Source organism: Nerophis ophidion, linkage group LG01 (genome assembly GCF_033978795.1).
Source record: "Nerophis ophidion isolate RoL-2023_Sa linkage group LG01, RoL_Noph_v1.0, whole genome shotgun sequence".
NCBI classification, from domain to species: Eukaryota; Metazoa; Chordata; class Actinopteri; order Syngnathiformes; family Syngnathidae; genus Nerophis; species Nerophis ophidion.
Genome location: NC_084611.1, coordinates 77740338 through 77812426, shown reverse-complemented (window position 1 = coordinate 77812426; position 72089 = coordinate 77740338). Strand labels below are relative to the sequence as shown.

At 39.7% G+C, this 72089-nt stretch overlaps 1 protein-coding gene across 6 annotated transcripts; it reads left to right on the top strand.

Annotated features, from left to right (window-relative positions):
- Nucleotides 1-27315: 27315 nt before the first annotated feature.
- Nucleotides 27316-58428, top strand: LOC133560118 (WW domain-binding protein 1-like). Of its 6 annotated transcripts, XM_061912243.1 has the most exons (6): nt 27321-27684; nt 36150-36194; nt 40546-40590; nt 50253-50400; nt 54070-54231; nt 54405-58428. In XM_061912243.1, exons 1-6 carry the CDS (start codon nt 27634-27636, stop codon nt 55358-55360), a joined length of 1407 nt encoding a protein of 468 aa, XP_061768227.1. In that variant the 5' UTR covers nt 27321-27633; the 3' UTR covers nt 55361-58428. The 6 variants fall into 6 exon arrangements, with proteins under 6 accessions (XP_061768253.1, XP_061768245.1, XP_061768273.1 ...); XM_061912269.1 differs by lacking the exon at nt 36150-36194 and having other exon boundaries at nt 27316-27684; XM_061912261.1 differs by lacking the exon at nt 40546-40590 and having other exon boundaries at nt 27316-27684.
- Nucleotides 58429-72089: the final 13661 nt, after the last annotated feature.

Sequence of the window (72089 nt, the reverse complement as noted above, 5' to 3'; positions counted from 1 at the left end):
TGGAGGCAGATAGCGAAAACTAAATTAAATAAGAAACTGAAGCTATTGAGCGAATAGCTATTGACGCTATTCGGCCATAGCATGGGTGTACCTAATGAAGTGGCCCATAGCATGGCTAGCTTATTAGCATCGCCGGTAAAATGTGTGGACCAAACAATCAGGACTTTCGCATCTTGTGACACTGGAGGAACTTAAATCCGTCGATTGGTAAGTGTTTGTTTCGCATTAAATGTGGGTATCTAGTTTCAAATGTACATAGAGCTAGCGTAAATAGCATGTTAGCATCGATTAGCGTAGCATGTTCGCATCGATTAGCTGGCAGTCCCGCCGCGACCAAATATGTCTGCTTGGCACATAAGTCAATAACGTCAACAAAACTCACCTTTGTGATTGCGTTGACTTTATCGTTGCAAATGCATCTGTAGGTTATCCATACATCTCTGTGCCATGTCTGTCTTAGCATCGCCGGGTAAAATGTGCAGACACTCCGACACATTCAATGCGGTCTGGCTGTAGATTTCTTGCCAGTGTTGTAACTTGAATCCCTCCCTGTTAGTGTTGTTACACCCTCCGACAACACACCGACGAGGCAGGATGTCTCCAAGGTTCCAAAAAATAGTTGAAAAAACGGAAAATAACAGAGCTGAGACCCCGTGTTTGTAATGTGAAAATGGGGGCTGTATTACCTCGGTGACGTCACGTTCTGACGTCATCGCTACAAGACCGATAAACAGAAAGGCGTTTAATTCGCCAAAATTCACCCATTTAGAGTTCGGAAATCGGTTTAAAAAAATACATGGTCTTTTTTCTGCAACATCAAGGTATATATTGACGATTGCATAGGTCTGGTGATAATGTTCCCCTTTAAGGACATAACTGCATTAAGAAACATATGTTTAATGTACCCGAAGAATTTTGGTTAAAATAAAGCCAATGATGCCATTTTTTTTGTGGACCCTTTTATTTAGAAAAGTACCAAAAAATACCGAAAATGTTTTAGTAATGGTACCGGTACCAAAATATTGGTATCGTTACAACACAACTTGGGAACCAACTTGTTGATCATTTTAGCGCAAATATTTGGTGAAGTCGCTCCGATCCCAGCACATTTCTCCACAAAAATGCTTGCAGGCCTCAGCTGAACGGCGCACAAACACACAGCTGTTTCTAATCGGTAACTCAGCACTGATGGCTGACCCACATTCTGGTGCGTGCGCGTCTTTGAACCCGTGGCCCCGCTAGAATCAGCCACGGGGGGAAGGTAGAGAGAACGAGGAGGAAAAACAAAAGGGAGGAGAGCTCGGACCGAAGGAGCGATGGTGACAAAGTGTGGCCTGAGTACGTTATGATATGTTTTTCCTCAATGCCCCAACCAGGTTGCATGGTGTCATGTTTAATAATAGACCATGTGCTCTTGTAAATGTTTCCACAGCCCCCAAGTGCAGCTGTACACTCAAAAAAGAAGGGAGAAAAAAAAAATCTCATAAAAAAAAAAAAAACCTGACTATCAATTTTCTGTTCTTCGGGTTGCTGTTGTTACACTCGGAAAGCCCCATTTTTTTGTCTGTGGACGGGGGGAAATTGCTTTTCTTTGTCAGCCCCCGACCAGCCGTCTATCAAAATTTCATAAAGCCTCGCGCTGTCTGCATTTAAAATGAGTCGGCCTTTTCATTAGGCCTGGAAGTGCACGTTGACAGCATTCCTCGCGTGCAGGGGACAGGTACTGCCATTGGTAATGACTCGTGGCAAAGATGCTTATCCTTCCTTCTCCCACTCCAAATAGCTTGGCAGGGTCACGGAGGTGGGAGGGAGATGGGGAGTAAGGGGGTCCTCCTTGGCGAAATACAGCAAAAAGTGCTATGTACAGTGGGGCAAAAAAAGTATTTACTCAGCCACCGATTGTGCAAGTTCTCCCACTTAAAAGGATGACAGAGGTCTGTAATTTTCATCATAGGTACACTTCAACTGAGAGAGACGGAATGTGAAAAAAAAAAATCCAGGAATTCACATTCTAGGAATTTTAAAGAATGTATTTGTAAATTATGTTGGAAAATAAGTATTTGGTTAACCATTCAAAGCTCTCACTGATGGAAGGAGGTTTAGTCTCAAAATCTCACGATACATGGCCCCATTCATTCTTTCCTTAACACGGATCAATCGTTCTGTCCCCTTAGCAGAAAAACAGCCCCAAAGCATGATGTTTCCACCCCCATGCTTCACAGTAGGTGTGGTGTTCTTGGGATGCAACTCAGTATTCTTCTTCCTCCAAACACGACGAGTTGAGTTTATACCAAAAAATTCTATTTTGGTTTCATCCGACCACGACATTCTCCCATGTGCTCTCTGGCAAACTTCAGACAGGCCTGGACATGCACTGGCTTAAGCAGGGGGCACGTCTGGCACTGCAGGATTTGATTCCCTGTCAGCGTAGTGTGTTACTGATGGTAACCTTTGTTACTTTGGTCCCAGCTCTCTGCAGGTCATTCACCAGGTCCCCCCGTGTGGTTCTGGGATTTTTTCTCACCGTTCTCATGATCATTTTGACCCCACGGGATGAGATCTTGCGTGGAGCCCCAGATCCAGGGAGATTATCAATGGTCTTGTATGTCTTCCATTTTCTGATAATTGCTCCCACAGTGGATTTTTTCACGCCAATCTGCTTGCCTATTGTAGATTCACTCTTCCCAGTCTGGTGCAGGTCTACAATTATTTTCCTGGTGTCCTTTGACAGCTCTTTGTTGGCCATAGTGGAGTTTGGAGTCTGACTGTTTGAGGCTCTGGACAGGTGTCTTTTATACAGATAACGAGTTCAAACAAGTGCCATTAATACAAGTAACGAGTGGATCACAGAAGAGTTTCTTAGAGAGGAAGTTACAGGTCTGTGAGAGCCAGAGATCTTCCTTGTTTGAAGTGACCAAATACTTATTTTCCACCATAATTTACAAATAAATTCTTTAAAATTGCTACAATGCAAATTCCTGGATTTTTTTTTTTCACATTCTGTCTCTCACAGTTGAAGTGTACCTATGATGAAAATTACAGACCTTTGTCATCATTTTAAGTGGGAGAACTTGCACAATCAGTGGCTGACTAAATACTTTTTTGCCCCACTGTATGTTGGCGGGAACATTTGCTCACACCGCTTTGCAGAGGGCAAGTGGGTCACCGCGTCTCGGGACTCCACGAGGAGAAAAAAAACATGGATGAGGTTTGTGGTGCAGAGAGGACTTGAGCAGATTAGTAAAGACATGTTTTACTTCTGCCCCTTTTCCACTGCATGATGCCTGCTCCGTGCAGCCCAGCTGTACCAGAACCATGTGTGAGGTGAACCACTGCTGCTTTCTTTTTAAATAGTCGGGCAGATTCGTCATTGACGCGTCCTTGTAACAATTGAGGATATACGTCAGGAAATGACAAATATAAACACACAAGCTAATGTTAGCTTATCCTGTTATTATGCATTAGTTCTGGACCGCAACTCAGGTCCCGGTCCACCTTTTTTTTTTAACCCTTGAGTGGACTTAGTTAAGCCTCAGGAGCGAAAAAACATGAAAACAAGCAAAAAAGTGTTATACTGTAAGCAAGTCATATATATATATATATTTGTTTTCCCGAGGTGCAAAGCGACTGGATCGGACATGGCGTGAAGGTAAAAACATGATTTTAATCTTAACTCGATAAAAAGGAACAAACAAAAGGCGCTCTCAGCAGCTGTTCAAAACTTGGCTAAGAAAACAAAACTACCACAAAGGCAAAACTATGGAATGAATAAAGAAAACTTACATGGAACGAGAAAAGAGCATGAAAAAGAGCAGCATGGATCATCAGCATGAATAACAAGGGTGTATAGAGGGTGATGTCGCCAGGTTGACTGCAAGGCAACTACAGGCTTAAATAGAGGTGACGTGATTAACAACAGGTGCAGGTGACCAATTGAATCAGGTGCGTCACATCAGGACAGGTGAAAACTAAGGGGTTGTCATGGAAACAAAGCAGGGAGTGAAAAAACAGGAGTTGACAAAGTGTAAAAACCAAACAGAACGTAGCTAAACTAAACATGATCACCAAGACATGACAAAATATATATATGTATGTGTATGCATGTATGTATATATATATTTCTTTTTTAGGGCTCTGAATTTTTGGGTGTCCCACGATTTGATTCAATACCGATTCTTGGGGTCACGATTAATTAATATATCAATTTTTTCGATTCGATTCTCATTTCAAAAACGATATTTGTCAGATTCAAAAGGATTCTGTATTCATTCGATACATAGGATTTCAGCAGGATCTACCCCAGTCTGCTGACATGCAAGCAGAGTAGTAGATTTAAAAAAAAAAAAAAAGCTTTTATAATAGTAAAGGACAATGTTTTATCAACCCATTGCAATAATGTAAATTTGTTTTAACTATTAAACGAACCAAAAATATGAGTTATTTTATCTTTGTGAAAACATTGGACACAGTGTGTTGTCAAGCTTATGAGATGCGATGCAAGTGTAAGCCGCTGTGACACTATTGTTCTTTTTTTATTTTTGTAAATATCTAATGATAATGTCAATGAGGGATTTTTAATCACTGCTATGCTGAAATTGTAACTAATATTGATACTTCATTTTTGTTTCACTACTTTTGGTTTGTTCTGTGTCGTGTTTGTGTCTCCTCTCAATTGCTCTGTTTATTGCAGTTCTGAGTGTTGCTGGGTCAGGTTGGGTTTTGGAATTGGATTGCATTGTTATGGTATTGCTCTGTAGTGGTTTGTTGGATTGATTAAAAAAAAATTTTTTTTAAACGATATTCTAAATATTGAGAATCGATTCTGAATCGCACAACATATTCGATTCGATTCGTATTCAAATTGATTTTTTCCCACACCCCTAATAATTATATGTATACATATACACATAGACACACACACGCACGCACACACACACTGAGAGGTGTTGAAATCGCTAATGCTAATCAGTAGCATGTAATTGGCATACCCAATGCAAATTAGCATCGAGCTAGCGCAATGTGAAAAGCGGAGTCTTACATCTGAGGACTTTCTATCAGGCATGCCTGCCTTGTTGACACAGAAAATTAAGAATACGCCCGTTTGCCCGCCAAGTGAGACCAATCCTGTAATATTTACCTGTGACCTGTTTTGATTAGATCTACACCAATCAATGTTTACCTATATAAACCTCAAAGGGCTGCACAATATAAATATTTCTGTGGACCCGACTTTTGACTTTTTTAAAAAATAATGCAAGTAGATTTTAACAAGGACCACATTCCTTATGTGCAAGCAATGGCCAGTTACGATTTTGGTTATGTCGACAACCCGCTATGTCAATGTCAGTCAGCCAGTCCGAGAGGAGCCGCCACTGAACAACTCAACTCTGTGGTCTTTGCTTCGCTCTAACTGTCCGTGTGCTTTGCTGCCCTCAGTCTACCCACTAATACAAGTGGTCTCCTGACCTAAACCCAAACCCCGAACCCCCTAATTCCTAACCTCAACAGCCACATGTGGTTAAGTAAATGCAGGAGAGCCTTGAGGCATGAGAAAGTGAGAGGATACATTTGCGTTGTTACTGTTGAAAGAAGCTCCCACAGCAGCAAGACTTGAATCAATGTGTTCTCTTCGAACATACGGCACTGAACTCAAATAAAACACAGAGTTGGGGAAATACTTTACAGACATGATGTTCAGCATTTCTTGTTTTTTTTTTAGCTGGTGCCTAAATTTCCTTTGCGGTCCTCCACCCACTCCTAAACAAGGACATACCCTATTTTTTTGCTTTTGGTTGTGAGTTTTATTCGAGTGCAAAATGTTGCTTAAATTGCTATATTTTTTATCATTTATTTTATTTAACTAGGACTTGGAAAGTTTGCATTCCAATTACGATGGTAAATTAAAGCTGCACGCAGCGATGGACGAGACCGACTTTTGCTGGTGTTTCCTGCCTTTACCAATTCAACATATCTTTACCTGCACGTTACCTACCTTCCCTGCATTCTGGGGTCACACTGGTGCTTCTTTCTTTCACCCATACATGCTGGTGCTTCCTGCCATCACCCAGACAACATATCTTTACCTGCACATTACCTACCTTCTCTGTATCCTGGAGTCAAACTGGTGCCTCCTTCTTTCACCCAGTCAACATATTTTTACCCGCAAATGACCTACCTTCTCTGCATTGTGTGGTCATGCTGGTGCTTCCTGCTTTTAAGCTGCCATCTTGAGACGGCAGCAGCGCAGCAGCATCAGCGCAGCAGTTCTTTGAAGGCTCGTAAAATCAAAACCGGAGCAGCTAGGAAAACTCTTTGCGCAACTTTTAATCAGAAGGGTTCAATCTCTTTCCTGTGTGAGTTTGAAGCCGACACAACAAACGCCTTTAGAGGAGATAATGTTTGAAAAAAGGTGACGAGTTTTTAAAAAACTTTTGTTTGGAAGGGGTAATTGCCAACTTCCTGTTGATTTTTGCTGAAGGATGTTAATTAGTGAAATTTAGGTCTAAGTGAGACCTACATAGAAGTTTTTGTTTCATGTCTCTACGACATTACTAACAGAAGTTACAAGCAGTTTTGTCTGTGTTTTCTTCCTAGGAGCAGTTTTGTCTGTGTTTTATTCCTAGGGGGCGCTAGAGCGCAATTTTTGTTTTTAGATTTGTTTTTTTATTAGATCGCAATTTTTGCCAGTTCTGATGTCTGTGTCCAGTTTGGTGAGTTTTGAAGCATTTTAAGGGGGTCAAATTACAGCTCAAAGAGGCAAAAATTACATTTTTAGGAAACTTTTGTTTTGAAGGGGTGTTTGCCAACTTCCTGTTGATTTTTGCTGAAAGATTTCAGTTTATAAAATGTAGGTCTAAGCCAAACCTACATAGAGATGTTTGTTTCATGTCTCTATGACATTTCTAACGGAAGTTACAAGCAGTTTTGTCTGTGTTTTTTCCTAGGGGGCGCTAGAGCGCATTTTTGAGTTTTGGGGTTTGTTTTTTTTATCAGATGGCACTTTTTGCCAGTCCGGATGTGTGTGTGGAATTGGTGAGTTTTGAAGCATGTTAAGGTGGTCAAATTACAGCTCAAAGAGGCGGCGGTATAATAATAATAAAACCTTAGAAATACAATAGGGTCCTCTGTCCTAAAGGGATATTCGGTCCCTAAATATACAAGAAACACAAGTTCATTGCAATATTATGTATTATCATTTTATCAGCTGTTATTTTGGTCTTAAAATAATGTTGACAATAATTACGTAAACATTTTATTTATTCGCCAATTTGTTATTGGCCCAGGACAAGCAATGGGCACTACTAACCCCTACAAACCATCACAAGTGCCGACTTTTGGGTTGCCGTTGACCTGCAGTCAGTGTTTGCAGGTTACCGCATTTCAACTTTTATAATTGGCAAGTAAATCAAAGTACTAAGGTAAAGTATTGGTTTATTGCACATGCCATGACTTCTTTGCTGTATCAGCAATATCAAAGTACAACATAATGACAATTATTAGCATTTAAAGTGGAACTTTTTGGGGAAGTTTGTCTATCATTCACAATCATTATGTGAGATAAGCACACATATGTTTTTCTGTTTTTTTTTTCCATTCATTCTGACTTGTAAATGAACGTTAGCTAAAGTCAGCTAACAATGGAGGTAATGGTAGTCAGTATTTGCCCACCAAAATTTTTTAGTTTAGGTGGTGACTTCCAGGGGAAGAGGACCGGGGAAGGGGGTGGGTGGTTGTAAGGATCGGTGTACCTCGTCGCTGCCACCACAGCCTGGGGGGGCAATAGACTACAGACTGCAGTTAAGTAGGCCCGCTTCGTCGCATGAAGAAGACTACAACTTTTGGTTGTGTTTTCCGCTCCATTTGCTGAATGGCAATATACAATATATATCTCAATATTTTTTCCATAAAGTAAAAACAAAACAGTCCTAGTTACCTGAGATACTAAGTACGTCATTATTATTACTTCCTAATTTACTAAGTCAAAATAATGACTTACAAAGTCAAATTAACAAATTACTGTAAGTAAGCGTTTGCAAGAAGCGTTTGAAAAAAAAGAGTTAAAAGTGGGGCCACATGCTGACCTATGCTCAACTCATCATGCTTAATTTATTACAGCATTTGGGAAGCCTGTAGTTGATGTTTATCATGTAAATGTTATATTTTTAACAATATGTAGTAGCAGTATTCAAAACTAAGCTGCTACATTACTAATGATTAATGTAACCATAGCTGAAAAAATAGTACAATAGCAATAGGAGAGACTATTCATCCCTGAACACCATGGAGTTCATGTAGGCTTTATGATGCAATTAAATTATTATATCAACTATCAGAAACAGCTTCAGGAAACTCTTCATTTAACATAATGTCCTTTTTTGCTGCTTCAACACAGCTCAATCAACACAGAAAAGGGTAAAATGAAATAACTAAGTTCTTAACTGTAGGTCAATAATGCTTGTCTTTCTCTCAGACAAACAGAGCTTTGCTGTCCGCACGCACACACAAACACCGCACATTGAGTTATCGTTATGCTAAAAGCTAATTAGCCTTCACCTCAAGGACTGCGAGCGAGCTGAGCTGCCGCTTAGGTTTCTAGAACGTCAATGGGCTCATAGTGATGTTATTAGTAGTTGACTTGTAAGTGTTTATTATAATTTGGGGAGAGTCCGCTGCATTATGCTCAACTGCTATACACCTTTCTGTTAACCCACACCATCTCTCCTCTCTGCCTGCCTGAGCACTGTTACATGCGCTCTGAATACGCACTGCTGATTAGCTGTTACCGCTCTGCGTGTAACCAATCCGATGGTTCTGTGGGTGGGACAATGCTGGGTGCAGCAGGGACATACTGACAGAGGCAGAGGCAGAACTAAGCAGAGCAGCTTGTTAAGACTTTAGTGTAGGCGGTGGCTCTTTGTTGTTAAGGCGGCCGCCTTAACAACAAGCACTGCGGGAAACCCTGGTATCGCTCTATTCTGCCAATAAAGCACTTTAAACACATTGAAAAACCTCCATTAACGTTTTATATACATGCTGTAAATATATATGTAATGTAATGACAGGCACATTCATAATAACATGTCATATCTATCTTTTTTGTTCATTTTGAGAATACAGCGCTGTAATAATTTCATAGACGCGTCATCACGTTCGCTATTTTTTTCAGCAACTACAACACTGCTACTCATGGCAGACTTCATGAGAGCCACCAACAACTACTTTGGGACAAATGATGATCATAAATATTAATATTTTTGAGCCTGAATGTAAGGAGGATGAGTTGCAAGATGTATAAATTGTATGCAAAACAGATCCAGCTTTAGTGAAACACTCTGAATCATGCAGCACTATTGTTAAGTGTAGAACAAAACATACAAACTACTACAAGTGTCAACAAAAATCAATTTTTGAATGGGTGGCGCTTCTTACCTGATTCTTAAGAGATTAGAAAAAAAAAAATCTAAACTAGATTTTAAAAATGAACAAAACCTTTTTTTAAATCAGTCCTGTCCAGCCACTTAGGCAAAACATACAGTATTGTTTGATTGATTGATTGATATTTTTATAAGTATATTGCACAGTTCAGTACATATTCCGTACAATTGACCACTAAATGGTAACACCCGAATAACTTTTTCAACTTGTTTAAGTCGGGGTCCACGTTAATCAATTCATAGTAAAATTCATGGTTGATGTACGGTAGATGCCCATATCTACTGTACAGAGTTATTTTACAAAAGGAAAGTGTAGGATGCTTCTCTTGTTGTCGTATTTGACTTTATTAAATGTTTGGGTAGAATTTTATTAAACAAAACCACTTCTTTTAAGTGATATAGAAATGTGTCATACATGTTAACTACTCTACGGAGGAATGTAGTTAATCATACAACTGGCGCTCAATGTTATTTTAAAAGTATTGATTTTGAATCAAATCCTTACCCTCAAGAAACAAATTGAATTGAATCGAATCATGTGGTCCAAAGATGCAAAGCCCTACGAACTACGGACATAATAAAATAATCACTTACTGTGCAATGTCTGCTCTTTCTAGGATGCTGACTGGTGGGATGTTTATATTTTCCTGTTTGGATAGATAATTAATCATAAGCCTCACAAACGCTAAAAAATACCATGGCCACAAACAAGTGTTTTTTTCATGTCTTTCTTGCCATAACCAGGTATAAGTTGAAGGTTAAAGGTTACAAACTTCTCGGTTTACGGCTACAACATTCTACTATCCAGGTGAGGGATACTAAGCAAATCAAATGTTACTCACCAGTTACCCAGTGTACTCATGTAATTATTTGGATGACTACTTTTTACTTTTACTTGAGTCATATTCCTCCAAAGAAGTGGTTCTCAAACTTTCTTTTACCAGGTACCACCGTAGAAAAAACTTTGCTTTGCAACTACCACCCATAATGACCAAAATTAACACACAAGTTCATTAAGTTTTTACATAGAGTGAACAGGTATAGTTCCAGCTCAGCGTAATTTATGATTTAAAGAAAAGGGGTGAGATTAAATAAGTGTAAATGTATTCTCACTCCTTTTCAAATATGTAAAAATAAATAAATAAATAAAAGTCCAATGCTCATTTGTTTTCATTTTTTATTCTCCATTGTTTTCATTTTGTTATAATGTCTGTTAAGACTATAGCACTGTAGTGGATCAGGCTTGCTTTTGTTTTGTTTTTTTGCATATTTGAAATAAAAATATATCTATAAAAAAATTAATTAATTAATTAATTAATTAATACACAGTAGTCAATGTTGGCCATTGTAACATTACACACAGTTTGAACAGTAACACTGTGTTTGAATATAGGAAAATGAAGCACTATTTTAATCAAGTGATTATTTGGCCCACGTGCCACAGTTTGAGAACCACGGATCTAAAATTAACTCTCACTAGCTCACAGGGGATGCAGCAGGTCACCGGCTCATTATGTGATTATAGCAGCATGAGCTAGTTAGCACACTGTGATAGTGGCGCCGATAAAAAATGTATTTGCCTTATCAACAATATTTCTAATCCTTTTAAAGCCCCCCTTTAAAAGTGCAATTACGTAGTTATATGAACTTTTTTTAAATATCTAAACACGGAAAAAATATTAAACGTGTTAAAAGTGTAGTGTTCCGATCAGCTATTCTGGGACTATTTTGACCCTATGTTGTCACATAGAATAACTTTTTAAATAGGGCTGTGGAAAAAAATTGATTCGAATTTGAATCGCGATTCTCACGTTGTGCGACTCAGAATCGATTCTCATTTTAAAAAAAACTATTTTTATTTTCATTTTTTATTATTTTTTTAATCAATCCAACAAAACAATACACAGCAATACCATGACAATGCAATCCAATTCCAAAACCAAACCTGACCCAGCAACACTCAGAACTGCAATAAACAGAGCAATTGAGAGGAGACACAAACACGACACGGAACAAACCAAAAATAGTGAAAGAAAAATGAATATTATCATCAACAGTATCAATATTAGTTATAATTTCAGCATAGCAGTGATTAAAAATCCCTCATTGACATTATCATTAGACATTTATAAAAAAAACAAAAAAACAATAGTGTCACAGTGTCTTACACTTGCATCGCATCTTATAAGCTTGACAACACACTGTGTCCAATGTTTTCACAAAGATAAAATAATTCATATTTTTGGTTTGTTTAATAGTTAAAACAAATTTACATTATTGCAATCAGTTGATAAAACATTGTCCTTTACAATTATAAAAGGTTTTTACAAAAATCTACTACTCTGCTAGCATGTCAGCAGACTTGGGTAGATCCTGCTGAAATCCTATGTATTGAATAAATACAGAACCCTTTCAGATCGTGAAAAAATCGTTTTTGAATCGAGAATCGTGTTGAATTGAAAAAAAAAATCGATTTTGAATCGAATCGTGACCCCAAGAATCGATATTGAATCGAATCGTGGGACACCCTAAGATTCGCGGCCCTATTTTTAATCATTCCCATGTCCACCTAACACAGCGTGAGAGCCGACAACAGAGTCAGTGACGACTCATGACCGTTGGACAATGATTCATCAACTTTGTGTAGACATTAATGGGAAGTAACATTGCGTTTTCCAGATGATGTCATTGCCAAGACATCTGGCTGTCATTTGACGGGCAGGTTTCAAAAGTCCGCGTCCACGCAACCGAAGACATTCCTATTTGTCATGCGAGGAGTTTTGTTTTGACAGCTCTGACAAAGTATGAGCTCTTTGCGGGCTAATCCTTCACCTAACTACCAGTGTTTTGTCATCCCACACATGGCTTTAATTGCTGTGTTGTGGCACCTCTTCAGCGAGAACGATAATGTTGGTTAGCGATACCTTGCATGGAGGACAAAAATGATTTTCTATGTCAACGCAATAAGGATACAAGTATGCCACGTTTATGGAGATACAGTGTTATTAAAGGTCTATTAGGGGTTCAAAAGGCCACTTATCTTTTACACGTAACGGTAAATCAGTTGGAGATTGTGTGTGATAAACAATCCTTACTTAAAAATTGTTGGGCCTTGTCATGAAAAAACGACATTCTGTTTTGAGTTTGTGTTGTGGCCACAATCTTTTATACAGTTTTTCCAACAGCACATTTTCACAATACTTTATTTCATTAAAGGGGAACATTATCACAATTTCAAAAGGGTTAAAAACAATAAAAATCAGTTCCCAGTGGCTTGTTGTATTTTTTGAAGTTTTTTTCAAAATTTTACCGGTCCCGGAATATCCCTAAATAAAGCTTTAAAGTGCCTTATTTTCGCTATCTTCGAAACCATTATCCATTTCCCTGTAACGTCATACAGGGCTGCCAATACAAACAACATGGCGGTTACCACAGCAAGATATAGCGACATTAGCTCGGATTCAGACTCGGATTTCAGCAGCTTAAGCGATTCAACAGATTACGCATGTATTGAAACAGATGGTCGGAGTATGGAGGCAGATAGCGAAAACAAAATTGAAGAAGAAATTGAAGCTATTGAGCGAATAGCTATTGACGCTATTCGGCCATAGCGTGGGTGTACCTAATGAAGTGGCCCATAGCATGGCTGCCTTATTAGCATCGCCGGTAAAATGTGCGGACCAAACGATCAGGACTTTCGCATCTTGTGACACTGGAGCAACTTAATACGTCGATTGGTAAGTGTTTGTTTCGCATTAAATGTGGGTGCCTAGTTTCAAAAGTACATACAGCTAGCGTAAATAGCATGTTAGCATCGATTAGCGTAGCATGTTAGCATCGATTAGCTGGCAGTCCCGCCGCGACCAAATATGTCTGATTAGCACATAAGTCAACAACATCAACAAAACTCACCTTTGTGATTTCGTTGACTTAATCGTTGCAAATGCATCTGCAGGTTATCCATACATCTCTGTGCCATGTCTGTCTTAGCATCGCCGGTAAAATGTGAAGACACTCTGGTACATTCAATGGGGGTCTGGCGGCAGATTTCTTGCCAGTGGTGCATCTTGAATCCCTCCCTGTTAGTGTTGTTACACCCTCCGACAACACACCGACGAGGAATAATGTCTCCAAGGTTCCAAAAAATAGTCGAAAAACCGGAAAATAACAGAGCTGAGACCCGGTGTTTGTAATGTGAAAATGAATATGGCGGGTGTGTTACCTCGGTGACGTCACGTTCTGACGTCATCGCTAAAAGACCAATAAACAGAAAGGCGTTTAATTTGCCAAAATTCACCCATTTAGAGTTCGGAAATCGGTTAAAAAAATACATGGTCTTTTTTCTGCAACATCAAGGTATATATTGACGCTTGCATAGGTTTGGTGATAATGTTCCCGTTTAAGGAGGAATGATACTAATGTTTTATGTTTGCCCAGCACAAGAAATACGTTACACACGTACAGTTGTTGAAAAAATACAGTGTACATTATATACCTCAGCTAACTAAACTATGGAAATGTATAATATAATTGGGATGGCGTGGCGCAGTGGGAGAGTGGCCGTGCGCTAACCGAGGGTCACTGGTTCAAATCCCACCTAGAATCAACCTCGTCACGTCCGTTGTGTCCTGAGCAAGACACTTCACCCTTGCTCCTGATGGGTGCTGGTTGGCGCCTTGCATGGCAGCTCCCTCCATCAGTGTGTGAATGTGTGTGTGAATGGGTAAATGTGGAAGTAGTGTCAAAGCGCTTTGAGTACCTTGAAGGTAGAAAAGCGCTATACAAGTACAACCCATTTATCATTTATATAGCAATACGGTCTCACTGCACAGCACAGCAGCATGCAGTTAGGCGTGCCATTGCAATGGTGACGGTGAGTTTAAGCTGGCAGTGACTCACCGTAAGTCTCTGCTCAGTATTTGAACGCAGATGTGAAAATTCAGCGATTTTGAATAAAAATAATCTAAAACTGGTGAAGTTAAATGGGTACATATAACAATTTAATTATTATTTTTTTCTTTTTACATTTTTTTTCTTTCCATGATGGCAGATTCAGACCATATCGCCCAACTCTAATACAGCGACTTCACGATGCACAACTCCTATGTCGTGTAGAAGTGCGTTAAAATGGATTGCGTGGATTGCGTGGATTGATCAGGGGAAGTGTTGACACATTGTGTCATTTGGAGAGTGAGCAAGCAATTTCTTCCATTCTTGGGAAATTTACAGAAAATTAAATAGGCAGCGTGTTGTCATTGGTTCCAGTGAACATGGACACATGTGCTTCAGTTCACGCAGTAGAAAACATAATTTCTCCCTGTCGATCAGCAAAGATAAGTATTAATAAAGACATCAAATGTATGAAACGTAAAAAAGAAAAGTGTATTTTAAGGTTGCATTTGTGACATTTTTTTTTTTTTTTTAAGTTTACTACAGTACATGAATGCAGTAAAGCAAAAATGTGTCTTGTCATTTGTTGAAATGATTTATATTTATATTTATATTTATTGGTCCCCGTGGGGAAATAAATTTTCACAGAAATGGCCTTTTATTAAAATCTCAAAATTTTAAGGCTACGTCACTATACAAAATATATATCTTGATATTTTGCTTTAGCATTGAATGAACACTTGATGCATATTATCACACCAGTATGATGATTCTACGTGTCTACATTAAAACATTCTTGTTCATACTGCATTAATTTATGCTTATTTTAAACTTTCATGCAGAGAGGCAAATCACGACTAAGTCAATTGACCAAAACTGTATTTATTAAACAGTTATTAAGCAGTGGCACAAACATTTGTGTTATTTCAAAACAGAAAGTTCAAGATTGTCAGAGACATTTTAAAACAATCTATTAGTGCACTTTTGTGCATGACGTCACTAAGATGACATATCAAAACAACACTAAATTAAAGTGCTGCGATGAGGTGGCGACTTGTCCAGGGTGTACCCTGCCTTCCGCCCGATTGTAGCTGAGATAGGCGCCAGCGCCCCCCGCGACCCCGAAAGGGAATAAGTGGTAGAAAATGGATGGATGGATGGATAAATTAAAGTGCACTTTTTGTACAGAACGCCACTACAATAGTTTAAAACAGATAAAGTGCACTTTTGTGCATGATGTCACACAAGATATTTCAATAACTGTCAAATAAAAATGAGCTGCATACCAAATAGTATATGTTATCTCCTGTTGTTGACTATTTTTTTCATACGGTGTTGATCTGGAAATAGTTGCTTCGACATTTTGTTGGTCTAGCACCGAACAGAGATGTTGACATGCGGAGTTTCAAGCACTCTTCATTCTCTAGCGGGTGACTTTTCACATTAGCAGTAATGCTACTATTTGTAGCAACGCTTTTGCCGCATAAATGTTCAACATCTTCCCGCTTGAAGCCAAATCACCGCCAGACGATGCTGTTTTTCTTGGGAATTACTTCTTCCTTCATTTGTTACCAGATTGGTACCTTCTTTCTATTACCACTTGCAACGCACCGTTAGCATCACAGCTAACGTCACCATGTCGCTACTTGTCTGCTTCTCGGGAGCGTGCGACGTTGCACACGTGACGTGTGCAAGAAGGTGCGCTTGTTTTAAGTCTCTGTGAGAAGGAGACAAGAAAGAGTGGGAAACGCATGCAGGGTAATGTCAGCAGCTAAAAGCAACTGCGTGAGAACGTATACTCCAAAATCACGATATAGTAATTTTTTATATCGCACAGAGACAAACCCGCGATGTATCGAGTGTATCGATATATCGCCCAGCCTTAATTTGGTATTGCATTTGGTTGTAAAGTCAGAGGTTTCATAAGAAGCAGAATATTCTAGTAAATGTAACAAATCTGAAAGTGCTGTGGGTTTCTCATTTTACATCACTCAAACATGCACACACATTGTAATTTTGTAAAAACACAACAGGAAATGGGGACTGGCTAAATGTGCAAAGTCACATGAAACATAAAAAAAAAGTTTAACCTAATATCTAAATAATGACTGTAGTGTACTTTTTTTTAAATCAGGCATAAACCCACAGGATTAACCAAATAAATCAAACAAACAACCAATATGATTCAGTTTAAGAAACTGTTCAAACTACAAGTGTTCACAAAGTAAACTAAACAATAATTATGATGAACATGTTGAACCCTTTTTTTTAAACAAAGATTAGTTATGCATTTAATATTTGTTTACTTACTATGGTATATTATTTTAGTTATTATTTGTTTATTCACTGTTCTGTTACAGAAGACAAGGACATGGGATACAATTGCTATGGAATGAAAAGGGTAGGATTAAACAAGCTCAGCTTCTTCCTACTTCCTACTCCCGCAGACCCCAAAAGGGACAAGCGGTAAAAAATGGATGGATGAACTGAACTGAAGTGAACTGAACTGAAAGGCTTGAATCATCATGCACGGCCTGTAGTGTGCTGCCCTCTTGTGAACACAATTGAGAATTTGAACCCTGAAAACTGTCAACGACTGCAGGGGTTCTTAACCTTTTTGACCTCGGAGCCCAACTTTTCTACTATAGAAGGGCCCTGGAGCACACTCAAATATTAACACTGAATTAGTAACCTTACTCTTGATTTTGATCATTTTCAATTATTATATCCAATCTACTCACAGTTTCACAGGATAAAAATTGTCAAATGATATGAAAGCAAATTATCACAACAATTATTGTCAAGGCTTAGGTCAGGCTAATTATGAAAATATATCAAATATATAAAAACTTATCAAAAATGTATTTAGATACAATTATGCAGTTGTAAAAAGTGCATCTAATATTACATAATAATATGTATGTGTCTCAAAAACTAAAAATAATATTAAAGTGCAAATGAAAACACAGCTTCAGTACATTAGTCATAATTTGTGTGCACAATGGACACTTGTATTGGACTTGTAGTCAACTCATATATTCTTCTAAAAATAATAATTGTATGTAATAGTTTGTTTATTTCTACAGTACAATACGAATGCTATTATTATATTAGTTAATGTTTGCAAAACCCAAATCCAGGGAAGTTGGCACGTTGTGTAAATGGTAAATAAAAACAGAATACAATGATCTGCAAATCCTTTTCAACTTATATTGAATTGAATAGACTGCAAAGACAAGATATTTAATGTTCGATTTGAGAAACTTACAGTAATTTTTTTTTGCAAATAATAATTAACTTAGAATTTAATTTAAATGGCAGCAACATATTACAAAAAAGTTGGCACTGTGGCATTTTTACCACTGTGTTACATGGCCTTTCCTTTTAACAACACTCAGTAAACGTTTGGGAACTGAGGAGACCAATTTTTGAAGTTTTTCAGGTGGAATTCTTTCCCATTCTTGCTTGATGTACAGCTTAAGTTGTTCAACAGTCCGCGGTCTCCGTTGTGGTATTTTAGGCTTTATATTGCGCCACACATTTTCAACGAGAGACAGGTCTGGACTCTTTTACTATGACGCCAAGCTGTTGTAAGACGTGGCTTGGCATTGTCTTGCTGAAATAAGCAGGGGCGTCCATGATAACGTTGCTTGGATGGCAACATAAAAACTGTATATATCTTTCAGCATTAATGGTGCCTTCACAGATGTGTAAGTTACCCATGCCTTGGGCACTAATACACCCCCATACCATCACAGATGCTGGCTTTTGAACATTGCGCCTATAAGAGTCCGGATGGTTCTTTTCCTATTTCGTTCCGCAGGACACGACGTCCATAGTTTCTAAAGAATTTGAAATGTGAACTCGTCAGACCACAGAACACTTTTCCACTTTGCTTCAGTCCATCTTAGATGAGCTCGGGCCCAGGAAGCCGGCGGCGTTTCTGGGTGTTGTTGATAAATGGCTTTCCCTTTGCATAGTAGAGTTTTAACTTGCACTTACAGATGTAGCGACAAACTGTAGTTACTGACAGTGGTTTTCGGAAGTGTTTCTGAGCCCATGTGGTGATATTCTTTACACACTGATGTCGCTTTTCGACAGGTCTGTAATATCATCACTTAGCATCAATTACTCCATATTCTCTGAAACCTTTAATGATATTACCGAACGCGGATGGTGAAATCCCTAAATTCCTCGCATAGCTCGTTGAAAAATGTTGTTCTTAAACTGTTGGACAATTTGCTCACGCGTTTGTTCACAAAGTAGTGACCCTCTCCCCAGCCTTGTTTGTGAATGACTGAGCATTTCATGGAAACTGCTTTTATACCCAATGGTGGCACCCACCTATTCCCAATTAGCCTGTTCACCTGTGGGATGTTCCAAATAAGTGTTTGATGAGCATTCAACAACTTTCTCAGTCTTTTTTGCCACTTGTGCAAGTTTTTTTAAACATGTTGCAGGCATCAAATTCCAAGTTAGCAAATATTTGCAAAAAATAAACAATACGAAGGTCCTGTGTAGTCCTGGGTTTTATCCCGGGCTCGGGATCTTTCTGTGTGGAATTTGCATGTTCTCCCCGTGACTGCGTGGGTTCCCTCCGGGTATTCCGGCTTCCTCCCACTTCCAAAGACATGCACCTGGGGATAGGTTGCTAGGCAACACTAAATTGGCCCTAGTGTGTGAATGTGAGTGTGAATGTTGTCTGTCTATCTGTATTGGCCCTGCGATGAGGTGGCGACTTGTCCAGGGTTTTTGGTTGTCGACCTTTTAATATCTCAAAGTTGAGTTGGTACATTCATGTATCATCTAAACTACTCAAAGTAAACGCTAATAAATGTGTTTGTTATTATTTTATCCAAATGAGAATCCATAAAAAAAAAACGATAAAGAACCAACTCGTAAAGCAGAATCGAAAGTGTAATTGGAACTGGAAATATATTATTTATCATTTCCCAACCCTACCCATAGGTCAGTTGTAAAAAAATAAAAAATAAAATAAAACACCACCACGCCTGGCATAAACTTTACAAATTTAAATGACCAAAACACTTGTTGGTGACGAAAACGAACATTGACATCACCTTTACAACCTTTACATTCTTACCTTTACATTATCATGCTACTTCGTCATTGCTTTACCCGAGAGTGGTACGGAAGCCGGAAGACCATCGATTAAAATCGATTATGTGTGAAGGTACTGCTGTACCTCTCCCAGGTGAACTTGGTGAATATTTATTTTTGAAGAATTCCATGTAAATGAGAAATTAAAGTGGTACTGTAAGCGAGGGTTTTGCGTCAAACTAAATTTGTCGTCTTCTGGTTTCCATAAAGGCCTACTGAAACCCACTACTACCGACCATGCAGTCTGATAGTTTATATATCAATGATGAAATATTAACATTACAACACATGCCAATAGTTTACTAAATTGCAATTTTAAATTTCGCGCAAAGTGTCCTGTTGAAAACGTTGCGGTATGATGATGCGTGCGCGTGACGTCACGGATTGGAGCGGACATTTTGTTCCAGCACAGATCACAGCTATAAGTGGTCTGCTTTAATCGCATAATTACACAGTATTCTGGACATCTGTCTTGCTGAATATTTTACAATTTGTTCAATGAATTATGGAGATGTCAAAGAAGAAAGATGTAGGTGGGAAGCGGTGAATTGCGGCCGCCTTTACCAACACCAACACAGCCGGTGATTCCTTGTTTACATACGGCTCTTACCGTAGACATGAGCGGAGAGTTTGCCTCGTTCCTCCTGCAGCTGTGGACTCTCTTGCCTCCTCCCACCGGCTGTCACCGACCGTCGGATGCTTACTCCGTGGAGGCGGAAAAATAAAAATCTCAACCCGGCTGCCTTGCCTCGTCGAGAAACGTGGCTTCCCTCTGAGACACTGGCGGTCACCACAACCATGGCCACACCCCTCCAACTTTCAGGTACGACTATATAATCTCACTAAAACACTAGTAACACAATAATCAGATAAGGGATTTTCCAGAATTATCCTAGTAAATGTGTCTAATAACATCTGAATCGCTCCCACTGTCCTCGTCTTTTTTTTCCTAGTCCTTCACTGTCACTTTCCTCATCCACAAATCTTTCATCCTCGCTCAAATTGGTGGGGAAATTGTCGCTTTCTCGGTCCGAATCGCTCTCGCTGCTGGTGGCCATGATTGTAAACAATGTGAGGATGTGAGGAGCCCTACAACCCGCGACGTCACGCGCACATCGTCTGCTACTTCTGGTACAGACAAGGCTTTTTTATTAGCAACCAAAAGTTGCGGACTTTATCCTTGATGTTCTCTACTAAATCCTTTCAGCAAAAATATGGCAATATCGCGAAATGATCAAGTATGACACATAGAATGGACCTGCTATCCCCGTTTGAATAACAAAATCTCATTTCAGTAGGCCTTTAAAGTACTGTAAAGCGTTTGTAACAATTGGAGCATCCTATTGTTACAATATGTACTTTTAAAAGCTACTGTTAAGAAATGCGTCCCCTAGGAACTATTGTTTGGTGTGAACTATTTTTTATGTTGCAACAAGGACATACTGTTGTGAACATGTCTACCGAAGTCGAGCAATAAATGACGGCCCAGCTTGGTCGAAATAATACATTGTGTTGTCTGTATGTGGTAGAGCAGTGTTTTTCAACCACTGTGCCGCGGCACACTAGTGTGCCGTGAGACATCGTCCGGTGTGCCGTGGGAAACTATGCAACTTCACCTAATTGGTCCAAAAAATGTTTTTTTGCAAAGCAATAATCAGAATAATGTGCCGTTGTCGAGTGCAGTGTTTTTCAACTTTTTTTGGTTCGTAAAAGGTATGTAATGCTTAAACCAAAAATGAACAAAAGACAAGTCCTGCTAGGAAAAGGCAATGAAGCATAGGGATGGCTACAAAGTACACAAAAAACAGAATGCTGGACGACAGCAAAAACTTACAGTGTGTGGAGCAGAGACGGCGTCCACAAAGTACATCTGTACATGACATGATAATCAACAGTGTCCCCACAAAGAAGGATAGCATACACACAATTTAAATAGTCTTGATTGCGAAAACAAAGCAGGTGCGGGCAATAGCACTCAAAGCAAGGCGTGAAGCTGCTACAAGAGAACACCAACAAAACAGGAAATGTCACCAAAATAAGAGCGCAAGACAGAAACTAAAGCACTACACACAGGAAACAACAACAAACTCAAAATAAGGCACGAAAACCTGGTGGAATTTCATTCTTTTAACCTTTTCTGCTGGTGGCTTACCTCCATATTTTTTTTATGAAAAAAATGTGCCGTGTGTCAAAAAAGGTTGAAAAACACTGTGGTAGGGAACATAATTTAAAGGCCTACTGAAACCCACTACTACCGACCACGCAGTCTGATAGTTTATATATCAATGATGAAATATTAACATTGCAACACATGCCAATACGGCCTTTTTAGTTTACTAAATTACAATTTTAAATTTCCCACGGAGTTTCCTGTTGAAAACGTCGCGGAATGATGACGCGTGGTTGTGACGTTATTGGTTGGAGGGGACATATTAGCAAGCACCACTTGCGTCTAAAAGTCGTCTCTTTTCATCGCGCAATTACACAGTATTTTGGACATCTGTGTTGCTGAATCTTTTGCAATTTGTTCAATTAATAATGGAAAGGTAAAAGTAGAAAGATGGAGGTGGGAAGCTTTAGCCTTTAGCCACACAAACACACGGTGTTTCCTTGTTTAAAATTCCCGGAGGTGAAGCTTTACTATGGATCAGAGCGGTCAAGCGAACATGGTTCCCGACCACTTGTCAACCGGCAGGTTTCGGTGAGAAAATTGTGGTAAAAAGTCGCCTCTTACCGGAGATCAGTGGAGCTTGCGCCGTCCATGCAGCTAACTGTTACGACTCGGAGTAAGGAGAGGACCCAGATGCAGAGAAGAAGTTCAAAAAAAAAAAAAGTTTTTATTTTTAAACAACTTCTTACCTCCAATGCAAAAAGTTTTTCACAAGAATAATCAACACGCGGAAAAATAATTCCGAGGATAAACAATTAACTTAAAATCACTCCACAAAAATAAGGAGGAATACTAATCTAAGGAAATTCTAACAAAAAAAAAATATTAACAAGAATAAACGAAAAGCGCTCCAACAGGAGGAAAAAACACCAAAACGACCTATATATTAACACGAACTATAAAAAAAAAAAAATCACTCAATCAATGAGGCAATAAATTCGAAATTTGGAAAAACAAAAACTCACCATTTAGGAAGACGAAGGATGACCAAGGACGCTCGAAGGAGGAAAAAGTAAACTCAAAATTACAGCAAAAACTAGGGTAACTAGGAAAACAGGAGCAAGACAAGGAGCTAATCAAGGACATGGACATGGACGCTAGAAAGGCACGATAGACGAGACGATCTGGCAAAGGACGAACAGAGAAGTGAGCTTAAATAGGATGTGGCAGTGATGGGGAACAGGTGGAAACAATCAGGAATCAACGATGACATCAGACTGGTGACACAAGAGGAAGGGCCCGTGGTCTGAAACAAGAGGGTAGCTTTTCAAAATAAAACACGTAAATCACAAGACAGAAAAACCAAGACAAGACTTCCCTCACCGCGGTGTGACACTACCGTGACTTCCCTCAGAGACTGGCGTCAACACAACCGTGGACACACCCCTCCGACTATCAGGTACTATCTAACTCACTAAAACACTAGCAACACAATAGAAAGATAAGGGATTTCCCAGAATTATCCTAGTAAATGTGTCTAAAAACATCTGAATCGCTCCCAATGCAATCGCCTTTTTTTTTTAACTTCATTTTTTTTTTTTTTTCTAGTCCTTCACTATCAATATCCTCATCCACAAATATTTCATTCTTGCTCAAATTAATGGGGGATTGTCGCTTTCTCGGTACGAATAGCTCTTGATGCTGGAGGCTCACATTATAAACAATGTGAGGATGCTACTTCCGGTAATGGCAGGTCTTTTTTATTAGCGACCAAAAGTGGCGAACTTTATCGTCAATGTTCTCTACTAAATCCTTTCAGCAAAAATATGGCAATATCGCGAAATGATGAAGTATGACACATAGAATGGACCTGCTATGCCCGTTTGAATAAGAAAAATCTCATTTCAGTAGGCCTTTAACGTTGTGAATACGCGTTAATATGATAGCCTGGTTTTTTTGTTTTATTTTACTAATTTAGTAACACACACCTTCCCCCTACTCGCCTGTTGCATTTAAAGTTCTTTTAGGACAGGGGTAGGGAAACTATAGCTCTAGAGCCAGATGTGGCTCTTTTGATGACTGCATCTGGCTCTCAGATAAATCTTAGCTGACATTGCTTAACACGATAAGTAATGAATAATTGCGCTGGTGATCATGATGTTAAAAATAATGTTCAAAATATAAAACATTCTCATGCATTTTAATCCATTCATCCGTTTCAACCGCACCTGTTCAAAAAATAACAATGTTATTTAAAAAAATTAGAAACTTATTATACTCTAAAAATGTTGGTTTTACTTTAAAAAAATGCACGCATTTAGTTGTATTCAATATTAAAAAATATGATATGGCTCTCACGGATATACATTTGAAAATATTTGGCTTTCATGGCTCTCTCAGCCAAAAAGGTTCCCGACCCCTGTTTTAGGAGCTACTGTTAAGATATGCGTCCCCTAGGAACTATTGTTTGGTGCGAACTATTTTTTGTGTTGCAACAAGGACATTATGTAGTGATGCGCCAGAAATGGAGTAAGACCTAGTGATGTACTGTTGTGAACTTGCCTACCGAAGTTTAGCACCAAATGACGGCCCAGCTTGGTCGAAATAATACATTGTGTTGTCTGTATGTGGTAGAGCAGTGGTCCCCAACCACCGATTGGTACCGGTGTCAAGCCAAATTTGTGCCCAGCCGAAAAAAGTGCCCAGGGGGGGTGTGCGCATGCGCGCACCTGCGCAGTCCACAGGTGCGCCGGGCAGTTTTTTGGCAGGGCGGCGTCATTGTCAAACCAACGTGTGTGTAGCGAGAGAGAGACTGTCCACTATTTTTAAAAGCTTAACTCACCAAAATTAAAACTACTGATTTTATTTGTTTCATCCTGCTGTTTCTCCATATTTAATAGCCTAAGACAATATGTATCACAGTAACTTTGGTATGATACAGTTTTTCTTTTAGCTAACAATATCAGCAAATCCACAGGGGCAATTATTTCGCAAGACGTCCCATACACACTTTATGCAATAGGGTGGGCATAAATTTTGCTCTAAAGGCGCTAAATATATGCCCCGACACGCTTGGACATTTATTTCGCAGCGAGCACTTATTTGGCTTGACACCGGGCCGCAGAATATTTTTTTAACTATTATTATTTCATTTTTTTAATGTATTGTCTTAATGAAATCAAACAATGGATGTCCGCTAACTTTTTGCAACTCAACGCCAAAAAAACGGAAATGCTGATTATCGGTCCTGCTAGACACCGACCTCTATTTAATAATACAACTTTAACATTTGACAACCAAACAATTAAACAAGGCGACTTGGTAAAGAATCTGGGTATTATCTTCGACCCAACTCTCTCCTTTGAGTCGCACATTAAAAGCGTTACTAAAACGGCCTTTTTTCATCTCCGTAATATCGCTAAAATTCGCTCCATTCTGTCCACTAAAGACGCTGAGATCATTATCCATGCGTTTGTTACGTCTCGCCTCGATTACTGTAACGTATTATTTTCAGGTCTCCCCATGTCTAGCATTAAAAGATTACAGTTGGTACAAAATGCGGCTGCTAGACTTTTGACAAGAACAAGAAAGTTTGATCATATTACGCCTGTACTGGCTCATCTGCACTGGCTTCCTGTGCACTTAAGATGTGACTTTAAGGTTTTACTACTTACGTATAAAATACTACACGGTCTAGCTCCATCCTATCTTGTTCACCTACGTCCCACTGGGTGTGAGTATTCCTTGCCCTTATGTGGGCCTACCGAGGATGTCGTAGTGGTTTGTGTTGTGGTTTGTGCAGCCCTTTGAGACACTAGTGATTTAGGGCTATATAAGTAAACATTGATTGATTGATTAATGGTATTTTTTATTTTATTTTATTATTTTATTTTTTTTATTAAATCAACATAAAAACACAAGCTACACTTACAATTAGTGCACCAACCCAAAAAAACTCCCTTTTTCATGACAAAAACAAAACAAAAACAAAATTATTTAAAAAAAATAAATAAATAAATAAGAAAAATCTCCCCCCTGCCGAGCCGCGGGACAAATTATCAAGCGTTGACCGGTCCGCAGCTACAAAAAGGTTGGGGACCACTGTGGTAGAGAACATCATTTAGTGAAGGGGTCGGGAACCTTTTTGGCTGAGAGAGCCAAGAATCCAAATATTTTAAAATGCATTTCCGTAAGAGCCATATAATATTTTTTTCAACACTGAACACAACTAAACGCGTGCATTTTTAAGTAAGACCAACATTTCTAGAGTATAATAGGTCTCTTATTCTTTGTAATAACATTGTTATTCTGAAGCTAACTGTGGAGGGGGCGTGGCCTGCGGGCCTGCAGCGAAGCGGGGTGTGCCAGGACCGGCCTGGAAATCAGCGACAGGTGCGTAGAAGGCCCACCTGGGCCTTGTTATCTAATCATCTGTCGCTCTGTTATAAGCAGCAGCCAGGAGGAGAGACGGGGTTGGAGCCAGAGCCAGAGTGCGAGCGAGAACGAAAGAGAAAAAGACAACTGCTGGAAACTATCCATCCATCCATCCATTTTCTACCGCTTATTCCCTTTTGGGGTCACGGGGGCCTATCTCAGCTACAATCGGGCGGAAGGCGGGGTACACCCTGGACAAGTCACCACCTCATCGCAGGGCCAACACAGATAGACAGACAACCTTCACACTCACATTCAAACACTAGGGCCAATTTAGTGTTGCCAATCAACCTATCCCCGGGTGCATGTTTTTGGAAGTGGGAGGAAGCCGGAGTACCCGGAGGGAACCCACGCATTCACGGGGAGAACATGCAAACTCCACACAGAAAGATCCCGAGCCTGGATTTGAACCCAGGACTGCAGGAACTTCGTATTGTGAGGCAGACGCACTAACCCCTCTTCCACCGTGAAGCCCTGCTGGAAACTATTGAAAAATAAAACAATATTGTAACCCTGAAACAGGCTCTCATGTCGGTGCTTGGGGGTGTGAAGACTCCCCCCCAGGAGAGCAAGTGAAGTGAAGTGAATTATATTTATATAGTGCTTTTCTCGAGTGACTCAAAGCGCTTTACATAGTGAAACCCAATATCTAAGTTACATTTGAACCAGTGTGGGTGGCACTGGGAGCAGGTGGGTAAAGTGTCTTGCCCAAGGACACAACGGCAGTGACTAGGATGGCTGAAGCGGGAATCGAACCTGCAATCCTCAAGTTGCTGGCACGGCTGCTCTACCAACCGAGCTAAACCCCACACTAACCAATAATAAATAAATAACTTCTTACCATTAACACAACTTCTTGAACAGGTGCGGTAGAAAAAGGATGGATGGATTAAAAATACATGAGAATGTTGTATATTTTCAACATTATTTTTAACACTGTGATTACAAGTGGAATTATTCATTACTTATCGTGTCAGCTCAGATTTACCTGAGTCATCAAAAGAGCCAGAGGTTCCCTACCCCTGGTTTAGTGTGACAATCATTGGTACTTTTTAACCTTAACTTTAACTTTAACTTTAACATGGTGGCGGCGGTGGAAAGGAAGAGGAAAGGCGCCATCTTGTGGCAAAGGGCGTCGCCACTGTTTGAATATTACCCTGGCGTTATAGTGACATTTAGCTCGGGTGTGTTTTATCTATTCGCATTTCTATTCATTTTTCCACACAATTGTTGCATTATTCAATGTTTATTAGTGTTGCGGGACATGGAGCAACTGTTGCTGGGAGCTGCGGCCAATCATAGTTGTTGGCTGTGCGGCGGCTTTTATGGCTGGTGGCGGGCTTGCATGGAGCATGACGTCATCCGCAGCAGCCGCTAGCCTTTCTGCCAAAACAAAGAACAACGTCACTCGACGACAGTGTCGTCTTACAGGCGGAGTGGCCAAGGTCACATAGCTTGTGTTTTTTTATTTATTTTTGCAGAGAGGGAGAGCGAGAGAAGAGGTCCGGAGGGCCGTCCGTCTGTGTGCGTTAATGGCGGATGGGGAAGCCGTAGAGTGGGAGACAGCAGTGATGGAGCTCTGAAGCCGAAAAAGGAGGCAATTTTCTTGGCTACGTTTTGCATGTTGTCACATCTTTTCTGAATATGGATCCAGAGAAGACTTTGACGTTCTGTCTTGGGCTCAAGGCTGAGGAGGTAAACACACACACATATATATAAACATACATATACACACACGCTGCTGTCAAACTGCTGGCAGGGATTGCTGCAGAACAACATGCTGCCATGTTGACAAACACTGCAGACTCAATTTCACATCTTTTAAAATAGGATAATTCATATTTATGATCAGTTACTCTAAGTCTAAGTATTATGAATGCGGTCACATGTAAAGAAACCCCTCCTGAGTTCCAAGTTTTCAGTTTATACAATAGTAAAGAGTATAAAGCAGGGGTCACCAACCTTTTTGAAACCAAGAGCTACTTCTTGGGTACTGATTAATGCAAAGGGCTACCAGTTTGATACACACTTAGATAAAATGCCAGAAATAGCCAATTTGCTCAATATATATATACATATTTATATACAGTGGAGCAAAAAAGTATTTAGTCAGCCACCAATTGTGCAAGTTCTCCCACTTAAAATGATGACAGAAGTCTGTAATTTTCACCATAGGTACACTTCAACTGTGAGAGAAAGAATGTGAAAAAAAATCCAGGAATTCACATTGTAGGAATTTTAAAGAATTTATTTGTAAATTATGGTGGAAAATAAGCATTTGGTCAACCATTCAAAGCTCTCACTGATGAAAGGAGGTTTTTCAAAATCTCACGATACATGGCCCCATTCATTCTTTCCTTAACACTGATCAATCGTCCTGTCCCCTTAGCAGAAAAACAGCTCCAAAGCTCGATGTTTCCACCCCCATGCTTTACAGTAGGTGTGGTGTTCTTGGGATGCAACTCAGTATTCTTATTCCTCCAAACACGACGAGTTGAGTTTATACCAAAATGGATACATGGATGATACAGCAGAGGATTGGGAGAATGTCATGTGGTCAGATGAAACCAAAATAGAACATTATATATATATATATATATATATATATATATATATATATATGTGTGTATTTGTGTATGTGTATATATATATATGTATATGTGTATATATATATATGTATATATATGTGTGTATATGTATATATGCATACATATATATGTATATATGTGTATGTATGTATGTATGTATGTATATATAAAATGGGTATTTGTGTCTGTCATTCCGCCGTACATTTTTTTTCCTCTTACGGAAGGTTTTTTGTAGAAAATAAATAAATTATGAAAAAAAAATACTTAATTGAAAGGTTTAAAAGAGGAGAAAACAGGAAAAAAATGAAAATTTAATTTTGAAACATAGTTTATCTTCAATTTCAAATATCTCGACATCCATTGCTTTCCTCCTCTCCAAGGTTCTCATAGTCATCATTGTCACCGACGTCCCACTGGGTGTGAGTTTTCGTTGCCCTTATGTGGGTCTACCAAGTATGTCGTAGTGGTTCGTGTTGTGGTTTGTGCAGCCCTTTGAGACACTAGTGATTTAGGGCTATATAAGTAAACATTGATGGATTGATTGAATTTCGACTCTTTAAAATTCAAAATTCACCCGAAAAAAAGAAGAGAAAAACTAGCTAAGTCGAATCGTTTTGAAAAAATAAAAAAAATAATTTATGGAACATCATTAGTAATTTTTCCTGATGAAGATTAATTTTAGAATTTTGATGACATGTTTTAAATAGGTTAAAATACGGTCTGCACTTTGTTAGAATATATAACAAATTGGACCAAGCTATATTTCTAACAAAGACTAATCATTATTTCTTCTAGATTTTCCAGAACCAAAATTTTAAAAGACTTTGAAATAAGATTTAAATTTGATTCTAAAGATGTTCTAGATTTGCCATAATCTTTTTTTTTTAATTTTGATCATAATAGGTTTGAAGAAATATTTCACAACTATACTTCGTCGAGAAAACAGAAGCTAAAACGAAGAATTAAATAAAAATGTGTTTATTTCTTACAATAAATTTTTTTTTATTTTACCTGAACATTGATTTAAATTGTCAGGAAAGAAGAAGAAGGAATTTAAAAGGTAAAAAGGTATACGTGTTTAAAAATCCTAAAATCATTTTTAAGGTTGTATTTTTTTCTCTAAAATTGTCTTTCTGAAAGTTATAAGAAGCAAAGTAAAAAAATAAATGAATTTATTTAAACATGTAAAGCCCAAGTTTTTTAAATATTTTTGGGGATTTTCAAATTCTATTTGAGTTTTGTCCCTCTTAAAATTAAAAATGTTGAGCAAAGCGAGACCAGCTTGCTAGTAAATAAATACAATTTAAAAAATTGAGGCATCTCACTGGTAAGTGCTGCTATTTGAGCTATTTTGAGAACAGGCCAGCGGGCGACTCATCTGATCCTTACGGGCTACCTGGTGCCCGCGGGCACCGCGTTGGTGACCCCTGTTCTAAAATAAGATAATTCCTATTTATGATCAGTTACTCTAAGTCTAAGCATTATGAATGTGGTCCCATGTAAAGAAACCCATCCTGAGTTCCAAGTTTTCAGTTTATACTACAGTACAGTACAGTATAAACACAATATTGGGGCCCTAGGCCAGTGGTTCTCAACCTTTTTTCAGTGATGTACCCCCTGTGAACATTTTTTTAATTCAAGTACCCCCTAATCGGAGCAAAGAGAAAGAAGTCAAATACAGCACTATGTCATCAGTTTGTGATTTATTCAATTGTATAACAGTGCAAAAATATTGCTCATTTGTAGTGGTCTTTCTTGAACTATTTGGAAACAAAGATATAAAAATAACAAAAAACTTGTTGAAAAATAAACAAGTGATTCAATTATAAATAAAAATTTCTACACATAGAAGTAATCATCAACTTAAAGTGCCCTCTTTGTGGATTGTAATAGAGATCCATGTGGATTCATGAACTTAATTCTAAACATTTCTTCACAAAAAAAGAAATCTTTAACATCAATATTTATGGAACATGTCCACAAAAATGAATATTGCATTGTTGCATTTCTTTTCACAGTTTTATTCAATAAATATATTTATAAAGGATTATTGAATTGTTGCTATTTTTAGAATATTTTTGAAAAATCTCAAGTACTCCTTGGCATACCTTCAAGTACCACAGGGGTACGCGTACCCCCATTTGAGAACCACTGCACTAGGCAAAGGGGGACCTGCAAACTAAGCATTAACCCACTGGTTCTCAAATGGGGGTACGCATTAGACCTGTATTTCATATATTGACAACTACATTTCGTACATTGACAAATCAACAGGAAGTTTGCAATTCCCCCTTCATAACAAAAGTTTTGTAAAAAACGGTCACCTTTTTTCAAACATTATCTCTGAGCGCTTGTCGGTTCAAACTACCACAGGAGAGAGATTGAATCCTTCTGATTAAAAGTTGATGAAAGAGTTTTTATTACTGCTACGGTTTGTATTTTATCAGCCTTCAAAGAACCGCTGTGCTGAAAACCATTTCAAAGATGGCCGCCGTGCGTATACACAGTGAGGGAGACGTTTTTTTTTTCCGTTTTTTTCGTACCGTCTGCTGCTGGTGCGCACCCACCAACATTCGTGAGGGAGGGGCTGTGATCGTCTATACCAAGATGACTGCCAGGTGCCGTAGCTAAGCCGGTATGTTTAAAAGTTGCCGTTTGCCTCCATATCGTAAAAACAACTGTCCAACATTTTCCAACTAATTGTAAACTTATAGGTGCCGACCATCAGGGCCCAGTTGCGACGATAGAGTGTGTCGATGTTAAGATATTCCGCCGAGTTGGTAAGTCTATCTGTTTGCTAATAGTAGCTACTAGCCGTACCCATGTATTTTTAAAGGGCGGTTAGCATCAGGTTTTAATCCCGTTTCCTTCTATGTTTCTGCTCCGATTGAATTTCTTTGTATGTCGAGTCTTTATTTTGGGTACTTACATATGGTGCCTGACTGTTGTGGCGTTTTAAGGCCATCTGCACTTTTTATGCGCCGAATTGGAAGGTCTATCTGTTTGCTAAAAGTAGCAACTAGCCGTACCCATGTATTTTCATTCTAACTTATATCTGTTAGTAGACATGTTATGGAAGATAAAAACTACAACATTTATAATACTAAGTAGTTCTAACTTATATCTGTCAGTAGACACGTTATGGAAGGTAAAAACTACAACATAATACAAAGTCGTGTGTAGTTCTAACTTATATCCGTCAGTGGACACGTTATGGAAGATAAGAACTACTATATTTATAATACTAAGTAGTTCTAACTTATATCTGTCAGTAGACACGTTATTGAAGGTAAAATCTACAACATAATACGAAGTACTGTGTAGTTCTAACTTTTATCTGTCAGTAGATACGTTATGGAAGGTAAAAACTACAACATTTTGTTTGCATCAAGGCTTTTTGACTTTGTCAGGAACCTCTACTTCAACAAAATAAAACTTGTTTTTTATTTTTTTTTGGGTCATTAAATTATAAAATGCTCTGGTCGAAATGATGACCTTGGTGTTGTAAGGGTCTGTTTCGACCCGGTTATAAAAATAAGATTACCGGTATCAAGCAATAATTAATTAGAGCCAAAACTGAACACACTGTAAGCCAGCTCCTCTACCAATCATGTGAGCTGATTGATTGATTGATTGATTGATTGATTGATTGATTGATTGATTGATTGAAACTTTTATGAGTAGATTGCACAGTACAGTACATATTCTGTACAATTGACAACTAAATGGTAACACCCGAATAAGTTTTTCAACTTGTTTAAGTCGGGGTCCACGTTAATTAATTTATGGTAAAAAATTATGGCTTTAGGGCAGGCGTGGGCAATTATTTTGACTTGGGGGGCACATTTGAAGAAAAAAATGTGTCTGGGGGCCGGTATATCTATTTTTAGGTACACTAATACAAAACTTCACAATAATGTCTAATTGAATGCTAAAAACATTATGACAGACCGCCTTAAAAAACGTAATGGAATTTTACGTTTTTCTATGATCAATAAAACACTGAATATTGACAAAATATGAATGTCACACCCCCTTTCTAATGATATATTTTACAATCGAGTGAAAGTCAACAAAAATTCAACAAACAGTGAAATATGAACGAAGGGTACAAAATAAACCCACCTACAATCCGACACATCTGATGTATCACTAAGCTTTAGAACTCTGTTGTAAAAAGCTCCTTCCGAGTCTGTGAAAACGCTTCCCGCCCACACTGCTTGGTGCCTTGTCTGAGCTGCTGTGAAAGAAAACATCACTGCACATCATAATGGCAGCTAAACGTTCCATCTTAAAGATCTAAAAACATTTGTGAATGTCCGGCAGGCCAGATTGAAAAGCTTGACGGGCCGCATGTGGCTCCTGGGCCTTAATTTGCCTAGGTCTGCTTTAGGGGATTCTCATCTTACCTTGTTATCCAGTACAAAAACAAACAAGGGCGGGCATGTCCGGACTTGTGAGGTCAATTCCGTACAAAATTATTAAAATGAAAATATAAGTAAAATACATTTATTTAAGAAATGTGTTCTAATACCCCTCAGTAATAGTCAGACAACTCAACATCCTTTTATTTATTCATACGATTCTCTTGAGGTTCATTTTACCATTTTTAAAAATTTAAATCGAGGGGTACACTGACAAAAAATAGGCCCAATGGCCCACACCAAAAATATTAAAACCAGTATTTTCATGGATAAGGAAGCCTGACAAGGTATCCAAGAGATGAGAAACAAATTGGATGATAGATCATTGTTTTTAGTGTATTTCACAGCTGATTTAAGACATGGGTCAAAACTGGCCCTTTAACATAAGAGATAACAGAAAGCCAACACAAGAGGAAGGTTAAACCGAAGGAATGAGGTGTCTCACTCTGCGCAGCCCTCCCGGTACATGAGCGTGTTTATATAACAGTGGAAATGTCTAAGTCTAATTAATGAACGCGGTAAGCCATCGTTTAAGTCATTCACACTCTTTGTCTCGGTGGGCGGAGGGCGACTCGCTAGTGAGAAATGTAGCAAAATAACAACAATTAGGACCAAAAGAAATGTGATTACAAAGCCAAACGTCCCGTTGTGCTAATATTTAAACTTCAAAGCGGATGGGCAATATGAGCCCACCAACACGGGACGAACAAGTGAGAATGCTGTGATTGGCAACAACAACAAGAAAGACAACCTGATCAATTTTTTTTTCAACAAGGAAAATAAATTCATATTGAGATGTTCAATATTTATTTAAGTAAAACTTTTCCATTTTTGTTTATTTATTTAGGTTAACAAAGTTCTTTATTTTCCAACTATAGTACAATGGTAAACAATTCTACAGTAATGAAAAATTAAATTCTACATCCTTTAAATGGTTATTGCATTAATATTATATGTTATAATTATGATTTTTAATCGGTTATTCCTTCAATTTAGGAGAATAATGTGTAGACAAAAGCGCTGAGTCTGTTTGCATAAAATGAAATATTTTTGAAAATAAATAATTGAATATTGTTCTAATGTGTAGCAAGAATACGTTGATTGACTGTCCAAGAGTGACATGTCTTCTTCCTTCACTCGTTATTTTCACAGTTTTATGCATTTACAGTATATGACTAAAATATAACAATCGCAAATCAAATCTCAATTTCGGACAGAAAAATTTCAATTAGGTTACTGAATTTGTATATTTTTACAACTACAGATGTGTTTGCTTTCATGCTATTAACAAGCACCTGTGCACATACAGTACAGTGGGGCAAAAAAGTAATTAGTCAGCCACCGATTGTGCAAGTTCTCCCACTTAAAATGATGACAGAGGTCTGTAATTTTCATCATAGGTACACTTCAACTGCGTGCCAGAATTTGAAAAAAAAAAATCCAGGAATTCACATTGTAGGAATTTTTAAGAATTTATTTGTAAATTATGGTGGAAAATAAGTATTTGGTCACTTCAAACAAGGAAGATCTCTGGCTCTCACAGACCTGTAACTTCTTCTTTAAGGAGCTCTTCTGTCCTCCACTCGTTACCTGTATTAATGGCACTTGTTTGAACTCGTTATCTGTATAAAAGACACCAGTCCACAGCCTCAAACAGTCAGACTCCAAACTCCACTATGGCCAAGACCAAAGAGCTGTCAAAGGACACCAGGAAAAGAATTGTAGACCTGCACCAGACTGGAAAGAGTGAATCTACAATAGGCAAGCAGCTTGGTGTCAAAAAATCAACTGTGGGAGCAATTATCAGAAAATGGAAGACATACAAGACCACTGATAATCTCCCTCGATCTGGGGCTCCACGCAAGATCTCATCCCGGGGGTTGCTAAAATGATCATGAGAACGGTGAGCAAAAATCCCAGAACCACACAGGGGGACCTGGTGAATGACCTGCAGAGAGCTGGGACCAAAGTAACGAAGGTTACCATCTGTAATACACTACGCCGACAGGGAATCAAATTCTGCAGTGCTAGACGTGTCCCCCTGCTTAAGCCAGTGCATGTCCAGGCCCGTCTGAAGTTTGCCAGAGAGCACATGGGAGAATTTCATGTGGTCAGATGAAACCAAAATAGAACTTTTTGGTATAAACTCAACTCGTCGCGTTTGGAGGAAGAAGAATACTGGGTTGCATCCCAAGAACGCCACACCTACTGTGAAGCATGGTGGTGGAAACATCATGCTTTGGGGCTGTTTTTCTGCTAAGGGGACAGGACAATTGATCCGTGTTAAGGAAAAAATGAATGGGGCCATGTATCGTGAGATTTTGAACCAAAACCTCCTTCCATCAGTGAGAGCTTTGAATGGTTGACCAAATACTTATTTTCCACCATAATTTACAAATAAATTCTTTAAAATTCCTACAATGTGAATTCCTGGATTTTTTTTCACATTCTGTCTCTCACAGTTGAAGTGTACCTATGATGAAAATTACAGACCTCTGTCATCATTTTAAGTGGGAGAACTTGCACAATCGGTGGCTGACTAAATACTTTTTTGCCCCACTGTATGTAACCCACACTGCCGTTTGTTGCCAATTAGATTTTGGCTTATCATCATTTTGTGGGTGTTTGAGCTCTTTTGTGTGCACTGAACTGTGTACATATCCACCCTACAGTAGAGGCCCTATATTGTTCCCCATGCAGACAACCTTTGCATCAGCCTGACAACAAAAGACCCCCGCCACCCCAACCTCAGTGTTTCTGCATTCTGGCCTCACTTGCTAGCACCTTCACAGGCAATTTGTCACTTCCATCTCACTGAGCCTGTATGACATTTCCACAGCCATGACTGATTTTTCAAATCTACTCACGCTGACAGGACAACATTTGGGTACAAAATGTCACATTTACCACTGCAAACATTGGGACACAGGATTGTATCATGCACAGTAACTTCACATTCACAACAGATGTTATTCTGCATGAGAGGCTAGTGCATCATTTTTACATGTGATTAATGATTTGTGCTGCTGTGATTTTTTCAGGGCTTTTTAAAAAAAAAAAAAAAAAAAGGACAATTATAGGACATTTATAATGGAATACATTCATTTTTTCCTTTTACTAATATTGCATGTCATCTGTCTTATACTAGATGACAATGTCCCTGAAGGGCTTGGATGGTACCGAGGCTTCCACGGTAAGTGGCTCGCCCGTCACGGTTCATATTTGACCTATGAAAATCAGTCCTGTGTGCACAACCACTGTGGTTGCCATGGCAATGCAATTATTAGGGCTCTTCCTGCATTGATGTACAGTGGGAAAATAAGTATTTTACACCCTGCTTTTTTTTATGTTTACCTCCTTCCCAAGATATAAAAACCTTTAAATAAATACTAAAAAAAAATGTTTTTAATTGACTGAGGAAAATGATTCCTTAGTCCATCCCCCACACATACGGATGGTGTGCCAATATTTCTTTAATTCTGTCTCTCCCTGTTAAAATAACAAAATTATTTAAAAAAATCAATAGTAAGGTAGTGACCTTATAAATCAGCAGGGGATTAAATACATCTTTTTATCCACTGTAAACTTATTTTGCGGTTTCAACAGGGCCGAAGAAATGCATAAAGAGAGTATGGCCAATTAGGTTTCAGGCGATCTCCTCAATGATAGGTTAAAAGGCACTCATGTGACTACAGGGCGCCATGACCGCTATTCACTTTATGTTTGTGGCGCTTCCTCTTTAGTTTTTGTACGTTAATAAATGTCCTGTTGTGCAGTGTGGGGCTGCTCTACCCGCAAGAATTATGGAAAGTTTTTACATGGCTTTCCTCACAAGCCGGAAATAAGACAAGTATGGGAAGTGAAGGGTCGCAAACACTGGAGAACGTCGATTACAGCGTCTTGTGCGAGGTAAATGCACGACACAACGTCTCTGTTTTTACCAGAGATAGTTTGACATAAACAGGTTATCTTTGAATCCCAGTAAAACTAAAATAATGCAATTCGGTTACAGCAAAAGAGAAAGTCAAACACAAATGCAAATAGACGGACATTAAATGAGTAAAATAAACCACATTTTGATTGTAATGATAGATGAGAAAATGAACTGGAAATCTCATTAAAAAAATACAGCATAAATCGGCAAGAAATTTGTCAACCGTGAATAAAACTAAATCTGTTCTGGAACAAAAATCACTCCATATTCTCTACTGCTTGCCTGTGTTGCCATTTCTGAGTTATTTCCCGGGCGTGGCCACCGCTGCTGCTCACTGCTCCCCTCACTTCCCAGGTAGTGATCAAGGGTGATGGGTCAAATGCAGAGAATAATTTTGCCACACCTCGTGTGTGTGTGACAATCATTAATACTTATAACTTTGATTTATTGTGCAGAAATATGGGGAAATAATAAAAATTAGAAAAATATAAAGTACACTTATTCTCTTAGTATGTTAGAATAATACATAAAGTGATTACTAATACTTTGGAGGCAGACACCATAGTTGTCATACTTCACACTAAATTCATAATTTCTCCAGGTTAATAAGTAATCTTTATGGTTACTCTGTATATATATATATATTTTTTTTTTTTTTTCGCTGTGGGATTAGTGTCAAGAATGTAGCAGCAGAATCCGTCACATAAAATGTACAAGATAGACAACATATAATAATATTAATTCATATAGTGTCAAAGGGAATGTAGAGTACCGTATTTCCTTGAATTGCCGCCGGGGCGCTAATTAATTTAAAACCTCTTCTCACTCCGGCGCTTACCAAAGGCATGCGATAAAGGTAAGCATGCGCTAATTATTTTAAAACCTCTTCTAACTCCGGCACTTACCAAAGGCATGCAGTAAAAATGTGAGTGTGATGTAAGGATACCATCATGAAAAGCATATTGAATAAAAAAACGTTATTATGGTCTTACCTTTACTTATAAATGAAGTCCATGCCAGCTCCTTCTGATCAAAAGCATCGATAACGTGTTTATGGAATTCTTCCTTATCTTTCTTCAGTTTTAAAAGTCTCTCTGTCTCGATGGAGATCTTCCTTTATTACCTCCTGCTTCGATTGAAAGTCCAGTTTAGAAAACTGCTATCAGACCACTGCTATCAGTTAGCTCGGTTCCTCACGTGCGGGCGACGACAGAATTACCCTCGAACAACTCCCCCTCCCGTTCTGCTCCGTGGGTGGTCTCTTTAACCCACCGCTGCCACCATGAAGTGTTATTGTATAAATAATACACTGGGTATTTAGGACGGGAACATGCTTTATTTCAGCCCGGTTGCTTACATAGCCAGCATAGGAGTGTTACATCCTAAAAGATCCGTCGTGCACCCCCGCGTCATATCCGCCCCAGCACACGTCACTTGTTGTCACTTCTTCTGCAGCCGAGTAGTCGTAAGAAAGATCACTAGCGCCCTCTACCACCAGGAGGCGGGAGTCATTTAATGACTCATATTTGACACACGCAGCTACGGTATATCAATAAAACATAGCTGCTTACTGTTCTTTTTAGCATACCAGTATTCAATAGCTTGGACCTTAAATCCTACTGAATAGATCTTAATCTTCTTCCCTTTATGCGATTTCAAATTACCGGTATTGAAAACAGCCTCCTCCATTTTGAAAATGATGACAGGAGAATACGGTATGTAAACATGACGATCCAGTTTAGCCTAAAAGGGAGTGGGAATAAGATAACATTATATTTTTACGAAACAAAAGCATGTTTTATTGTAAGTTTATGAGCTGGAGTGTGACTTTCTGTCACATCACATAGTGTTATATTTCCTTAGTTTGTGTTTATTTCCTGTGTAGCACTCTTATGTTTGCTTCCTTTTCCTGCATGTCTCCCTGAGCGTTATTTCCCCTCACCTGCGGCTGATTGGCAGCCTGGCCATACCTGGTAATGGGTGTTAATCAGCTGGCCTCTGGAAATGCCTGCCTTGTTTCGGTTACTGACTTTAGCTGCATGCCGTGTGTGTGACTGCTCATCCTGTGTTAAATATTATTAAAGACTTGACCTGCATCTTGGGGTCACAACTACCGCAGCCATGCAAGCCTGTGACACGGTGCATGCTTAGAACTGTATAAAAATGTTTATTTTAACCAACGTCAGAAATTGCATGCATGTGAGCACAGCCGCACACGCCCTTGGTAGCAGTCATGGCGCCTGTTTTTCCAGAAGAAGCGCATGTAAAGTGTTAGATCAGGGGTACGGAACCTATGGCTCTAGAGCCAGATGTGGCTCTTTTGATGACTACATATGGCTCTCAGATAATTATATTTATATAGTGCTTTTCTCTAGTGACTCAAAGCGCTTTACAAAGTGACACCCAATATCTAAGTTACATTTAAACCAGTGTGGGTGGCACTGGGGGCAGGTGTGTAAAGTGTCTTGCCCAAGGACACAACGACAGTGACTGGGATGGCGGTAGCGGGAATCGAACCTGGAACCCTCAGGTTGCTAGCACGGCCACTCTCCTAACCGAGCTAAGCTGAGTAACCGTGTAATACTCTTCCATATCAGTAGGTGGCAGTCGGTAGCTAATTGCTTTGTAGATGTGGGAAACAGCGGGAGGCAGAGTGCAGGTAAAAAGGTGTCTAATGCTTAAACCAGGGGTAGGGAAACTATGGCTCTAGAGCCAGATGACTGCATCTGGCTCTCAGATCAATCTTAGCTGACATTGCTTAACACGATAAGTAATGAATAATTCCGCTGGTAATCACAGTTTCAAAAATAACGTTCAAATTATAAAACATTCTCAAGCATTTTAATCCAACCATCCGTTTTCTACCGCACGTGTTCAAGATGTCTCATTAATGGTCAGAAGTATTATATTTATTATTGGTTAACTTTTAGAATAACAATGTTGTTAAAAAGAATGAGAGACTTATTATACTCTACAAATGTTGGTCTTACTTAAAAATGCACGAATTTAGTTGTATTCAGTGTTGAAAAATGTTATATGGCTCCTACGGAAATACATTTTGAAACATTTGGCTTTCATGGCTCTCTCCGCCAAAAAGGTTCCCGACCCCTGTGTTAGATGAATGTCAGGTTGCCTCATATGCAATATTCCTCGCCCGTTCCTGCTTTTCCGCTGATAAATTATAATGGCAAACTTCCTTTGGTTTTCTCATTGTCCTCAAAGTGCACAGCATTAGTGCTGGTCGTACTGGTTTCGACGACCGGTCAGAAATGTGTCGGAAATGTTTGCAAATTTGTGTTTTTTAGCTATGTTAAATTTGTTATTTTGCTCTAAAAGAATACATTATTATTTTGTATTAGTATAATTAGTACAAAGGATGCATCACATTTAAAAAGTATACCCATTGTTTTACATAAATACAAAATAAATGATGTTGTAAAAAAAAGTGTGAACAATTTTTTGTAACTTGGGGGGGGGGTCGGGTTCTAAATAATTCTGCTCATGGCCCCAATTTAGCCTGGGTCTCAATGTATTTATTTCGTCATGGGAATTATTTAGCTATTGTCATGTGACCGAATTAAAACTCACAATGCTCAATTTGTATTTGTAGGTAGCTGTTCCCCAAAAGGAAGCTGACCTACCCACGGTTTACAAGGTATTTATCTGTAGTAGGGGTGTAACGATTAATCGATTGATTGATTTATGTTCTTAAATATAAAAGTATATTGGTCTGTGCTCGAAAGTTTGCCTTCTGGAAGATGAGTATTAATTTAAAGGCCTATTGAAATGAGATTTTCTTATTTAAAAAGGGATAGCAGGTCCATTCTATGTGTCATACTTGATCATTTCGCGATATTGCCATATTTTTGCTGAAAGGATTTAGTAGAAAACATCAATGATAAAGTTTGCAACTTTTGGTCGCTAATAAAAAAGCCTTGCCTTTACCGGAAGTAGCAGACGATGTGCACGTGACGTCACGGGCTGTAGGGCTCCTCACATCCTCACATTGTTTATAATCATAGCCTCCAGCAACAAGAGCTATTCGGACAGAGAAAGCGACGATGTCCCCATTAATTTGAGCGAGGATGAAAGATTTGTGGATGAGGAAAGTTAGAGTGAGGCACTAAAAAAAAACCGCGACGGCTCCGGGCGGCGGCAGTGGGTGCGTTTCAGATGTAATTAGACACATTTACTAGGACAATTCGGGAAAATCCCTTATCTGCTTATTGTGTTAATAGTATTTTAGTGAGATTATACTGACATACCTGAAAGTCGGATGGCTGTGGTGAACGCCAGTGTCTCTTGAGAGAAGCCAATAGAGGACCCAAGATCACAGCTGCCTTTTGGATAGCTGCTGCAGGAGGACGCAAAATCCACTTATGTCTCCGGTAAGAGCCAACTTAATTTTACAATTTACCCATCCAAAAACTTGCTGGTTGACGTAGAGAATCGTGTTTGCTTGACCGCTCTCTGTTAAAGCTTCACAACAAACAAACACGGGCTGTGTTTCGATGCTAAAGGCAGCTGCAATCCACCGCTTTCCACCAACAGCATTCTTCTTTATAGTCTCCATTATTAATTGAACAAATTGCAAGAGATTCAGCAACACAGATGTCCAAATTACTGTGTAATTATGCGATGAAAAGAGACGACTTTTAGCCGTAAGTGGTGCTGGGCTAATATGTCCGCTACAACCCGAGACGTCACAAACACGCGTCATCATTCTGCGATGTTTTCAACAAGAATCTCCGCGGGAAATTTAAAATTGTAATTTAGTAAACTAAAAAGGCCGTATTGGCATGTGTTGCAATGTTAATATTTCATCATTGATATATAAACTAGCAGACTGTGTGGTCGGTAGTAGTGGGTCTCAGTAGGCCTTTAAAGATCGTTTTAAAAGGGAATCAATCGATTTTGATACCAGAAAAAGGAAAACATTGGATTTAAGAACGGCAAACTTTATATGAAGTTTAGCACTTGTAATGATACGGGCGTTAAACAATAATTCTGTTTGCTCGTCTGTGGTGTCATCAAAACAAAAATAGCGGATACCTGCGTTGGTTGAGAAAGATCTCAGCAAACACAAACGCCACAAGACAAATGTCATTAATTCAACACACAAAACTTTCAGCTACAACACGATTGCAAAAGCCACAACAAAGATAAGAAACACAATAATATGAAGCCGCCACACAACTTTAAAGGCCTACTGAAACCCACTACTAGCGAGTTTATATATCAATGATGAAATATTAACATTGCAACACATGCCAATACGGCCGGCTTAAATTTCCTGCTGAGTTTCTTGTTGAAAACGTCGCGGAATGATGACTCGTATGATGACGCGTGCACGTGACGTCTCGAGTTGGAGGGGACATATTAGCGCAGCACCACTAGCGGCTAAAAGTCGTCTCTTTTCAATGCGCGATTACACAGTATTCTGGACATCTGTGTTGCTGAATGTTTTGCAATTTGTTCAATTAATAATGGAGAAGTCAAAGTAGAAGGATGGAGGTGGGAAGCTTTTTAGCCTTTAGCCGCACAAACACATGGTGTTTCCTTGTTTAAAATTCACGGAGGTGAAGCTTTACTATGGATGAGAGTGGTCAAGCGGGCATGGATCCCGACCACTTGTCAACCGGCAGGTTTTGGTGAGAAAATTGTGGTAAAAAGTCGCCTCTTACCGGAGATCAGCGGAAATTCTGTCGTGCTGCTGCTGCCATGACTAATTCCCTCAGAGACTGGCCCCTCCGACTATCAGGTACTATTTAATCTCATTAAAACACTAGCAACACAATAGAAAGATAAGGGATTTCCCAGAATCATCCTAGTAAATGTGTCTAAAAACATCTGAATCGCTCACAATGCAATCGCCTTTTTTTTTTTTTTTAACTTTTATTTATTTATTTTTTTCTAGTCCTTGGCTATCAATATTCTCAGCCACGAATCTTTCATCCTCGCTCAAATCAACGGGGAAATTGTCGTTTTCTCGGTCCGAATAGCTCTTTTTGTTAGAGTCTCCCATTATAAACAATGTGAAGATGAGGAGCCTTCACACGTGTGACGTCATCGTCTGCTACTTCCGGTAAAGGCAAGGCTTTTATTAGCGACCAAAAGTTGCGAGCTTTATCGTGGATGTTCTCTACTAAATCCTTTCAGCAAAAATATGGCAATATCACGAAATGATCAAGTATGACACATAGAATGGACCTGCTATCCCCGTTTAAATAAGAAAATCTCATTTCAGTAGGCCTTTAAGCCACAAAAGACTCAAGCGACACAACGAAAGTGACAGCAGAAGAAGTTACGGTGACTCACTGACTTCCGGAACAACACAACTGGCAGTCAAGGAGAAGTCATTTCATCAGAAAGAAATAAACAGAAGAGATGGGTGAAGGAGGCATTGAAAATTAGGAAGCGAGGCGCCAACACCATCAAGAGTAATGAGGGGGCTCACATGCTTCCGCACACCTGGGACTTTGTCCTTCATTGGCGTCGTCAGGGTGGAGAACAGAGACCGTATGGACAGGTCGGGGAACTTTATTTAGCAAGTGAATCTACTGTTAAAATGTTGGTTAAAATTGTGAGCAGAAAGTGTTTCCTCTTGTTAATTCAACATCAAGTGTTGGTTGCACTTTATTCAAATAAGATGTCAATGCATTAATTATTGTTTACCTACTTGTTTATCCGTAATCCATTTATATCAAATTCCCTTTACAAGAAATAACAGGACTATAGAAAACCTCAGTTTATTTATTTCAGTCACACTAGTTAATCTTTTTTTTTTTTGCTAAAAAGTTACTGAATCAATTGCAACTCACTGAATTGTTTCAGATCGTATCGTTCCAAAAAAATCATTTCTGAATCGTTTTGGCAACCACAAATTCTAAGTCGAATTATTATTAAAGCAAATCGTTACACCCCTAACCCTAGTATGTAGTGTACTACTAACACCCTTCACCAATGTGTTTGTTACAGCCATGTACTAAAGGGATATCAAGTTATTTCTCTCTCAAAATTCTTCACACAATAGGTTTGATTTTCTATGCTGAATACTCTCAAGTTCATCCTCACATCATAATTCTACCTCCACCATGTTTGGCATGGTATCGGCCAAGCAATGAATTCCTGGTTTATTCTAGACCAGGGGTCACCAACCTTTTTGAAACCAAGAGCTACTTCTTGGGTACTGATTAATGCGAAGGGCTACCAGTTTGATACACACTTAAATAAATTGCCAGAAATAGCCAATTTGCTCAATTTACCTTTAATAAATAAATCTGTATATATAAATAAATTATATTTCTGTCAGTCATTCCGTCGTACATTTTTTTTCCTTTTACGGAAAGTTTTTTGGTAGAGAATAAATGATGAAAAAAACATTTAATTGAACGGTTTATAAGAGGAGAAAACACGAAAAAAAAGAAAATTTAATTTTGAAACAGTTTATTTTCAATTTTGACTCTTTAAAATTCAAAATTCAACCGAAAAAAATGAAGAGAAAAACTTGCTAATTTGAATCTTTTTGAAAAAAATTAAAAAAGAATTTATGGAACATTAGTAATTTTTCCTGATTAAGATTAATTTTTGAATTTTGATGACATGTTTTAAATAGGTTAACATCCAATCTGCACTTTGTTAGAATATATAACAAATTAGACCAAGTTATATTTCTAACAAAGACAAATAATTATTTCTTCTTGATTTTCCAGAACAAAAATTTTAAAATAAATTTGAAATACTTTGAAATAAGATTTAAATTTGATTCTACAGATTTTCTAGAGTGGCCAGAATCATTTTTTTTTTATTTTAATCATAAGAAGTTTGAAGAAATATTTCACAAATATTTTTCGTCAAAAAACAGAAGCTAAAAAGAACTAAATTAAAATGTATTTATTATTTTTTACAATAATAAAAGAATTACTTGAACATTGATTTAAATTGTCAGGAAAGAAGAGGAAGGAATTTAAAAGGTAAAAAGAATATGTGTTTAAAAATCCTAGAATCATTTTTAAGGTATTTTTTCTCTAAAATTGTCTTTCTGAAATTTATAAGAAGAAAATTTGAAAAATAAATGAATTTATTTAAACAAGTGAAGACCAAGTCTTTAAAATATTTTCTTGGATTTTCAAATTCTATTTGAGTTTTGTCTCTCTTAGAATTAAAAATGTCGAGCAAAGCGAGACGAGCTTGCTGGTAAATAAATACAATTTTAAAAATAGAGGCAGCTCACTGGTAAGTGCTGCTATTTGAGCTATTTTTAGAACAGGCGAGCGGGCGACTCATCTGGTCCTTACGGGCTACTTGGTGACCCCTGTAAATCTAGGCAGACCACCATTTAGGTGCCTTTTGCTGATGAGTGGCTTCCTGCTAAGTCATTCTGGTTGACTGCTGGTTGAATGTGCTATCATGAGCTAAGACTTGAGGCAAGATTCATATCCAGTTGGGGTGTCCTGATACATCTTTTCCATTCCAATACAATGCTGATATTGCCTTGAGTATTTGCCGATACGGATATCATACATACTTACCATACTTACTAACCCCGTTTCCATATGAGTTGGGAAATTGTGTTAAATGTAAATATAAACGGAATACAATGATTTGCAAATCATTTCCAACCCATATTCAGTTGAATATGCTACAAAGACAACATATCTGATGTTCAAACTGATAAAAAAAAATTTTTTGGCAAATAATCATTAACTTTAGAATTTGATGCCAGCAACACGTGACAAAGAATTTGGGAAAGGTGGCAATAAATACTGACAAAGTTTAGGAATGCTCATCAAACACTTATTTGGAACATCCCACGGGTGTGCAGGCTAACTGGGAACAAAAAATGCTCAGTCTTTCACAAGAAAGGATGGGGCGAGGTACACCCATTTGTCCACAAATGCGCAAGCAAATAGTCAAACAGTTTAAGAACAACGTTTCTCAAATTGCAAGAAATTTAGGGATTTCAACATCTACGGTCCATAATATCATCAAAAGGTTCAGAGAATCTGGAGAAATCACTCCACGTAAGCGGCATGGCCGGAAACCAACATTGAATGGACCGTGACCTTCGATCCCTCAGACGGCATTGTATCAAAAACTGACATCAATCTCTAAAGGATATCACCACATGGGCTCAGGAACACTTCAGAAAACCACTGTCACTAAATACAGGTCGTCGCTACATCTGTAAGTGCAAGTTAAAGCTCTACTATACAAAAAGCGAAAGCCATTTATCAACAACATCCAGAAACGCTGCCGGCTTCTCTGGACCCGAGATCATCTAAGATGGACTAATGCAAAGTGGAAATGTGTTCTGTGGTCTGACAAGTCCACATTTGAAATTGTTTTTGGAAATATTCGACATTGTGTCATCTGGACCAAAGGGGAAGCGAAACATCCAGACTTATTGATGCAAAGTTCAAAAGCCATCATCTGTGACGGTATGGGGGTGCATTAGTGCCCAAGGCATGGATAACTTACACATCTGTGAAGGCACCATTAATGCTGAAAGGTACATACAGGTTTTGGAACAACATATGCTGCCATCTAAGCGCTGTCTTTTTCATGGACGCCCCTGCTCATTTCAGCAAGACAATGCCAAGCCACATTCAGCACGTGTTACAACAGCGTGGTTTCGTTAAAAAAAAGAGTCCGGGTACTTTCCTGGCCCGCCTGCAGCCCAGACCTGTCTCCCATTGAAAATGCGTGGCGCATTATGAAGCGTAAAATACGACAGCGGAGAGCCCGGACTGTTGAACGACTGAAGCTCTACATAAAACAAGAATGGGAAAGAATTCCACTTTCAAAGCTTCAACAATTAGTTTCCTCAGTTCCCAAAAGTTTATTGAGTGTTGTTAAAAGAAAAGGTGATGTAACACAGTGGTGAACATGCCCTTTCCCATCTACTTTGGCACGTGTTGCAGCCGTGAAATTAAAAGTTAATTATTATTTACAAAGAAAAAATAAAGTTTATGAGTTTGAACATCAAATATCGTGTCTTTGTAGTGCATTCAATTGAATATGGGTTGAAAAGGATTTGCATTTTATTCCGTTTATACTTACATCTAACAATTCCCTAACTCATATTAAAACAGGGTTTGTATTTTTAGGGCTGTCAAAGTTAAAGCAATAATAACACAATACCCATAATTTGCTTTTCACACGCGTCCTGTCTGACCTTTGGTACATTCCGAAGTGTGGGAAAATGTATCTGTGTTCTGTTACTGTTGAGCCACAAGCAAGGAAAAAATAGCAAGCTGAAATAGACAAAGTAAAGGGTGCATTATGAAAAGCCCAGGTCCAAAACAATGGCAAGTTGTTCTCCTGACAAGACAAGACTATTTTAATGCACGATAGCTGTCATCACAGGAGCACGTGTCTGCTGAAGCGCTTGAGAGGTGGAACTTCACTTCCGTGTCTAGATTACCCTTTACTATTAGTAACATAAGATATAGATTATTACTGTAACTGGTTAATAAGTACGATGGGATACTCAGCAGAAAGGAAAGACAAACTTTTAATGTCTTCATTATTGTCTGTCCTAAAAACATGTCAAGAAACCTCTTCTTAAACCAAATACACAAATTAAAGCGCTATGCGTCACATCCCGTCCAACTATGCTAACTAAAATGAAAAATGGTTTAGGGCACGGTCATGCTTTGATTTTAAAATATGTTTTGTTATGTAATCTGATATTTCTCCCTACATAAATGCTAATATATCATTTGAGGAATATAGGGGGTGGGGGGGTTCTGGCTGGCTGTTAATTAATTGTGTTTATTCCTTTATAACATGTTTGAGTTGATAGTCCTCAATTACAGAATGTTTAGCAGGGTGAATATTAGACTTTGGTTATAAATAGAGAAGGTAAAGATGCAGCAATATGAATACCATTAACTTGTACAACATCTAATGTACAAAATATCCGATACGTTTATTCAGGTAGAAGAAATACCACAGATTACGTTACCAAACATCCATGTCAATCAAACCTTGATTGTAATAAACCACATGTTGTGTTACATTTCTGTGAAACCGGTATCCAAATATGGAAGTGTAGCTCCTCTTCTCTGAATGCAAGTGCTCCTACAGCAGAAATTGAAATTCTGTCGGGGATACACCAACACACCGCAGGGCTTTTTTTTTTTAAATTGTCAATAGGAGCGTGTTTATGTCCATTTTGTTTTGAGCTGTTTTTAAAAAGTATAATGTTTAATAAACATGTCATCAGCCAAACAAAATGTCTAGTCATAGTTTTAAAAAATTTGAAAATGATCTGTGGTACAGTAAACTTATTAATGGTGAAAATATGTATTTATCTGTGAATAATCATGATTTAGTTTGATTTAAAGGCCTACTTAAATGTCATCAACCAAACAAAATGTCTAGTCATAGTTTTAAAAATTTGAAAATTATCTGTGGTACAGTAAACTTATTAATGGTGAAAATGTGTATTTATCTGTGAATAATCATGATTTAGTTTGATTTAAAGGCCTACTTAAACCCACTACTACCGACCACGCAGTCTGATAGTTTATATATCAATGATGAAATATTAACATTGCAACACATGCCAATACGGCCTTTTTAGTTTACTAAATTGCAATTTTTAATTTCGCGCAGAAGTATCATGCTAAAACGTTGCGGTATGATGACGCGTGCGCGTGACGTCGCGCATTGTAGAGGACATTTTGGTCCAGCACCGTTCACAGCTATAAGTCGTCTCTTTTCATTGCATAATTCCAAAGTATTATGGACATATGTGTTGCTGAATCTTTTGCAAATTTGTTCAATTAATAATGGAGACGTCAAAGAAGAAAGGTGTAGATGGGAAGCAGTTTATTGCGGCCGCCTTAGCAACACAAACACAGCCGTTGTTTCCTTGTTTACATTCCCGAAAGATGACGGTGACGCTTTACTATGGAACAGAGCGGTCAAGCGAACATGGTTCCCTACCGCATGTCAACCGGCAAGTTTCAGTGTGTAAATGGTGGTAATAAGTCAGCTCTTACCGTAGAAATGAGCGGAGAGCTTGCGTCGTTCCTCCTGCACCTGTCAAAGGGGCAGCTGCGATTCTCTTGCCTCCTACCACCAGCCGCCCCCGACCGTCGGATGCTTCCACCGTGGAGGAGGGGGGAAAAAAAATAAAAATCTCAGCCCGGCCCCAACGGCTGCCTTCGCCCTGTTGAGAAACGTGGCTTCCCTCGGAGACACTGGCGGTCACCACACCCGTGGCCACACCACTCCGACTTTCAGATTGCACAGGTATGACCATATAATCTCACTAAAACACTAGTAACACAATAAGCAGATAAGGGATTTTCCAGACTTATCTTAGTAAATTTGTCTAATAACATCTGAATCGCTCTGCTGTCTAGTTTTTTTTTTCCCTAGTCCTTCACTTTCACACTTTCCTCATCCACGAATCTTTCATCCTCGCTCAAATTAATGGGGAAATCATCGCTTTCTCGGCCCGAATCGCTCTCGCTGCTGGTGGCCATGATTGTAAACAATGTTCAGATGTGAGGAGCTCTACAACCCGTGACGTAACGCGCACATCGTCTGCTACTTCCGGTACAGGCAAGGCTTTTTTATTAGCGACCAAAAGTTGCAAACTTTATCGTCGATGTTCTTTACTAAATCCTTTCAGCAAAAATATGGCAATATCGCGAAATGATCAAGTATGACACAGAATGGACCTGCTATCCCCGTTTAAATAAGAAAATCTCATTTCAGTAGGCCTTTAAGTGAACAAAAAGCAATCACGATTTAATATTTTAATCATTTTACAGCTCTATTTATTTTGTAGTCAGGGTTGGCTTCACCAAGTCCAATGTATAGTAAAGTAATATTGAATATTACCCTAATTGCAGCATTAATAGTTCCATGACACCCGGCTGTCTATGCGTCGCTCAGCGTTTCGCCAAACTAAATCTTAATTTGCATGCCGAATGCCTCACATTTTTACCCACTTTTTGGCAGACTACTTCTTGTCCCGCTATGTCGAACAGAACAGTGTCGTCCATACAAGAAATACCAACAGAAATTCATGTACATGCATTTCTAAGACCTTTGCTCTCAGCTGCAATGTCTTTTTCGAAAACAATGTTGAGCTGGTACTGCTTATACCGAACATTTTGATGCATGTTGATATATTCCAATACACGTTTTTTTGTTTGTATCTGATTTATATCAGACATGAATATCAGATCGGGACACCCCTAATTTCCAGTATTGCCCGTTTAACAAGTTACTTCAATTTCCCAGACTAGCATTTAGCTCCGTGGATTTAACGCACGGTGTTGTTTTGGCCAACAGGTGGTGAAGCACCATGGGAGCTCTGGTAGCCAGCCTGTAGTCAACCCCAAGTACTGTCCTGGTGTAAACAGCAATGCAGGTTATCTCTGTGTAACGGGACACTGTTGCGGAGAGACAGGCTGCTGTACCTACTATTATGAACTCTGGTGTGAGTATCCCATACCTGTCAATATTTGCATTTTGAAATTGGGGATATTTTCCAGAAAATTAGGATAAATAAGGGAAATTCTGGTATTTTCACCAGAATATCCGCTTGGAAGGGCATTTTTTCCAACAGGTGTTGTTCGTTTCAGATGCAGATGAAAAGCAAACCGTGCAGGGAAAACCTCTAATCAACAAGTGAAGTAAACAGTGGAAGGGTGTCAAAATAATATGTTTCATACGATAATATTTTATCAAGCCTTCTGTTGTTGTACAAGAGGCGGTCCTGGTTAAATTCACGCCTTGGGTGACACCATCCCCTTCACCGAAACCCCGCCACTATCACAACAGTATATTGAGGTTTGCTGGAGCCTATCTCAACTGCACATGGGCGGAAGGTGGTGTACACCTTGGACAAGTCGCCACCTCATCGCAGGGCCAACACAGATAGACAGAAATTCACACTCACATTCACACACTAGGGTCAATTTAGTGTTGCCAATCAACCTATCCCCAGGTGCATGTCTTTGGAGGTGGGAGGAAGCTGGAGTACCCGGAGGGAACCCACGCAGTCACGGGGAGAACATGCAAACTCCACACAGAAAGATCCCGAGCCTGGGATTGAACTCAGGACTACTAAGGACCTTCGTATCTTGAGGCACATGCACTATCCCCTGCCCCACTGTGCTGCCCACAATATATTATATTGTATTATTTTTATTATATAATCTTAAATATAAAAATGTAAGAAGAATAGAAAAAACTAGATAAATAACTGAAATGCAGTATATAAACACTAATGTAAAGTACACAGATCCTTCATCACAGGATCAAATAACCATGATTGAAAACATTCATGAAGAAAGCTAACAAAAAAACCTACTCTATGGAGCATAAAAAAAAGATTCCTGCAGTAAACTATTTATATTTTACATTTTGTTTTGCATTATCCTAATAACATCGGAACAGTTCCAGTTATAACACACCAATTTTGTACATAATGAAACAGCAGATAATTAACATAAATTTAATGGAGTCTGCAGACTAGCAGATTTTTCAATCTGTGTTTTTCCACTTCCAAAAGAGAAAAAGACTAAAATAGCATTTTATCAGGATGAATGCAGTTCCAAAATTCACAGCAGCAGGTACCAGAAGGTAAAAAAAAGTTGATTTTGCTAAATTTTGCGAAACAAAACGCCATATAATGTCTGCTAATATCTGTCATTTTGCGGCCCTTATACACACAGCAAACTAATTCCCGTAGGTTGAAGCACAGTACGTCTGATTATGGTAACCATAATGCTCCGACAATCCATCAAGCGGTGCGGCTTCTTAGCTGATCAAAGTTATACTAAGAAATGTTGATGGATTTTTGAGCGCCGTGTGTAATGTTCTATATTCTCAATGGAACATTTAAAGTTTTGGTGTTTTTTACTGGCGTCATTTTGCAGTCTACACAATAAGTGTCTGCACACACTTATCGTTACACTATGTACCAAATAAAATGGCTTTGAGGACGGTAAGCACAACCAGAATTATTCTTATTCTTAATATTATTATTAGGCAAACTGGGTTATAAGAGACACTGTCGATTTTTGAGACTATGAATGGATTTTCAGTGCGCCTAAAAGTCCGGAAAATACGGTAATGGAAATGAGGGGCTGTAGTGTGTAAAACTCATATTTTGTTTTGACCTATTTTTTTTTTTTTCTGTGTGTGCGCCCTCACATTGCCCATAGCAAAAAACGGCCTTGTGTGGTACCAACAACTGTGCTATGGTACCTAAAAGGTAAAGCAAGTGCCGAAATAGGCCTGAGCTCAGGGCTATTCATCTACATAATAAAGAGGGCCACAGTTTCAAGGGATCGGGGGCCGGACATCAAAATGTGGATGTTTCGGCCGAAAAGGAATCAATAAAGTACTATCCATCTATCTATCTATCTATCTATCTATCCATCTATTATTCTGTGCTTCCTTTTTATGAATAATTTACCTTCCTTGGTTTTATTTCTTTATTTTCTTTTTCATTTAATATAGTAAAACTGAAAATATAAACATAAAATAAACATTACAAAAGTATAGTGTCCATTGTGTATTTTACATGAATAAAATAGGTTTAGTGTTAATACTTTTACACAACTACGTATGTTCATGCATATAGAAAATTAACATCTACAGGACATCAAACATTGCACACAATGTAACCTAAGGTGTAGCGTTATTGCCCTCTACTGGTCAAATTTAGTACTACATGTGTTAAAGGAGCTCTAATCGCCCAGAGTTATTACTCTTAGACAAAAAACAACACGACCGCGAACACAAAAGACATCACAAAGCCGGAAATTTCAATTAAAACAAACTAAATATCTTTATGCACAATGTCTATTTACAAAGATCTGATCAAGTTTGAGTGAAGAAGCTTATGCGTGTGAATTTCTAACATTGTTACTTCTTGTCTAGAACAGTGTGTCTGTCGCTTAAATGTTCTACTTTGGTGTCCAGAAGTCTGATATTTTCAATTTACAGTGGGGCAAAAAAGTATTTAGTCAGCCACCAATTGTGCAAGTTCTCCCACTTAAAATTATGTAATTTTCATCATAGGTACACTTCAACTGTGAGAGACAGAATGTGAAGAAAAAAAATCTAGGAATTCCCATTGGAGGAATTGTAAAGAATTTATTTGTAAATTATGGTGGAAAATAAGTATTTGGTCAACCATTCAAAGCTCTCACTGATAGAAGGACGTTTGGGCTCAAAATATCACGATACATGACCCCATTCATTCTTTCCTTAACACGGATCAATCGTTCTGTCTCCTTAGCAGAAAAACAGTATGCAACTCAGTATTCTTCTTCTTCCAAACACGACGAGTTGAGTTTATACCAAAAAGTTGTATTTTGGTTTCATCTGACCACATGACATTCTCCCAATCCTCTGCTGTATCATCCATGTATCCATTTTGGTATAAACTCAACTCGTCGTGTTTGGAGGAAGAAGAATACTGAGTTGCATCCCAAGAACACCATACCTACTGTGAAGCATGGGGGTGGAAACATGATGCTTTGGGGCTGTTTTTCTGCTAAGGGGACAGGACGATTGATCTGTGATAAGGAAAGAATGAATGGTGCCATGTATTGGGAGATTTTGACCCAAAACCTATCAGTGAGAGCTTTAAATGGTTGACCAAATACTTATTTTCCACAATAATTTCCAAATAAATTCTTTAAAATTCTTACAATGTGAATTCCTCGATTTTTTTTTCACATTCTGTCTCTCACAGTTGAAGGGTACCTATGATGAAAATTACAGACCTCTGTCATCATTTTAAGTGGGAGAACTTGCACAATCGGTGGCTGACTAAATACTTTTTTGCCCCACTGTATTAAGATTGTTTTTTTGTTCAAGGTTGAATGAGTACTCTTCTTCTGCTCACCCAAGTGCTGCTTCATTGTGTGGTAGCGGCAGTACTACATACATGAACAACCCTAGTTTAAATGGTTTAATTAAACCTTTTTTGGGCGATGTTCAGCAGGCCTAAGTAAAAGGCTTTTGCGGGCCAGGTTACTTGGCCTGGCTTAGGTTGTGCCCTCTTCCCAAGGATGCATAATATACGTCCAGAATGTCTCCCTTCTTGCGGTCTCACTGGGTTAAAGATGTGGTTCTTTGTCCTTGGCAGGGTTCTGGCTGCTGTGGACGGTGTTGATCCTTTTCAGCTGTTTCTGTGCTTACCGCCACCGCCGGGCCAAGCTGAGGATCCAGCAGCAGCAGAGACAGAGAGAAATCAATCTTATTGCGTATAACGGAGCCTGCAACTACCCGTCCTCCATGCTGGATCTCAGTATGTTTATTTAAGGACACATTTTTCATTGTTTTCCTGTTGCAGTTCCACTGTTTGTAAGTATACTAAACCTACTAGAGATGAGGCAACAGTGCAGCCCGTACAAAATACACTGCAGGTGTTTCTGACATGATTTAGCGTCACACCTGAGTTCATGCTCATTCTTCTTCCAGGCTTCCTGGCCTCCTTCAAGTTGCCGTCCTATGAGGAGGTGGCGGCACAGCCCACCACGCCTCCACCACCTTACAGCTCGGTCTTCGCCCTGCAGGGAGGCGCCATGCTGGGTCCAAGCTCCTCGTACCCGCATCATCACCACCCCCACCCGCTCCAAAATCACCCCTGCCCCCCTTACCTGGGACCCGGCCCCAGCAGCTTCACCTCCTCCCAGAGCTCCGACAACTACACCAGCTGCTCCTGCGAGTCCTGCTCCTGCAGCACCTCCTTCTCCGTGCAGGTGACGGACGAGACGTATGACAGCAGCCGCATGTCCACGCCTAGCGATGCAGGCGGGGACGGCGCCCTCCTGCCCAGGGTGGGGGGCACCCGCGAGTCGCCGCCTCCGTCGCAGGCTCCCCCGGATGTTATACCAGCAGTCACCCCAGATGTCATTCCCAGTCATGCTTCCAACGGCAACGAGGGGCTGTCCCGCCCAGCTGCACCGCTCTCACTTCCTCTACGCCCCCTAAATAACTTTCACCCACGCCACCCACTTTCACCCCTAATTCTGCTTTCTTCCCTTCCTGCCGGTCAAGTCCAAAACAGCGTTTTATCAGACCCCCTCAGCGCCACGCTCACGGCAAAAGAAAAAGTGCCAGAAAGCCCGGGCCCCTGTTCCGCCCTTCCCCCGGATCTGTCGTCCACGGCGTGCCCTGTGGAGCAAAACTTCGCGGATGAGGACGAAGAGGACGAGGAGGAGGATCACTTCAGCCACCGACGCCTCACAGGGGATTCCGGCATTGAGGTGTGCCGCTGCCACGTGAAGCGGGGAGACCGAGAGGAGGAGGCGATTAAGGAGAGGCGAGAGAGCATGGATAACTCACTTCGAGCCAAGGGGGCGGGTCTTTCGCCCACGCTTGACAACTGCGCCCAGCTGCACGACCGCGCCCCCTCCCCTATGCCGTCCTCGTAGTCGCACGGGCCAAGAAAAGTAATCGATCCGGAAGAAAGCGAGGTGTTTATTGTCAGCGTCATCCTCAAGCATCAAGGCTAGTAGGTGAAAAGTCACTGAAGTTTTAAGTCTTGGGGGGATTTTGGGAGGCCAGTTGAAGGCCACCTATGATGTCCTCTCGTTGTCACCATCGCTCAAAGGCGAAAGTTGGGGAGAATGTCGAACCTGATGGTCATGACTTCAACCTCGCCAAGGAAGATAGGTATCGGTGGTTTGCAGGATTACACAAAAAAATGGTGAGCACCATTGGATTATGGAGGTGAGAATGTAGTAAAATAGGTGCATTTACAGAATTGATCTCCCGTCATGACCATTTTGAGTTGTCTCTCTCACAAAATCCAAATTGTACAGCCCCCTGCGCCCAGTTGAGTTCAGGACCAGTATCAGTACTGTAAACACTCGTGCAGCCAGGCCACCTTTAGCGGGAGATTCTCTTTGAATGTTCTGAGCTCCTGTGTTGATGCAGCCTACTGACGTCATGTGCTTCTGTCGACGGCAGACTAATTAGTGTCGCTTTGTGATTGTTGGATGATCATGGAATTCTTAGCGATTTGTTTACTGTGCTGACATCCGTGGGTCGTTTTCAAACTTGTAAAATCTGTAGATTTTACAATAAAAAGTGTGGCTGCACAGTTGGCAAAATGTTACCGTTTTACACCAAATTACTGTAAATTGAAAAACGATACAACTGTTAGTGTAGGGGTTTTTTTTCACCATAAACGCTACAGACGTATTTACAGTGTACCATCAACGGAAAAATTATACAGAGGTTATTTTCGCAGTAAAATTCTGGCGATTTAGCTCAGTTTACTGTAAAATCTTGGATATTTTTTGGATATTGCATGATTCCCAAAATGAAAATTAAAAAAACTGGACCACTGTTATTTTTGCTGTTTATTTTTACAGAGTTGCTAGTTTTTGACCGTAAAATATACGTCTGTTTCTACAGCAAATTACTGTAAATGTTATTTTTAACGGTAAAATTCTTACAATTGAGCTGACTTTTTCCATAAAATCTATGGTTTTCTGTAATGTTTTTTTGGTAAAAGCTATGGTTTTCTGATTTTACGGTGTCAAATTTATAGTTGTTGGGTTTTTTTTTGTTACAGTGCATAATTTCCCAAAAAACTAAAGATACCACTTTATTTTAAAAGTAAAATTATTGCGCCTGAGTTGCCAGTTTTTGTTTTTTTTACTGTAAAAGTTTGGCCTGCATTTACAGTGACAGTAAAATCTAGGGTAAATTTTATTTTGTATTGCATGATTCCTGAAATTAAAATCAAATAAAAACTGTTATTACGGTAAAATTCCGCCGTCTGAGCTGCTACATTTTTACTGGAAAATCTACAGCCATATTTCCAGTGCATTACTGTAAATGGAAAAACATTAACACTGTTATTCTTACCGTAAAATTATGGCAACTGAGCTGGAAGTTTTTTGAAGTAAAATCTTTTTTTTTTTTTGGAGTGCATAATTCATTGAAAAAACAACAATACCCCTTCATTTTTATTCTGGCGTCTGAGCTGCCAGTTTTTTACCATAAAATCTACAGTCGTTGTTTGTGCAGTGCATTACTGTAAATGGAAAACCTACCAGATTTAACGGTAAAACTGTGGCATTAAAAGCTGCCATTTTTTAATGTAAAATCTACAGCTGTTATTACAGTACAATTCATTTTACGGTTAAAGTCCGGTGGCGGAGCTAGCATTTTTTCCGTAGACTCTATGGTTGTTGTTTTTTTTAACAGTGCATAATTATAAATTAAAAAAAAAAAAGAAAATTATACAATTTTTATTATAACAGAAAAATTCTGAAAACAGAGCTTGCTGTTTTTTTGCCGTGAAATCTACGGTCATTTTTACAGCGCATTTTTGTAAATAGAAAAACAGTACTGCTGTTATTTTTACGGGAAAAATATCGCAACTGACCTGGCAATTTCTTTCTGTAAAATCTGTAGTTGTTGTTAATTTAAAAAAAATAAAGAATAGCTTTTTATTTTAGTAGTAAATATATTTCATCAGAGCTGCCTGTTGTTTTTTTTTTTTTACCGTAAAATCTAAAGTAGGGTCTGGTTTTATCATTTTTTAACATTGGAGCATTCTGGGTTAACCGTGCGCTAAAATGCCTCTTTATCAATTTTTAACATCCTTTCCTCAAAAGAAAAAAAAAAATTGTACCACCGTTATTTTTACGGTAAAATCTTTCAAATTATGCTGTTTTTTTACCGGAAAATCTATGGTCGATTTTACAGTGCATTACTATAAATGGAGAAATGGTACATACAACTTTAACTAAAATTCTGGCAACAACTGCCATTTGTTTTTCCCGTAAAATGTACGGTCATTTTTATAGCTAATTATTGTAAAGGAAAACAACATATGACTGGTATTTTTACGGTAAAATTACGGCAACTGAACTGGCAATTTCTTTCCGTAAAATCAATGGTTGTTTTTTTGCAGTGCATATATCCTTAAAAAACAAAACAATACCCCTTTATTTTAACAGTAAAATTCTGGCCTCTGACCTGAGAGTTATTTTAATGTAAAATCTACAGTCATTATTTTTACAGTTTATTACTGTAAATGGTGTGAGCTTGCAGTTTTTGCCATAAAATCTATTGCTGTTTTTTTTGTTTTTTTTACAGTGCATTCCTTTGGAAAAAAAACTGTAAAATTCTGGCGACTGAGCTGGCAAGTTTTTTAGCGTAAAATCTACGGCCGTTGTTCTTACAGTGTTATTGCAAATGTTAAAACATTACTTCTGTTATTTTCAGACAGAGGTGTCAGTTTTTTTGCTGTAAAATCTGTGGGTTTTTTTTACACTGCGTAATTCCTTTATGTGTTAGAATGCTGTTAAGGGAGTAAAAGGTACATGTAATATGTACATTGTAACTTTGCTAAAAAAAAAACAACCTCTGATTCTGATTTGTTGTATTTGTATATGTCAAACTTGTGCAAAGCTTTGTGTCGTGTTAACACAATTCCGACTGTTAGGCGGTTAAGACTGTACAATGAACATATACTCCCGTTGTTCAAGGCTGTTACTGTTACAGGGCGACGTTGAGCTGTTTCCTCACAATGATAATGAATGTAAAAGCTTTGCAACTCGTCTGGAGTGCTGACGGCCATTTTTCTAGCGCCATGGCGGAAAGAAACCCACAGGAGAATGTAAAGTAGCAAGGCAATACGAGCTCTGACGAGACATTTATTAGATGTTTTTCAGTGTTTAATGTGCAAATATAGTCACGGTTGAAATTGAGCTTTATTTATTATATCTTAACTGTGGCTCTCAGTTTCAGACTAGACTGTTTTGGGGAGGGTTTTTTTTGTACCATGTCGAGTGCCTCCCCAGGATTTAGGGAGGATACTCGGTCCGGGTCTCTTCCATTTCATGGACTTAGCACACATGTACAAAATTTCAATTGTGCATTATTGTGCTATTGCAGTTACTATGAGAGAAACCCTCTTCATTTTAACCTCTAAAAAGTGATGTTTTTGACTCCTGTTTGGATCATTGGCAGGATTGATTGATTGATTGATACTTTTATTAGTAGATTGCACAGGATATTTATGAAAACAGACTAATTATGAGTGACTGTTATATTTGTGGTTGCAAAAAAAAAGGCCTATTTTAATGGCTGTTTTGACACCCTGCGACTTGAAGGTGTGTCCCAGAAGGTTTAGGTCCAGAAGTATATGGATTGTGACAACAGCGTATTGATGAGTTTACCGTTTCTACACCACACATTGGATAAATTCTACAATGGCATGATTTTAGTGTAGACGTTGAGCCAAAGCATTATCTACAGTGGGGCAAAAAAGTATTTAGTCAGCCACCGATTGTGCAAGTTCTCCCACTTAAAATGAGGACAGAGGTCTGTAATTTTCATCATAGGTACACTTCAACTGTGAAGAATGTGGGGGGGAAAAATCCAGGAATTCAAATAGTAGGAATTTTAAAGAATTTATTTGTAAATTATGGTGGAAAATAAGTATTTGGTCACTTCAAACAAGGAAGATCTCTGGCTCTCACAGACCTGTAACTTCTCTAAGAAGCTCTTCTGTCCTCCACTCGTTACCTGTATTAATGGCACTTGTTTGAACTCGTTATCTGTATAAAAGACACCTGTCCACAGGCTCAAACAGTCAGACTCCAAACTCCACTATGGGCAAGACCAAAGAGCTGTCGAAGGACACCAGGAAAATAATTGTAGACCTGCACCAGACTGGGAAGAGTAAATCTACAATAGGCAAGCAGCTTGGTGTCAAAAAATCAACTGTGGGAGCAATTATCAGAACATGGAAGACATGCAAGACCACTGATAATTTCCCTCGATCCTGGGCTCCACGCAAGATCTCATCCCGTGGGGTCAAAATGATCATGAGAACGGTGAGAAAAAAATCCCAGAACCACACGGGGGGACCTGGTGAATGACCTGCAGAGAGCTGGGACCAAAGTAACAAAGGTTACCATCAGTAACACACTACGCCGACAGGGAATCAAATCCTGCAGTGCCAGACGTGTCCCCCTGCTTAAGCCAGTGCATATCCAGGCCCATCTAAAGTTTGCCAGAGAGCACATAGGAGAATGTCATGTGGTCAGATGAAACCAAAATATACTTTTTTGGTATAAACTCAAGTCGTCGTGTTTGGAGGAAGAAGAATACTGAGTTGCATCCCAAGAACACCAAACCTACTGTGAAGCATGGGGGTGGAAACATGATGCTTTGGGGCTGTTTTTCTGCTAAGGGGACAGGACGATTGATCCGTGTTAAGGAAAGATTGAATGGGGCCATGTATCGTGAGATTTTGAGCCAAAACCTATCAGTGAGAGTTTTAAATGGTTGACCAAATACTTATTTTCCACCATAATTTACAAATAAAATCTTTAAAATTCCCACTATGGGAATTCCTGGATTTTTTTTCACATTCTGGCACGCAGTTGAAGTGTACCTATGATGAAAATTACAGACCTCTGTCATCATTTTAAGTGGGAGAACTTGCACAATCGGTGGCTGACTAAATACTTTTTTGCCCCACTGTACGAGGGATGTCAAAAAAATATTTTTGACTGAACCGTGATTCCTGTTTGTAACGATTCTGAATAAAGTCAAAAACATTTTTTATTTTTTTTAACTGTTCTGTTCAGCTACTAAGTAAATCATATTGTTGAGGTCGTTACTTAATGTTTTAAAAAAGAAAAGTGTGTGATACTTCTCTTGTTGCCTTTTTCGTCCATCCATCCATTTACAATTACTGTACTGTAGTACATATAAGACTTATTTATCACTTAATTTAGGCCAAAAATATGGAGAATATGTTTGAAAAAAATTAAAACAATGTCGTGAAGCTGCAATATTTGAGACGATATGTGGAAAGGGACCAATGCATAAGCATTTCACTCTAGGGTTGTGAATCTTTGGACACCTCACGATTTGAGGTAACGATTCAATTCATATTTGATTCTCGGTTTAAAGGCCTACTGAAACCCACTACTACCGACCACACAGTCTGATAGTTGATATATCAATGATGAAATATTAACATTGCAACACAAGCCAATACGGCCGGTTTAGTTTACTAAATTGCAATTTTAAATTTCCCGCGAAGTATCCTGTAAAACGTGGAATGTTGACGCGTACGATGACGCGTGCGCGTGACGTCACCGGTTGTAGCGGCCATTCTTCCAGCCCGATCCAAGCTATAAGTAGTCTGCTTTAATCGCATAATTACACAAATTTCCGGACATCTGTGTTGCTGAATCTTTTGCAAATTTGTTCAATTAATAATGGAGACGTCAAAGAAGAAAGTTGTAGGTGGGAAGCGGTGCTTTGCGGTCGGCTGTAGCAAAACAAACACAGCCGGTGTTTCTTTGTTTACATTCCCTAAAGATGACGGTGAAACTTTAATTTGGAACAGAGCGGTCAAGCGAACATGGTTCCCTACCACATGTCAACTGGCAGGTTTCGGTGAGAAAATTTTGGTAATAAGTCGGCTCTTACCGTAGACATGAGCGGAGCTCGTGTCGTTCCTCCTGCAGCTGTCAGAGGCAGCTGTGACTCTCTTGGCTCCTCCGTGGCTTCCCTCAGAGACATTGGCGGTCACCACACCCCTCACTAAAACACTACTAACACAATAAGCAGATAAGGGATTTTCCAGAATTATCCTAGTAAATGTGTTTAATAACATCAGAATCGCTCCCACTGCCCTCATCTTTTTTTTTCCTTCTAGTCCTTCACTCTCACTATCCTCATCCACAAATCTTTCATCCTCGCTCAAATTAATGGGGAAATTGTCGCTTTCTCTGTCCGAATCGCTCTAGCTGCTGGTGGCCATGATTGTAAACAATGTGAGGAGCTCTACAACCAGTGACGTCACGCGCACATCGTCTGCTACATCCGGTAAAGGCTAGGCTTTTTTATTTTTGCGCCCAAAAGTTGCAAACTTTATCGTGGATGTTCTCTACTAAATCCTTTCAGCAAAAATATGGCAATATCGCGAAATGATCAAGTATGACACATAGAATGGACCTGCTATCCCCGTTTAAATAAGAAAATCTCATTTCAGTAGGCCTTTAAATCAATTATTGATTCTAAATCAATATTTTTTTAAGTAACATTGGCTACCTGTTCTACGATTGACTACATTCCTCCATACAATGGATAAACCGCTCTGATCAATTTATATTTTACTCAAAGCAAAATTGGTTTTACCCAAACATTTAATATAGTAAAATACAAATAAGACACCAAAATAAGTATCCAACACTTAAATCTGTACAGCAGATATAATCATCCATCAACATTATCTGGCTGGACAGGACAGATTCAATTTTTTTTTCTTTTTTTTTGTCTGATTTTAAAAAATAAATTAGGAATTGTTACAAATAAGAATCGCGATTAATTTGAGAATTTTTTTTGACACTCCTATTTAACGCCACTATTAGATTAATTATTTTTGCATACTTTTCCCATCCTTGGATCTTTTATCAAAAGAATGTTGTATTTCTTGAACATGCGAAGCTCAATCCTTTTCCTACACGTCAATCAAGTTCATTGGTTTATCCCAAAGTTATTGTGGGTGTCGTGTAGAGAAAAGGCAAAATCACGAAAACCGGTTGAATCGGGGGTGTCAAACTCATTTTAGATCGGGGGCCACATGGAGAAAAATCTACTTACAAGCAGGCCGGACTGGTAAAATCACGGCATGATAACTTAAAAATAAGGACAACTTGAGATAGTTTTCTTTGTTTAAAAATAGAACAAGCATATTCTGAAATTGTAGAAATCATAATGTTGTGTTTTTTTACACTAACATGTTGCAGTTAATAGTATTTAATCTTTGGCATTTATAGTTTGAGTAAATTATGTGATAATGTTCATCAGTCAACTCATTGGTGTTAATTTTCAATCTATCAAGATAAAAAAAATTATCAATCAAATTACAGGATGTTATTTGTGTAGTTTGAGAATTTTCCTCGACTGACGTGGTTTATTTTGCACATCAATCAATCAATGTTTATTTATATAGCCCCAAATCACAAATGTCTCAAAGGACTGCACAAATCATTACGACTACAACATCCTCGGAAGAACCCACAAAAGGGCAAGGAAAACTCACACCCAGTGGGCAGGGAGAATTCACATCCAGTGGGACGCCAGTGACAATGCTGACTATGAGAAACCTTGGAGAGGACCTCAGATGTGGTCCAAAAGCAATGGATGTCGAGCGGGTCTAACATGATACTGTGAAAGTTCAATCCATAGTGGTTCCAACACAGCCGTGAGAGTTCAGTTCAATCGGATCCAAGACAGCAGCGAGAGTCCCGTCCACGGGAAACCATTTCAAGCGGAAGCGGATCAGCAGCGTAGAGATGTCCCCAACCGATACACAGGCGAGCGGTCCATCCTGGGTCCAGACTGATTGGCAACACTAAATTGGCCCTAGTGTGTGAATGTGAGTGTGAATGTTGTCTGTCTATCTGTGTTGGCCCTGCGATGAGCTAGCGACTTGTCCAAGATGTACGCCGCCTTCTGCCCGATTGTAGCTGAGATAGGCACCAGCGCCCCCCGCGACTCCAAAGGTTATAAGCGGTAGGAAATGGATATATATATATATATATATATATATATATGCACGTATGTATATATATATCTTAAATAAATTGTCCCAAAAAATTAAACTAGGTAAATCCTAACTAAATTAATAGCAATGATGATAATAATGTATGTCTTTCTCAAATAAACTGTCAGTAAAATTAAATTAAATTAATTCTAACTAACTATATTATAATAAATATATTTCTTAAACTCTGGATAAAAAAATGCGTGGGTTCCCTCCGGGTACTCTGGCCTCCTCCCACTTCCAAAGACATGCACCTGGGGATAAGTTGATTGGCAACACTAAATTGGCCCTAGTGTGTGAATGTGAGTGTGAATGTTGTCTGTCTATCTGTGTTGGCCCTGCGATGAGGTAGCGACTTGTCCAAGGTGTACCCCACTTTCTGTCCAATTGTAGCTGAGATAGGCACCAGTGGCCCCCCCCTCTGGGGGACCGAAAGCAATGGATGTCGAGCGGGTCTAACATGATACTGTGAAAGTTCAATCCATAGTGGCTCCAACACAGCCGCAAGAGTTCAGTTCAAGCGGATCCAAGACAGCAGCGAGAGTCCCGTCCACAGGAAACCATCTCAAGCGGAGGCGGATCAGCAGCGTAGAGATGTCCCCAACCGATACAGGCGAGCGGTCCATCCTGGGTCCCGACGAGCGGTCCATCCTGGGTGTCGACTCTGGACAGCCAGTACTTCATCCATGGTCATCGGACCGGACCCCCTCCACAAGGGAGGGGGGGACATAGGAGAAAGAAAAGAAGCAGCAGATCAACTGGTCTAAAAAGGTGGTCTATTTAAAGGCTAGAGTATACAGATGAGTTTTAAGGTGAGACTTAAATGCTTCTACTGAGGTAGCATCTCGAACTGTTACCGGGAGGGCATTCCAGAGTACTGGAGCCCGAACGGAAAACGCTCTATAGCCCGCAGACTTTTTTGGGGCTCTAGGAATCACTAATAAGCCGGAGTCTTTTGAACGCAGATTTCTTGCCGGGACATATGGTACAATAAAATCGGCAAGATAGGATGGAGCTAGACCGTGTAGTATTTTATACGTAAGTAGTAAAACCTTAAAGTCACATCTTAAGTGCACAGGAAGCCAGTGCAGGTGAGCCAGTACAGGCGTAATATGATCAAACTTTCTTGTTCTTGTCAAAAGTCTAGCAGCCGCATTTTGTACCAACTCTAATCTTTTAATGCTAGACATGGGGAGACCCGAAAATAATACGTTACAGTAATCGAGACGAGACGTCTTTAGTGGACAGAATGGAGCGAATTTTTGCGATATTACGGAGATGAAAGAAGGCCATTTTAGTAACGTTTTTAATGTGTGACTCAAAGGAGAGAGTTGGGTCAAAGATAATACCCAGATTTTTTACCGAGTCACCTTGTTTTATTATTTGGTTGTCAAATGTTAAAGTTGTATTATTAAATAGGTCGGTGTCTATGTAGCATTGTCTACAAAGATACAACAAATTGCTATTGCGACATCCAGTGGACACATTTAGAACAGCTGTTTCTTTCATTCAAAATTTTCAGGTTAATTTTTAGACTTAGCAAACTCATCCCGCGGGCCTGATAAAACCTGTTCGCGGGCCTGATCCGGCCCTCAAGCCTTATGTTTGACACCCCTGGGTTAAATACTTCTGAACCTATCGAGATACAGATCCTGTACATATGCCCTTCTCCTTAAAAGAACTTATCGATGAGCATTAGCTGATGTGTGATTTCAAACAGCCTGTGGTTCCTAGATGAACAGAACATGTTAGGCAAACTACATTTTGTCGCTGCTACACCAGCGTGTGTTTTTTATACATTTGTGTATAGTCGTACATGAAATGGGTTTTAGCTGTGTGTGAGCAGTCTCTTTCTTAAAACAAGAAAAAAGACAGTGTACAGTACACAGGAGGCTTGTGAAAGTAGTATTTAGCAATAGTGTTCACAATTATTTTCCTGACTAGGGGATGCTGGTTGATAGGAAACTTGTGAAAAATACTTTTACCTCTTTTACTTTTTTTTTTTTTTTGGAGCCGGTAGCTGTGCTGGGCAAAGGCCCTCGATTGTACATACAGTTAAAAAAAACAATTTTAAGGCATTTGGCTTAAAGGTTTTTTTTCTCCCAAGTGCAAACTTTTTTAAGATGCCATCATGTGTTACCATTATTTGTGTCATCCAAATTTGAAATGAACATTCTAGCTCAGTGGTCTGCAACCCGCGGCTCTTTGAACACTCTGGTGGGGCTCAGCTGTTAACTTGCCGTAATTACCGGGAGATTTCTGACCTCAATGCCTTTCCCTAAATTTTTCGGAGGTATGCGTACTGCGATTTTCACGCGGACAGCTACATTGAGGGCGGGCCGTGATGTCAAGACCCATAACATCTTCTATTACACTAAGTGCGTGGCGGCCGGTCACGTATTGTGTGAAACCTGTGTTACAATCCTCAAGCGAATGCAATGCGTACTTGTTCAACAGCCATACAGGTTACACTGAGGGTTGTGATATAAATAGGGTTGGGTATCGTTTGAATTCGAACGATTCTGTTTCGATTCCGATTCCTAACGATTCTCGATTCCGATTCTTTCTTTAAAAAAATAAATTAAATAAAATAAAAAGGCAGGGTCAAAAAAAACTCTGCCGTCTGTGGCACCGACATCGTCCCCGTTGGCGCTACGGTGAACGGAGTACGCTGAGCACAGGTTGTAAATTGTCTATAAAAAAATACGCGGGATAATTTGTCAGCTGCCTCAACGTTGGCGCAAAACACATTATTTATTGCATATATATTGTTTGACTTACCGGATTCGGACTGCAGTGCAGTCACCGAGGTGCCAGGCTGGGCGTCGGAGCCAGAGGAAGAGGCAGAGGAGGACGGTCGGCGCAGCGCGTCGAAGACGGGACACGCATTTATTTGTACTCCATGAACTCGGAGGTGCTTCATCACGTTCGACGTGCACCCTCCTAAGCACGAAACAGCCCTGTCGCACATGTTGCATTTCATCATCAGCCGTTGTCAGTCCACTGCTGGACGAAAGCCTCAGCATGTTTCTGCCATTTGGCGTACTTTTCATGCTGGTTATTAGCCTACACCTTCCACGCTGGCTTGGTGCGGGTTGGAAGGGGTATTTTATATCAGAGATCCTTCTAGACTAATTGCCTTACTGGGCTGGTGAACTTAGTCTCTCCTGTTTGTTGTCCGCCCCCCATTTACCCAGGGACCCGCTCAGCTTTATGGCGCTGACCACCCGCCAGTCACAAGAGAAGGTGCAAACGGTTCTTTGTGTGCATTCTATAGACGTTAGTTGGGACTCACCTCCCCCACACACAGCCTCCCATCTCATGCCTGGATGTAGTTTAACGTCATACCCAGGACACGTGTTGCATTTGGCCGATCTTAAATTTTTTTTTTGTAAAATTAAGCCACACCTTAGACCCACAAAGACCTCTATCCATGCTTGACTGACTCGCTCGGCTACATGGGCTGGGCTATGCTAACACTTCCGGCGGTGGGCGCTACTTCGTTGGTGTTCAACGGCTTCTTCTTCCGGGTCGGCGGACATTTTTTTTTTCCGGTCGGCGGACTGGGTATCGAAACTAGGAAATCGGAATTTAAACTTTTGAACGATACCGGGAGAATCGGAAAGTTAGTCCCGGTTCCAATCGATACTCGATACCCAACCCTAGATATATACAACTTTAACACTCTTACTAATATGCGCCACACTGTGAACCCACACCAAACAAGAATGACACACACATTTCGGGAAAACATTTGCACTGTAACACAACATAAACTCAACATAACAAATACCCAGAATCCCATGCAACCCTCTTCCAGGCTACATTATACACCCCGCTAGCATGCCCTGCCCACCTCAACCAACGCAGGAGGGGGCGGGTTGGTGCTAGTGGGGTGTATAATGTAGCCTGGAAGAGTCAGGGTTGCATGGGATTCTGGGTATTTGTTATGTTGTGTTGTGTTACAGTGCGGATGTTTTCCCGAAATGTGTCTGTCATTCTTGTTTGGTGTGGGTTCACAGTGTGGCGGATATTTGTAACAGTGTTAATGTTGTTTAAACTGGCACCCTCAGTGTGACCTGTATGGCCGTTGACCAAGAATGCCTTGCAGTCGCATGTGTCTGCAGAGGCCACATCCAACACGTGACCTGACTGGTAAGCTGTTTGTTCAATTTATGGAGGGCGCCCTTATTTTTGTTGATTGGGTTTTACTCAGCAGACGTCCTATAACCCGCGAGTCTCCCGGACAAATCGGGAGGAATTGCATGCGTGATGCTAATAGAGGGCATTCATATAAAACTCACTTGCCGCACTAACATCAAATCTTCATATTTAATTGTGGGCCTCGTGTCTGAGACCCCTGGTTTATACATAGCACAAAGCAAAAAAAACCTCTGTATACAGTGTTATTTCATTATAAATTTCAAGAGTCTTGTGGCTCCCATCATTTTGTGAAACGGGTCAAAATGGCTCTTTGAGTGGTAAAAGTTGCCGACCCCTGTTCTAGCTGAACAAGTCATGTTTTTTTTGTTGCCTATGTTGAATTGCGACTATCAAGAGGTTGTATGTGTAACACTATATTGTCAAATGTATTTGGAAGAGTCTGGGAACAACAAGTCAGCCACCAAGTGGTAGACCGCGTAAACTGACAGAGGGGTCAGCGGATGCTGAAGCACATAGTGCAAAGACTTTCTGCACAGTCAGTTGCTACAGAGCTCCAAACTTCATGTGTCTTTCCATTTAGCCCACATACAGTACCCAGAGAGCTTCATGGACTGGGTTTCCATGGCTGGGCAGCTGCATCTAAGGCAGGGGTCTCGGTGGCCCGTGAGACGTTATTTTGCGGCCCCCACCTTAATATGAAAGTTTAATGTTAGTGTGGCCCGCGTTGTGTGCGGAGCTGAAGGAATCTACCAATCACGGTTGCTCTCGAGGGCCGAACATTGACGTCACTTGCTTGATGCAAGCAGAGAAACGTTGTGCCGCTTTTCCACTAGACCCGCACGCGCTCTTCCTAAGTCCGTCCCCCCCTCGCTCGCCCGCCTGCTCGCTCTCTCTCTCACTGTGTGTGTGTGTCTCTCATCCTCTCGCTCCCTCCTCCGGCGCCGGGGAGACGAGCAGTACAGTAGCTTCCGAAGCACTCCGCCGAAGGACCGCGCGACAATACAAAACTCTGGTGCACTGGGCCCCAGCGCTGATACTCCGACATAAAGAGTCGCTGGGCGAATTGGACGTAATGTTCGCCCGTTCGGGGGATAATTGTGCTACCGTAACTGTAAACTCAGAGGGCGCTAACTTTCGAATTTATTTCACACATTTTATCCCGCCCTCTTAGAGATTTTAGCATCTAATGACCTTTTTGTTATTCAGTATAACTAGTAATTGTCAAACAGCCCAAGGTTTTCCATAACAAAAGAAATGTTGTAAAAAATGGTTTAAAGGGGAACATTATCACAATTTCAAAAGGGTTAAAAATTATAAAAATCAGTTCCCAGTGGCTTATTTTATTTTTTGAATTTTTACCCGTCCCGTAATATCCCTAAAAAAAAGCTTTAAAGTGCCTTTTTTTTCGCTCTCTCGAAGCCACTGTTCATTTTCCTGTGACGTCATACAGTGCTGCCAATACAAACAGTGGCGGATACCACAGCAAGATATAGCTAAATTAGCTCGGATTTCAGCGGCTTAAGCGATTCAACAGATTACGCATGTATTGAAACGGATGGTTGGAGTATGGAGGCAGATAACGAAAACGAAATTGAAGAAGAAACTGAAGCTATTGAGCGAATAGCTATTGACGCTATTCGGCCATGTCTGCGTTAGCATCGCCGGTAAAATGTGCAGACCAACGATCGGAAGTTTCGCATCTTGTGACACTGGATCAACTTAAATCTGTCGATTGGTAAGTGTTTGTTTGGCATTAAATATGGGTGGAAGGAAACGCTGGATGTAAATATAGTTTCAGCTAGCCTAAATAGCATGTTAGCATCGATTAACTGGGTGTCATGCCGCGACCAAATATGTCTGATTAGCACATAGGTCAACAACATCAACAAAACTCCCCTTTGTGATTTCGTTGACTTTATCGTTGGATATTTATACATCTCTGTGCCATGTCTGCCTTAGCATCGCCGGTAAAATGTGCAGACACTCCGGCACATTCAATGAGGGGTCTGGCGGCAGATTTCTTTGACTTTATCGTTGGAAATCAATCAATCAATCAATCAATGTTTATTTATACAGCCCTAAATCACAAATGTCTCAAAGGACTGTACAAACCATTACGACTACTACATCCTTGGAAGAACCCACATAAGGGCAAGGAAATCTCACACCCAGTGGGCAAGGAGAATTCACACCCAGTGGGACGCCAGTGACAATGCTGACTATGAGAAACCTTGGAGAGGACCTCAAATGTGGGCAACACCCCCCCCCCCTAGGGGAACGAAAGCAATGGATGTCGAGCGGGTCTAACATGATACTGTGAAAGTTCAAACCATAGTGGCTCCAACACAGCCGCGAGAGTTCAGTTCAAGGCGGATCCAAGACAGCAGCGAGAGTCCCGTCCACAGGAAACCATCCCAAGCGGAGGCGGATCAGCAGCGTAGAGATGTCCCCAACCGATACACAGGCGAACGGTCTATCCTGGGTCTCGACTCTGGACAGCCAGTACTTCATCCATGGTCATCGGACCGGACCCCCTCCACAAGAGAGGGGGGGACATAGGAGAAAAAGAAAAGAAGCGGCAGATCAACTGGTCTAAAAAGGATCGGCTTTGAGTGTCGCAGGATATCCACACAATCTTGCCATTTCTGTAGTAGCATAGCTTTCGTCGGTAAAGTGTGCGGAACAAACGACCGACCATTTCCTCTGCTTTCCCCACACCCTCGTATTTTGAACAAATTTCGTCCAATTTCTTGCCACTTTCGCATCTTCTGGCCAGTGGTGCAACTTGAATCCCTCCCTGTTAGTGTTGTTACACCCTCCGACAACACACCGACGAGGCATGATGTCTCCAAGGTTCCAGAAAATAGTCGAAAAAACGGAAAATAACAGAGCTGAGAGCCGGTGTTTGTAATGTGTTAGGTAATAAAGCCGCCATTTTCATTTTCTCAAACACATTACAAACACCGGCTCTCAGCTCTGTTATTTTCCGTTTTTTCGACTATTTTCGGGAACCTTGGAGACATCATGCCTCGTCGGTGTGTTGTCGGAGGGTGTAACAAGACTAACAGGGAGGGGTTCAAGTTGCACCACTGGCCAGAAGATGCGAAAGTGGCAATAAATCGGACGAAATTTGTTCAAAATACGAGGGTGTGGGGAAAGCCGAGGAAATGGTCAGTCGTTTGTTCCGCACACTTTACAGACGAAAGCTATGCTACTACAGAGATGGCAAGATGGTGTGGATATCCTGCGACACTAAAAGCAGATGCATTTCCAACGATAAAGTCAAAGAAATCTGCCGCCGGACCCCCATTGAATGTGCCGGAGTGTCTGCACATTTTACCGGCGATGCTAAGACAGACATGGCACAGAGATGTATGGATAACCTGCAGATGCATTTGCAACGATAAAGTCAACGAAATCCCAAAGGTGAGTTTTGTTGATGTTGTTGACTTATGTGCTAATCAGACATATTTGGTCGTGGCATGACTGCCAGCTAATCAATGCAAACGTGCTATTTCGGCTAGCTGTATGTACATTTGAAACTATATTTACATCCAGCGTTTCCTTCCACCCACATTTAATACCAAACAAACACTTACCAATCGACGGATTTAAGTTGATCCAGTGTCACAAGATGCGAAACTTCCGATCGTTGGTCTGCACATTTTACCGGCGATGCTAACGCAGACATGGCCGAATAGCGTCACGTTCTGACGTCATCGCGTCGAGAGCGATAAACAGAAAGACGTTTAATTCGCCAAAATTCACCCATTTAGAGTTCGGAAATCGGTTTAAAAAATATATGGTCTTTTTTCTGCACCATCAAGGTATATATTGACGCTTACATAGGTCTGGTGATAATGTTCCCCTTTAAAATGCATGACAAACGCTAGTCTTGATCAAATGTTCAACGGCGAGTTTGCACTTTGACCATGACTCCGTCGTAATGGTAACACACGATGACCTTCAAAGTTGGTTTCCCGCTAAAGACGAGTGGATTTTTCCACGTGACCAGCTTGCCTTTTGTGCAAGTATTTGTAGATATGGAATCCCCAAAACTGTGCCCTTGTGACTTATGGCCGAGGCCTGCGCAGTTTAAGACTGTTACACTGCTGAGTTTGGCCTGCAAAAGGACTGTTTACGTTAGGGGTGGGCAATATCGCAAATTTGGGTATCGATACCGATCCGATCCGATACCGGCCAGTATCGCCGATACCGATACCGGAAGTGAAATGCAAAAATAAATACACTACGTCAATAATACTTAAATATACTAACAAAAATACCTTAAAAATAAATTAAATTAAGAGCCCGAACCCCAAAATAAAAAAGTGCACTGTTATCAAAACAGTCAAATGGAAATATATAATTAAATGTTTAAGTCAAAAAATAAGATAGCTTAA

What these genes read in the sequence shown, in the direction of transcription:
- LOC133560118 (XM_061912243.1), top strand. Translation starts at nt 27,634, where the DNA reads ATGGATCCAGAGAAGACTTTGACGTTCTGTCTTGGGCTCAAGGCTGAG. An exon ending in CTACTATTATGAACTCTGGT is followed by an intron (nt 50,401 to 54,069) that starts GTGAGTATCCCA and finishes TGTCCTTGGCAG; the next exon opens with GGTTCTGGCTGCTGTGGACG. An exon ending in GTCCTCCATGCTGGATCTCA is followed by an intron (nt 54,232 to 54,404) that starts GTATGTTTATTT and finishes TTCTTCTTCCAG; the next exon opens with GCTTCCTGGCCTCCTTCAAG.